The sequence below is a fragment of the Pituophis catenifer genome, unplaced genomic scaffold, assembly GCF_029215685.1.
Source record: "Pituophis catenifer annectens isolate HBS135680 unplaced genomic scaffold, rPitCat1.0.hap2 SCAF_2, whole genome shotgun sequence".
Classification (NCBI taxonomy): Eukaryota; Metazoa; Chordata; class Lepidosauria; order Squamata; family Colubridae; genus Pituophis; species Pituophis catenifer.
The window spans coordinates 179,735,916-179,808,004 of record NW_027256882.1 but is presented as its reverse complement, the minus strand read 5'-3'; the positions used below and the strand labels follow the sequence as shown (position 1 = coordinate 179,808,004).

The 72,089-nt window shown below is 38.9% G+C and overlaps 3 protein-coding genes across 6 annotated transcripts; all 3 read right to left on the bottom strand.

Moving 5' to 3' along the window:
* Window positions 1-3,360: 3,360 nt before the first annotated feature.
* On the bottom strand, window positions 3,361-12,784 carry ALKBH7 (alkB homolog 7). 3 transcript variants are annotated; one of them, XR_011599910.1, is made up of 5 exons: window positions 12,509-12,784; window positions 9,599-9,772; window positions 5,802-5,926; window positions 4,464-4,735; window positions 3,361-4,374 (listed from the first exon to the last, which is right to left on the bottom strand). XR_011599910.1 is itself a non-coding variant. In XM_070935248.1 (5 exons), exons 1-4 carry the CDS (start codon window positions 12,782-12,784, stop codon window positions 4,600-4,602), a joined length of 711 nt encoding a protein of 236 aa, XP_070791349.1. In that variant the 3' UTR covers window positions 3,361-4,374; window positions 4,591-4,599. The 3 variants fall into 3 exon arrangements, 2 of the variants coding, with proteins under 2 accessions (XP_070791349.1, XP_070791348.1); XM_070935248.1 differs by having other exon boundaries at window positions 4,591-4,735; XM_070935247.1 differs by having other exon boundaries at window positions 3,361-4,735.
* Window positions 12,785-14,055: 1,271 nt separating this feature from the next.
* Window positions 14,056-39,232, bottom strand: LOC139310954 (afadin- and alpha-actinin-binding protein A-like). The gene is made up of 13 exons (XM_070935246.1): window positions 39,166-39,232; window positions 37,786-37,961; window positions 35,111-35,326; window positions 32,587-32,697; window positions 30,211-30,349; window positions 26,290-26,365; window positions 25,271-25,421; window positions 24,770-24,854; window positions 22,235-22,374; window positions 21,212-21,385; window positions 19,833-19,959; window positions 15,672-15,843; window positions 14,056-14,592 (listed from the first exon to the last, which is right to left on the bottom strand). The coding sequence occupies exons 1-13, from the start codon at window positions 39,230-39,232 to the stop codon at window positions 14,433-14,435; spliced, it is 1,794 nt and encodes a 597-aa protein (XP_070791347.1). The 3' UTR covers window positions 14,056-14,432.
* Window positions 39,233-43,553: 4,321 nt separating this feature from the next.
* Window positions 43,554-51,402, bottom strand: CLPP (caseinolytic mitochondrial matrix peptidase proteolytic subunit). 2 transcript variants are annotated; one of them, XM_070935244.1, is made up of 7 exons: window positions 51,336-51,402; window positions 49,287-49,388; window positions 48,225-48,296; window positions 47,570-47,666; window positions 46,177-46,364; window positions 44,993-45,098; window positions 43,554-44,004 (listed from the first exon to the last, which is right to left on the bottom strand). In XM_070935244.1, exons 1-7 carry the CDS (start codon window positions 51,381-51,383, stop codon window positions 43,835-43,837), a joined length of 783 nt encoding a protein of 260 aa, XP_070791345.1. In that variant the 5' UTR covers window positions 51,384-51,402; the 3' UTR covers window positions 43,554-43,834. The 2 variants fall into 2 exon arrangements, with proteins under 2 accessions (XP_070791345.1, XP_070791346.1); XM_070935245.1 differs by lacking the exon at window positions 51,336-51,402 and adding an exon at window positions 50,785-50,822.
* Window positions 51,403-72,089: the final 20,687 nt, after the last annotated feature.

Here is a 72,089-nt window from a genome sequence, read left to right as displayed (position 1 = left end):
AAACAATCTTACTACACTAGTCTTCCTCTCAGGAACAGAAAGATATTTGAAATCTCCAACAGACTCTCAGGAAGCTGCAATTTTTATGAGCAAAGTATCACAATGAAGATTATATATAGCAGGGATATAAGGAATGCACAAACACATACACACACACACACACCCCAAGCATTGCTGAGTTACAATTAGAATTAGCTGTCATAGCATAGCCAAAAGTAAGCAATGATGAAAACTATAATTTAATATCTGAGGGACCAGAGGTTTCTCGAAATGTGACAAAGGGATGTCTTTTGTTTTTTGCCTTTTTCATTAGTTTTAGGCAAAGTGCTTTGGGTTTGGATATACCAGAGACAAAGTTGAAGGTAATGTTTGGCATATAGGGAAAAGCATGCACTGTGTGATATTCTCTCTATTTGGTAGATGTGTATTGATATCCATTATTCACAGTTCAGAATACAGTACATGCATTTTATAAGGTGTGATTTGTATTATTAACAGGATAACTGACAGTTTTTGATAGATAAAGTATTGCTAAAATGGTAGAAATGTAGACCAGTCCAAAGACGTGAAAACTGAGATGGTGTGGATTTTCAAAGCAACAAAAGCTCTTTGTCCATCACCATCATTTTCTTCTAGGCACTATTCTTTTAGACCCTATCTTTTTATAAAACTTGATCCACTCATGTCCCTTGTTTTATATATCTGAGTAGCTTCCTTTAAAAATACCTGGAATTATTGTTGGCATATCAGCCTTGGGTCTAGCAGTATGAGGTTTATATTCCTTTCAATCTATCTTAGCCATGAAAGATAGTTCAATGAACTGAGCCATGAACTGGAGATAGATGATGACATATCCCTCCTCCTGTGTTGACAGCTGACAGCCCTCTTTCCACAGAGGGGGAGGAATACTCATCATCTATCTCTAGTCTACAACACAGTCCTTTCGGCAGTTCCAAGAAGGCTTCACACCCATTTGCACTACTCAGGTGACCCTGAGGTCACACAGAAGCCTCCAAGTGGCCTCAACCACTCTCTAAAAGAATGCAAATGACCAGCTGCCTGAAAGGAATATAAATCCTTCCATTCCCCACCATCCACTCAGAGCTGAAAAAACTTCTTGGATGAGAAGCAAAACATCTTCAAAACAACAAGTCCAGTTGCCTCTTGAAAAAGCACCTTTGAGACAACCATGACCTGGATGATTGAGACTCTCCATAGACATCTTCATTAGCAATTCTAAACCAGTGTGTGCGTATGGATTAACTCACTGACTGTTTCTACTTTGGGGCATGTAAACTGCATTATCCTAGGTGAGATAACTGGACCACACAGACTACTACTGTGCATTGGCTCTTCATAATCTTTTTCTGCTACTCTCTATTGTTTCCTATTTTATTTAGAGATATCAGAAATTAACAGTAATTCATCACAGATTGAGAAAGCACTAACTATATTACGATATGACTACACTAACATTAATAGGAAAATTTCTGAAGATGTTGCCAGATGTTATTTATTATACAATCACACTGCTTTATGTTGTTCCTGACTACATGTTCTATTTGTAACGTTCTTTTTTTCCTAGCTCTTTTTCTATAGTTTCTTTTCCACAAAATAGACAATAATGAAAAGGTAAAACAGATGCACAATACTTAGAAGTAGTAACTTTAGGAGTGCATGATAAAGCAGCATCCTCTGTGTCTTATTCCATTTCTGATTCTATATTTAATGCCCAAAGGGAAGAGAACTTGGATTTTGTATTGCAAGCATCAAAACAATGTGTTTCAGTCTATCCACCAACCTGAAACAGATTCCTTTGGTTATTTTAATCTAACCAAGCAAGGGCTAAACACTAATGTATTATATACAAGCAAGATGAATTATTTATTTCCAACTCTCAAACTTACACACACTCTGAACAATACACATACAATCCTTTCCTGGACAGAATATAAGGCCTAAGCATTCCAGATGCTTAAATCTACGAATGGCTATTCCTCCTAATCAAAGTAGATCCAACAAAAGATTATGTAAGATAATGCCATTCTTCCTTTGATTTTACTGCTTCTTCTTCTTCTCATTACAGAAACACAGTCATTTAAAGGAACATTCACAACTCTCCAGAACAAGCCTTCAAATCTCCCAACCCCACTGTTCTCTGGCCCAACCAGGATTCGCCAAAAGAGGCATACATGGGAGAGACCCGAAGAACAAGAATGTCAATTACGAAGTCTGCTGGTTCGTATCAAAGATCTAAGTTTGGGCTACAACTCTGAAGAGACCATCCTTTTCAAGTATTGTAGTGGGACCTGTCCCAAGGCACACAGCAATCATGACTTGACCCTCTCAATTCTGTTGCAGAAGAGCGAGATCCCAGCATTGGGAAACCCCTGCTGTCGTCCTATACACTATGAGAATGTAGCTTTTCTCGACGATAGCCACCAGTGGCATGAAGTGGAGAAACTCTCAGCCTCTGCCTGCAGTTGTGTGGGCTGATGGTTATGGAGGGGGGAACTGATGCAGACTTATAAGGCAGCAGCAAAGCATGATTGTATATTTAGCTATAGAACAAAGCTCCGTTATTTCCTCTCATCCTCAGCACTTACACAAGCTTTTAAGAGAAAGAATTGCAAGAAACCCCACCATGTGATGTCTATATCCTTCTCTTCAAGCCCAGAGCAATTCTACAGAATGATCTCCCCTTAGCAGGAAGTAAGAAGTAACTTCTTGGCCATATAATCTATCAGTCCTTTCACACTCTCCCAGATATACTTCACTTAAACACATTGCTGGGTTGACGGAATCCTGTCTAAATTATATATGAAAGGCTCAGGCAACCATTCAAAATATTTATGGGTTATTTCTAATTTCTTTCTTTCCTGAATTCAAGGAGGGTCTGGCATCTGCATGTTCCTTCCCAATTAGAGCTGCCCCTTATTATTGTTTTTAATTTATTTGTCTATTTCTTCTCTTGGAAAGCTGAAGTTATTAGTTCCAAACTTACATTATGAATGATTGATTGATGTGTACATAATGGTGTCAATAAAGTAAAAGTAAAGCAAGGAGAAAAACAGTGTCTCCGGTTCTGGGGTCAGGAACATTCATTGGGAGGTGTGGGGTTTTTTTGCGTTATTTGCATCTTAATATTGATTACTTTAAGTCACTCAAAACATCATGAAAATAAGCAGTCAAGGTCAGACTAAAGCCACATGCTTTTATCTTTAGCAAAAGACATATAATACTTCTTTTTAAAAACAAAATATCATTCATTAATCCCAACAAAGCTATCTCAGCCATTTTTTTGTTTAGCAAAATAAGGGTGCACCACAGAGATTTTCAATAATACTGCAGAGATATAACTTAGGGTTTCAAGAGGTTTATTTTTTTTAGGAAATGGAGAGGGGAATAATAATTTTAAAAAACAACAGAGAAGAGATAGGGCCATACAGAGTCAGGTGTTCTGGGTTGTAAAAAGAACTGGATTCTAGTCCTGAGCAATAGGAGATCACAGATTCAGCCCTATACTTTTCATATTTTACCACATCCCAAATTATTCAAAGACAAGTATTACCTATTTTCACATTCCTCAATAGTTCCTTTTTTATAATCAAGATTATTCACTTGTCTTCCACTTCTACATTTTACCTCTTTTCTCTTCAGCATTTTGATGCTGCAAGTCAAAATGTGGAATTTATCCTATTCCCACTCACTGAATACCCACCACAGTGAAATCCTCATTTAGAGATACTTCAATTTAGCTTTTTTATTTGTTTATTTTTAGATACATACATGTTAAAGCTAATCTTGTGCTTATGACACCTATCAGAATCATTCTGAAATTATTTAATTCACAGAAATGATAACATATTCAGTTGCAGCATCAATTGTGAGAAAATTAAAAATTCAAATATTTTTTTTACCATCTGAAAAATTAGCAATATATTTATAAGGAAATAATGGTGCAATTAGCTTAGGCCCTGCTCTCATCTACATATTTGATGGTTACAAGCATCAAAGATGTAATTCTCTTTTTCAGACAACCTCTTTTATAGAAAGAATTGGAGAACATCTGTCTATCTGCTTTGCCAAGTTCACTATTTTGAGACTCAGTATGTGTGATAAATTTTAATACTGAGCAGAAAAGAGAACAACGTTCAATAGTTCAGCAACTGGAAAAGCAATTAAAGGATAATTTAAAAACTACAATACACTGATATCCTTCCCCCCCCATACATTTCAATTCTTAATTTCACCTCTACCTATGTTCGCAGGAACGCACATTACAGAAGAATTTTATTCCCTGAGATTAACAGTGTTGCGGTTCATTTTCATTAGATCTACTTGCCAAATTGTTGCAGATTTCCTTCTTCCTACCTGTTAAGTGCAAAAGGGAGAACACTTTCTTAGACAATGTACACTTTTAGGCTTCCTTTACTGCATGGAGGAAAGGTTCCATTGCTTACCGTTGGATAGAAAACCAAAGCTCTCTGGAACAGTAGGTCAAAGTAACTTCTTTAGAAAGAACACCATGTCAATTAGACAAAAAAACTAAATTCCACTGGCAGCAACAGTTAGCCTTCACAGTATCACCTGGCAGTTCTAGGATGGTTCTGCTGGTAAGGGCAGGTTTCGACAGATGATAGAGACCCTTCGTTCCCTGGCGACCTTTCTTCCATCAAAAAAGGACTCCTCATCTTTAAGAATTTCATGAGTGAATTCATAACGAGCAGGCCCTCTTTTATTTAAAGAAAACATTAGAGAAGACATCAGTAAGTTACCATAACTTGGAAAAGAGTTTTGTCCCAATTGACACCATACACAATTAAGAGCTTGGAAAAATGACTCATGATTCAGAAACAGAATTCTTAAAAGAATTCTAGTTCTGTTCTCAGTGAATACCCAGACTATTTCATGCATATGAACAGCTATAGCTGTTCATTAATTTCTGTAAGCTATAATCAAATTAACATATTTCCCCGAGAATAAGATCCTGTCTTATATTTTTTTTGAACCCTGAAATAAGCACTTGGCCTTATTGCCATGCGCTCAAAAGCCCGATTGGGCTTATTATCAGGGGATGTCTTACTTTGGGGAAAACAGGGTAGATATTTCCTACTTCATGGACAAGTCTTAACTACCAAGCACCTGCAGGGAAACAATATAAACTCCTCCTTATTAAACAAAGCAGATTTCCATTCGTTCCAAAGTTAGGGAACTGCAATCTGACAGAACAATCCCAAATGTGAAACTACAACTTGATTTTGTTTTATTCTAACAAACTAGTGTTCGTTATATTTTGATGTAACAGGGTACCATGATATATTAACAACAGAAATAGACATTTCCAATCTTCTCTTAGCCATAGAGGAGGGAAATATGAAGTGTACAAGCTCAAGACTCATGAAGCTGCATACCTGTCATAGAAAATTATTCTTAAGTGAAATGTCTACTTAATGTCAGTGCGTCTCAAACTGATGGACAAACAGGCATGGCTCAATGAATTTCTTTGAGCCAATAAAAAGTAGAATTTATGTTAGTAGTTGCAGCATAGAATATATATTGAGCCCAGGACTGATCCTGGGAACAGAATACATTCCAAAAAGTGATGGTGAAGGGTATCATGAAAGAATTAGTCTATCAAAGGCTACTAAATACAGTAATTACACAGGACTCCATATATAGAAACAGTGTATCTCCGAAAACCACTATCACAGAAGCATCTACTTAGTCACTATTGGGAAACAAGATGCTAGACTAAATGGCCACTTAACCTGATTATTTAACAAAGCAATTTTTATTACCTAAGAATGTAGAGAGATCGGCGCTCCAGCAGAAGATCCAGCCAGTCCTGTGGATTCTGCTGACTAACCAGGTGCATTACACTTGTGGACAGGAGGGACAGGCCTGCAATGGTGCAGCCACAGAACTAAGCAAAAGGAAATATAAACATTATGGGATTAGAATAATACTAATTATCCAGCACTTATTAACTAATATTAGGGCATCATGTTGCCCCGAGTCTCATGTTGCAACTGGACACAGGCATTCTTTTTCTATTACCTAGGAAAAAAACAATATTAGGGCACTGTGGAGTAGAAAGATTTGCCATCAGATTCATGACATGAATACCAGAAGCAGACTTTTTCCAGTGACTGAATCACATTGTCATCCTGTCAAAAATGGGGCTTACTACTGTGTAGGTATGTATAGGACTGCACAGTTGATTTATTATGGAAGAAGACTTGACAGACAACAATCTCCTTATCAGAACAATCAATGTTCGGATAGGAACCAATAAGTCCACAAAGGAATAGATGAGTCTAATTGTCAATGAGATTTGTTTAAGTTTATAAAACATTGACTACATTGAAGTTGCATATGGAAGTTCACATTACTAAATTCTGTAGAGATAGATACACAGACAGATATGGAATATTAGGAAGACTACCAACTTGAACCTTTCTTGCTTACAGAGATAACATTGCATTTCAGGGATTTGTTTTGCATAGAAATTTACTACTTTATCTTAACAACTAAGGGCCACTAGTACATTATACATGAATATAGTTTTTTTATTATTTATTTTTTTATTTAATTTAATTTATATACCGCCCTACTCCCGAAGGACTCAGGGCGGTGAACAGCCACAAGATAAAAGTACATCATACATAGTTACAAAGCCAATTGTTTTTTCTCATTAAAAAGGAAACTGAATTTAAGTTCCAAAGGTGCTTTTTCAAAAGGCAACTGGACTTCGTTTTTCCTTGAAAGCATTTTGTTTTCCATCACTTCTTCAGTTCTGACTGAATAGTGGAGGATGGAAGGATTTATATTCCTTGCAGTCATCTGGTTTTTAGCACTCTTACTGAGAGTCATTGAGGCTACTTGGAGGTTTATCTGTGCCCTCAAGATCTTGTGGATAACACAAATGGGTGTGGAACCTTTATTATTATTATTATTATTATTATTATTATTATTATTATTATTATTATTATTATTATTATTATTTGAATTTCTATACCGCCCTTCTCCCGAAGGACTCAGGGCGGTGAACAGAATAAGATTTCATATACATATAATAATTTTTTTTTTAAACAGTAAATAATAAATTGAGTCAACTTAGTGTATCTGCTAAGACCTTGGCATAGAATTTAGATGTTTATGCTAGCCCTGCTTGTTGAAACAGAAAGGTCTTCAGGGCACGTCGGAAAATGCGAACCTTCTTGGAACTGCTGAAAAGATTGTGTTATAAAGACAAAGGTCACTCTTTTGAAGACAGCATTCTAGATGAGAGGACCGCTGGATTGAAACAATAAGATTAAACAGCCCTCTCTCAACAGAGGAGGAGGGATACAACAACACCTATCTCCTATTTACAACACAGTCATTTTAATGACTCTGGGCACAAATAAACCTCCAAATGATCTCAATGACCAGAATGCTAATGACCAGACGACTGCAAGGAATATAAATTCTTCCATCCTCCACCATTCAAATCAAAATCGAACAAACTTCTTGGATGAGAAGCAAAATGTCTTCAAGGAAAAACAAAGCCCAGTTGCCTTTGAAAACTTTGAGACCACCATGACCTGGATGACTTGAGAATCTCCATAGACAAACTGAATGTAAGGACATTGCTAAAAATTAATGGATTCTTGCACTACCTTCAAGAATAATCTCTTCAACCTATATCCCATTTCTGGGATCTCTTCTTCTTAATCTGATTAATTTCTAAAACTGCTGCTGCCGCCTTCATTTTGCATTTGTTTTTCTGATCAAGGTTAAAATACACATTTCCTTTGGCAAGCAAATTTATAAAACAATCTTCCAAACTGATGAGGTCAAGCAATTTGGGAGACTCAAATAGCTATTTCTGCCTTATAAGGCGTCATCAGTGAGCCACACCCTCTTCTCAAGTATCCTCCCTGTAAAGGTACAATGTGTCTTTTTCTTTACAGGGAGGATACTTGAGAAGAGGATGTGGCTCACTGATGACGCCTTATAAGGCAGAAATAGCTATTTGAGTCTCCCAAATTACAGCACAGAGTTGTTGCTTTTCAGCAGGATACAAAAAGCCCAGAAACGTGTGAATGAGATTTCACAGAACTAGGGCTGAAGAACAATTTAGCTTACATAGGTGGAACCTGGCTAGAAAGAGAGAGAGAGAGAGAGAGAGAGAGAGAGAGGGAGAGGGAGATATATATACATATACATATACATATACATACATACATACATACATGTATATGTATATATATATATATATATATATATGCGCTTCAGGGGAAACAGGTTTGCTTATCCTGAAGTCTACTAGGGTTACAGAAAAAATGTTTGACCCTTAATATTGGAGGAAGTTCCAGAAATTCAGCCAAAACATTCTTATTATATAACTTTCCCAAAAGTAACAGATTCACCTTTTCCCAATGAGAAATTTTTCTTAACAATCAACAATTCAAGTTAAAGAACAAAACCAAATTTCACAGGAATAGTATTAAAAAAAGTCATTTGAAATAAATTGCAATAAAAAGATTTTATTGTATGTGCAACAACTTATCAAGTCTTCCTCCAAGGTCCATCATGCAATTCTATGAAACTACCAGAAAAACTACCGTATTTTCCGGTGTATAAGACTTTTTAACACATGAAAATCTTCTCAAAAGTCGGGGGTTGTCTTATACGCCGGGTGTCGTTCTCCTGTAACCAGGCAGACCAGCCCAAAAGACTCTGATGAGCCTTAAATGGCTCTGGCGATCCAAGCTCTGACGATCCCAGCTGAGTTGCCTGCTAATCAGAGCCCAGAGCCCTGTAAAAGGAAAAAAGTTTTCCCCCTCCAGCTTGCTTACCTTAGCTGCTAATCGCAACGCTTGCCTTGCTTCGCTTGCCTGAATCCATTCCATCAGCAAGCCACTCCCTGCCTGCAATCATGCAGGCACGAGTTGTGGACTTCAACTCCCAGAATTCCTCAGCCAGCAAAACAAAGCTGGCTGAGGAATTCTGGGAGTTGAAGTCTACAAGTCTTAAAGTTGCCAAGGTTGGAGACCCCTGTTCTATTGGGTAAGTTTTTTTCCCCTTTGGGAGCTTTAAAAAAAATAGTTAATTGGGGTTTTTTTTAGTTGTTCTTTTTTAGACCTAGCCATTTAAAGTTTAGGAAGTTTTAAATTTAGTTTTCATATAAAAATAAAAATAAAATAATATTTGTGCAGCTTTCTGAGATTTAGTGTGTTTCTGTAGTGTTTCACTCTAACTACACAAACACACAAAATCTCACAAAGCTGTATGTGGAATTTTGTGTGTGTAAAGTGTGAAAATTGTTTTTTGGGGCTTTTTGTGGCTGTGTGAGGTTCCTGCTTGTTGCAGGGGCCATTTTGGGTCTAGCACAGCTGCTTTTACATTGTGGGTGAGCCAGTTGATGTTTTTTAATTTTTATTTGGTGTGCGTTGGAAGAGGGGTAGTCTTATACGATGAGTATAGCCCAAACCCTATATTTTAACAGGAAAAGTCGGGGGTCGTCTTATACACCCAGTCGTCTTATACGCCGGAAAATACGGTACAAAAGAACACTTTCTAGTCATCTATAGATTCTATGCTAACTTACCTTGACACTGTCTACATGAGGCTTTATGTGGCCACTTTTATCCAAATCCAGAACATGGACTTGAGCGAGCTGTGGCACTCCTGGGGGGAAAGCAGCATTCCGGACTCGTTGTAAGATCTCATGACATTCTTTGCTCCAGTATGATTTTTCTGTCTCCCGATACTTATGAATAGCCTACAGGAATGAAGAGATGGAATGAATAGGTTAAATGAGGACCCAGTTGTGGGGGCAATAAGCTGACTTTGTATAAATATACAAAAGTATGAAGGCTATTGCTTAACGCATTGTAAGCCGCCCTGAGTCTCCGGAGAAGGGCGGCATATAAATCAAATTAAAAAAATATATATCTAGAAAGAAAATGAGATAGCCATCCACAAGTTTGATCACCCATATATATATGCACACCTGTAATGACTACAGAATCTCATGCTAATCACTGTGATAAAACACCAAATGTCATAGATAACCTTTCTACATTGCCTCACATACATATTTCAGTTGAAACAGCTCATAATCAAATTCTGGGTAATCAGTTTGAGAATATGGTACCATCTTCTAAAGAAAGATGTGGAATGGGAACAATTTGATAAGTGTTCCTCTAATATTATAGGGTCCCCCATCCCACTATACTGTGGTTTAGCTTTAGTTAATATGGTTATTTAGTTAATATTTGGTCATATTATGTAATATGAACCCAGACAACTACAGCTTTTTCATTAAACTATTTCTAAATATAATTTAGCATGTGTGGACTCAGTCAAGGACTGGGCTTTTCCATGAACCAAGTTTTATTTGATCTTTAGCCAGTAGTTTGGGGAATATAGAAAAGAATAATCCCTGCTATAGAAATAAACTGCCCCAAAGCTATCAGGTTTTGTTTTAAACCGACCAAACAAATACCAACAAATATATGGTTGGTAAGAAATGAACACAGCATTACAATAAAGAATTACAGTACATAATTATGTATTACTGAACCATTTAAAAAAGCTGTTTTTATTGTGAAGAGAAAAGATGGGTAGGAGATAAGAGAAAGAAGGAGAATACAAATTTTAAAAATGATCTGTACGTACTTATTTGCAAATTAACATTAAAGCAATAAATTTCCAATAAAGGAATTTAGATTTAATACAAGATTTAGATTTAATATTCACATCCTGATTTATTAGTAAAGAGCTAGTTCACGCCATTAAGATATAGCCCAGATTTATTTTATTTAATAGTTTGTATAAAATTGCTCAATTTGTATCTTCCAAATACAGATAACCCTCGATTTATGACCACAATTGAGCCCAAAATTTATGTTGCTAAGTGAGAAATTTGTTAATTGAATCACTGTATTTGTTAAATTAGTAACAAAGTGAATCTGCTTTCCCCATTGACTTTGTTGTCAGAAGGTAATCATATGACCCCGGGACACTGCAACTGTCATAAATGTGAGTCAAGCAACCGAATATAAATGTTGTGACCAGGCAGATGCTGCAATTGTCATAAGTGTGAAAAACGGTTATGTCACTTTTTTCAGTGCCACTGTAACTTTGAATGGTCACTAAATGAACTGTTGTAAGTGGAGGACTACCTGTACTTCACATAAAAAGGATATCTGAAATAATCATTAAAGTAGGATGAAAATACTTCATCAAGTTAAAATTCTATTCAGACTTAACATATGCTCGTTTACAAATGAATGGCAATTAAACACCTGAGCCAAATTCATTAAAAAGGACATTTAAATGAAAAGTATATAATTTTATCCATCACTAATCAAGCAACGAAGAAACTTATCATATAGGCAAGATTGGGTACAATAGCTAATATGTTGGATCTTCCCATATCCCACCTTCTTTCAGTTGATACTTATATTTCTAATCCATGAACAGCACAACATCTGAACTGGATGTATTTATCATTATTCTGAATGACTGAACCTTCAGTAAACTATTATTTATATCGTCTATGTCTCAAGTCACAAATAATAAGGAAACATTAATCCAGGCAAAATTTAAAACTTACAGAATGTTGAGTGCAGTTTCCTAGTACTATAACCTCAGGAACCCTTGAGAATCCCACAAGATATGCATATAGTTTCCTGCTGTACCATCTCAACAACCAGCATCAAAGACATACTTGTTAGCATATTGCCATCAAAGCAAATAGCTTTCACAGTAGCTTCACCAAGGAGCAGCCAGTATCAGCAGCTCTTGGGCAGAGGATGAATGCAAGAAATCAAAATTCAGAGGAAGTATACATGGCCAGGCTACAGATGTCTTCAAACTCAATCCTACCATTTCCAGTCAGAAAAGAAACAAGTAAAAACAGTATCAGGCTAGAATGGCTATATAATAGTAGAATACTACTGTTTGTATCACATTTGAGATACAAAGCATACTGTTTATAAAAGAGGGGGGGGCATGATATCTCCTTTATACTTATGTTGTTCCACACAGTAATATTGTCCCATAATCTTACAAAAACTAGAATGCCCATCTTCCCATCTTGTGACAACAAACACCCAATATTCGTTGTCTGTACAAGACACAATAAACTACAAACTAGCTAGCATTATTTTAACCTAATGCATTGGGCAAAGTAGTCCAAGAGGATTGTTTATGGTTTATTACAGTTATGTCGTGGAAGCCCGCAACATGTGGTTAGTTGGGAACCCATAGGCATCTTTAATAAGATCCATTAAGTCTAATTGGTCTCTCCAAATATGTTCTAAACCAGGAAGCCTGAAACGCCTTATATGCTTAGGTTCACTCCGGTAACTGGTTTGTTGAATAAGCCACTCCAATCCTGAACGGCGCAAAGGCCAGTAAGGAGGCTCGCACAAAACATTAAGTCAACTACACTTCGGCTTCAATATCGGAGCCCACGGAGTTTCCCTGGAAGCCACGCAGAGCCACCCACCCCGTCCCAATGCTCGTCTTGATAGCGGTGACGGCGCAGCTGCGGTTCCAGCTCCTGGGCCAGCAACGCCTCCTCTTCCTCGCTAATGAAGTCCCGCGTCACCGAAGCGCCGCCGGCCTGCAGCTTTCGCCAGAGAGCCTCGCTCGACGCATGGACCTCGGCCGGCCATGGCCCCAGCTGCGCCTCCTCCGCCGCGCAGAAGGCCCGAGGCGATGGCGCGGGTCGCCACAGAAGCCGCAGCAACCGTCGCCCGGCAATCTGACCGCGCGACGGCATCGCAGGTAGAGCGTTGAGAAATTAAAGCGCCCGCGGTGCATGATGGGCCGAACTCCGTTCATTTGCATACTGACGTTCTGCTTCGGCAGACAAGCGAAGGATCCCGCGTGGTGGAAAACGTCCTTCAAGGTGCCTTTTCTACCTGGACTCAGAAGACAGGCTGCAAACTTATCTGTGATTGTGTTTACGTATCACACATTAAAGACGATACTTGGCCTAGTCAACCTGGCACCTAGAACAATTAGAGGTCTTGGTAAATCATTGCTAGCTTTCTGGGACTGAAAAGAACATGTGGGATATGCTAGCCTTCACTGTCGACTAAATGTGGCTTGTATCAAATTGCATAGAGGTAGTCCTCAACTTACGATCACGATTGAGCCTAAAATTTATGTCGCTAAATGAGAAATTAGTTAAGGGAGTTTTGCCCCGTTTTATGACTTTTCTTGCCACATTTGTTAAGTGAATCACTGCAGTTGTTAACTTAGTGACAAGGTTGTTAGGTGAAAAATCATGTCACTTTTTTCAGTGCCATTATAACTTTGAATGGTCACTAAATGAACTGTTGTAAATTGAGAAATACCTGTACTTATCCAGTATTATAAGAGCCACCTTACAAATATGTTTATGATACACTTAACTGTAAACTGGGCAGTGTTATTTTAGCCTACTGTGTTAAGCCATTAATTGGGTTCAGTAAAAAAAAAAAGGTTAATTAAGCCATGGATGATCATCTCTTGTGTGCAGTCTTATTTTGTGGGAGGAGCAGAGATTCAAGCTGTATATTGGATTGCAAGGATTTTGCAATTAGCTTCTTTTGCCCATTTATATATTTTGTTTGTAAAATTTGGATAGGTATGGGTAAATTTGAGCAGTCTCTCATCCAGATAATTTGAAGACCAGATCAACTTCATTTCAACTTCAATTTACGTTCATTTTTCAATGAATGTAAAATTCAAGGCAAAAATCCTTGAGACCTCAATTGCTCTTCATTGTTCCCCACAGCATTATGAAAACAGAAACATGCAATTGAATTAGAAGACTTTGCTCAGTTTTATAATTGTTTTTAGAACCTCATCAGTATGGAAATCGCAATTTTGAAAGGAATGGAGATATTACTCCAGATACTTGAACCACTGCAAATATTTTTATACAGATCTTAGGCAAGGCACTTGAAATTCTGTTCTCCTCAAGGTGCTAACATAAAAGAATGGTTGTTAGAATACAATAGTTATCTTACTAGAACAGAACTAAATTAGAATTGAAATCACACATTCTTAATATATATGTTTATTAAAATAGGAACACCCAAAAGAAACCTACTTCATTTTTGGTCCCTATCTCCACATGCATACAAAGGTTCAAATGTTAACAAGTACAGTCTAATAAATATAATCCAGCAAGTTCATAAAAACTATATTCACTTGTATATTCTGTGCTGTAATAAAATTCAGTTGCATGTCAAAAAACAGTTCCCAATATAGGCATTTATTTCTGTTGACCTTTCTTAAGTAGAAAGTTACATCTAGAATACAACTAAAAGAAGGAAATATGTTTCTCAATTTCAGTTGAATAGAACATAAATTTTGATACAGCTTTCGTGACAACATGCATTGAAACTAAAATAATAGGAGCGTAGTGAAAGAAATCCCTAGAAGAAGTTGTTAAGGAAGCGATCCAAACTATCATTCTGGAGATCATCCTTCACAGCTATTTCTGTTTGGCAAGCTGCATTGGTAGATTTCCCTTCTTTTGAGCTGTTGATAGGTTGGTAGGTTTCCCTTCTTTTGAGCTGTTGTGGAGAATTTGGCCTAAAAAAGGGTAAAAAGACAAATAAATAAATGTGCTTCTACTCTTCCTTATGGATACCCCCAAATCCAGAGAGGGGACAAAATTTAATTATTCCATAATATCTATTTTTAAAATCCTAAATCAGTCTCTCTCAGTGCAATTAACTGATAGACTACTACATATTATGTATTATGCTATAATGCAATAGTTGGTTTCAGTTTAATTGAATCTGAACCCAACCTTGGTTTATTCAAAATACCATGGTTAAAACAATCCTACTTAATACAGTATATGAACCTCATCATGTCACTCTTCCCATTGCCAGAAAGAAAGTGTCTTTCATATGCAACGGGAATACCCCAAATTAAGAGGGAGAAAATAGACAAATTCCAAGTTACTGTATATACTTATTAAATATGCTATTAAGAACTTTTTAAAAATCAAAGATTTTTTTTTTAAAAAATGCCAAAGCAAAGATGGACACAACCAACTGAGATCAGGTTCAGATATATTATCTTAATTATAAATTGATACACTATCTGGATATAATCACAGAAGCTAGAAGGTATTCCTAAATAGGAAAAGCTATCATAAAGCTTTTATGCTTTATGATCATAAAGCTACAGGTAGTCCTTGACTTACAACTATTTCTTTAGTGACTATTCAAAGTTACAGCGGCACTGAAAAAAGTGACATGACCATTTTTCACATAACCATTGCAGCATCCCCATGGTCGTGATCAGTTCAGATGCATGGCAACTGGTTTATATTTATGATGGTTGCGGTGTCCTGAGATCATGTGATCAATCACCTTTTGCAACTGTCTGACAAGCAAAGTCAATGGGGAAGCCGAATTTGCTTTACAACCATGTTTCTAATTTACCAACTGCAGCGATTTGCTTAACAACTGTGGCAAGAAAAGTCATAAAATGGGGCAAAGCTCACAAAACTGTCTCGCTTAGCAACATAAAGTTTGGGCTCAGTTATGGTCATAAGTTGAGCGCTTCCTGTACTTTAAAAGTGTTATTCAACAAAACCAGGAAATATAAAATAAAAATAAAATAATTTTTTTATATTATATAAAAATATAAAATATTACCAGTTGTCTGAAAGAATTTGCTCCTTGCCTATTTCAGGGCTGCTAGTTTTACAGGAAAGCTGCTTTCTTCTAAAGAGGTCTGTTGGGGTACGGCATGGTGTGATAAGAAATTTGGGGTATGGTGTACAGATGGGTCTGCCCCACTTTTTTACTCTGGGTGACTCTTCACAGTCTGCAGTCAAAGAGAAAAAAAGAAGTTCTGAAGTCTACTGTGTAAGATTAAAGATTTGTTTTGTTTAGCATCCTGTCTAGCAGAGATAGATTTCTCAGCTAACCTACAAGCAGAACTTTCTTATCCCCACCCCACCCCCACACAAACACCTCTGACTCCCCACAGTTGGCATTAGAATAGTGGTAAGCTGCTACCATAATGAACATTAAGCTTAGTTGATATTCTTCAGGTCAATAGCTGCATTCACTAACATTGCAGATGTAAGTTAGCATGAAAAAAGGAAAGGCAAAACATCATAAAAGGGGGCATGGTAGAAACAAACAGAAAGTTATGTATCTTGATAAAAATGATTAACTGGAAGCTTCCAAAAGCTATAGAAACCGAAAAACAATTCAGAGAGATAGCATACTTTTATATGGTAATATGTTTACCATACATACACACTCATCAAGTGTTTACATCAATCAAACATATTTCTGAAGCACAGATTTATGTAAAATTTATCCATGTCTTAAAAGACCCTATTCAAAATATTTGAATATCAAAATATTTGATTTGACAAATTTCCACTTTTTGAATTTCTGATCCTTTATTATAACAAGACATTTTATCCAAATTGCTAAGAATCAATGGCAAATTAGAAGGCATTTGTCAGCCTGGGAGTTGCCCATCTTAGCTGTAAACTGCCTTTAGATCTATCTCCAAGAATTGGTCCATTTAAAAAAAAAGCTACCTAAAACTATGTCTACAACACCTTATGGAAGTGCATTTCAGAAGGTAAGCTATGTTCTATATAAAGCAAATTCCATTATATTGCTCCTGACTTATGACCAATAAATAATTTTGAACATCCAAGTTCTAGCATTACATACTAAAAAAGTATATTCTCTGCATTAGGTTATTTGAAGGACCATCTTTTCCCAATCTGATCTACCCGGCCCACCAAAGTGTGGAGGCAGGGAATGCTATCGGCCCCCTCTCTAAAGAGATCCATCTGCTGAAACCAAAAGAAAGGGTCTTCTCCATGGTGGTTCCCTCCCTATACCTCCCTCTGCATCATCCCTGCAGAGATAAAATTGGCCCCCACTTTTGACACACTTTGCAAGGCTGAGAAGACATGGTTCTGCCAATGAGCATAGGAACCCCAGAATGATAGGGAGGCCATCAATCATATATTGTTCTCACCAGTGAGGTGGGGTGGTTATTGCTTTTTGTATTTTTTTTTCATTGGGATTTTATTCTTGTAAGCCACCTGAAGTCACTGGGAATGAGTTGGGCAGACATAAATTCAAATTATAAACAAACAAACAAATAAACGTAGCTTCATAAATTTACATAGTATCCACACTCACTTATTTTTATAATCAATTAACAAATAAATGATCTTTTTAGTTTTTCTTGTAAGGCATATGGATTCTAGCCCTTGGTCATTGTCCCTTTCTGTTGAAACAAATGAATATGTTACTGAAAAACCTGGGACATTACAAAATAAAGCATCTTATCCCCTGGGAGACCTGAGATGAAATTAGAATGGAGAAGGCACTACACCTTCAGAAAAAGTGACCAGCTTCTGGAGTAGAAAAGAAGGCAAGAGAACAACAAGGAGAAAGAAGAGGGAATAAGGCAGGGACTATGCACAATATAAAATAAGGAAGAACAGATTTTTTTTTATTCCTCCAAAGCAAACTAAAGTTGCCCTAAAACAACTATTATCAAGAGGGAAATGCTTGTGGAAATTCCAGAATTGGAATGTGGAAACAATTTGTGGAGATGAATAGAGATACATTAATCATTTGCAGGTCTGATTGTTGGAATCCTGGAGATTCATCAGTATAATCTCATTGTCACCACTTGTCACAGATCAACATTCCCCAAAGTGCTATTTTCCAAATCTGTTGTTATACATCTTCCAATAGCCACGCTATACTAAGTTTAAGGAACTGTCATCTAACACATTTTGATAGAAGGCTGGGAAAGACTCCATCAAATGCTTTCTCCCAAAATTGTCCAGAAATGGCAATTAATATTGAGATGGAAGAGTATTTTTTTTTCTTTATACTGGATTTGCAGAGGACGGGGGCAGCAGCTCTTCTGCAACAGACGCTTTACTCAAGTGAAATGCCTCCTTTCACAGATACTGAGTAAACTCCACATAGGGCAAAGATATCCTTGTCCCTATTTGCAAGATATACAGGACTTAGAAGGAAGGCAAAATTTGATTCGGAGCATCAATGCCAAAAAAAAAAAAGAATTAAAACCCAAAGTAGAAACAAACACATCTATAACTGCCTTTCGCAGAGTCTGTCCAAATGGAGACATGTCCTCCAGCAATTGCAAAGGACCTGGTGAAGGAATAGGGGAAAGGTAAATGCTAACCTCTATAAATCTCAGACTACTAATCCAGGCTCCATGTTTTGGAATTCATAGAGCTTGAATATTCCAAGAAATGTGAGTCTTTTTCAGCAAAGCTCTACAGCAGCAGTCCCCAACCTTTCCGTCTTGGCAGATCGGGGTGGGGGGTTGGGGAATGGTTCTATGTGAGTGGCAGGCCCACGCACAAGTGCATGCAGGTCCATTTACGCAAGCAGAAGATGCACCCGCCACTCACACAAATGGAACTTTGCACGGGCACGCAAGAATCTGCTGCTCACTCGAGCTGCACGCGAGAGAGCACCCAAACAGGCTAAGGCCCAGGACCCCTGCTCTACAGCATTACTTGACAAAATGGAAGAACCAAACATAGTTCTTTTAAGAACCAATCTGATGTTCTCCAAATGTATTAGGCTACAATATCTATCGTCCTCAGCCAGCATGTGGAAGCTGGGAAAGGCTTAAATGTATCACCATTTTAAATATCCCATCACTCCCATCACAATGGCCTGCCGGATGCCTCCACCACATTTCCCAATACCCCCATCACATCAGCTGTCCCACTTAGTCATGCTGGGAAGTATGTTATGGATCCTGCCAGTTAAAAGAATTTGGATTGGGGTCCAGGCAGAGAACCTTTTCTGCTGTTGTCCCTACCCTCTGGAAAAACCTCCCCCCAAGAGGTGAAGCAGACCCCCACACTCCTGGCCTTATGAACCAGTTTGAAGACCTGGCTCTGCCAACTTGCATGGGGATAACAAAATGACACACAATCTAGGAGTGGTTAGTGCCTTGAAACCCCTCCCCAACCTTTAAAAATTTATCTTATCCTTCTTTTTACCTCGCTCCATTTATTTATTTGACTTATCCCAGCTTTATCATTTTTAATAAATAATTAAAAGTACATACATAATGCTCCTTTCTCCTATTTTCCTCACAACCACCCTGTGAGGTGAGTTGGGCTGAGAGAGAGTGACTGGCCCAAGGCCACCCAGCTGACTTTCATGTCTAAGGCAGGACTCACAGTCTCTGGGTTTGTAGGCCAGGGCTTAACTGGCTCTCACCCATTTCTCCTTTTTTTATTCATACCTTGTCTTTTTTATTGTTTATATGCTTTTATATTTTAGATGTACAATTCCCAGAGTCACTCTGAGAATGAGATGGACAGTACCTAAATTTGACAAATAAATAAATAAATATTTGTTTTAGAAAAGACTGTAGAGCCTTGGTGGCGCAGTGTTTAGAGTGCAGTACTGCAGGCTACTGCTGCTTGCCAGCTGCCTGCAATTTGGCAGTTCAAATCTCACCAAAGTTGACTCAGCCTTCCATCCTTCCGAGGGTGGATCTGGGTAAAATGAGGACCCAGATTGTTGGGGGCAATATACTGACTTTGAAAACCACTTATAAAAGGCTGTAAAGCACTACGAAGCGGTATATAAGTTTAAGTGCTATTGCTATGTCTAAGTGCTGTAGGTGGCCATAGGCAACTGTTTAAAGATATTATTTCTTTGTTCAATTTAGCTTCTGCCTTCCCTTCAGGAACTCAAAGTGGTGAAATAGCATTCCCTCCTCCCATTTTTCCCCCAAAAACCCTGTGAAGGGCAATATACGGTAGTTACCTTGCTCTTCTCCAAGAGGAAGTGGTGCAGAAAGTCGCCACTTAGTATTTCTCCTGTCTAGTTTTGGCAGTGACTTCAAAAATTCTTGCTTCAGGAACTGAGCCTTCTGTTCTTTGAACTGTTTCCTCTATCAAGAAACAAACAAGGCATATATTTATTAGGATTGTACAGAGCTTTGGATTCAGGACGCAACCATCATAAATATGAGTCACTTGCCAAGCATCCAAATTTTGATCACATGGCCAAGGAGATGCTACAACTGTCATAAGTGTGAAATATGGTCATAAATCACTTTTTTCAGTACCATTGTAACTTTGAACAGTCACTAAATGAACTGTTGTAAATCAAGAATGACCTTCAGAAGTTTCTTTTGGGGCCTACAAACATATTCAAAATTTGAGAATAACCAGGGAGCATTGTTACTAAAAGGCTGCCATGTGCCATTGTCACTAAAAGGCTGCCATGCGGCCACGCAGGTGGTTATGGGAGCGACGTGGCGCTCCCATGTGACCCCCCTCCTGCATGAGCTGCACTGGCTCCCTGTGGTCTTCCAGGTGCGCTTCAAGGTTTTGGTTACCACCTTTAGAGCGCCCCATGGCCTAGGACCGGGGTATCTACGAGACCGCCTTCTGCCACCAGTAGCCTCTCACCAACCAGTACGCTCCCATAGAGAGGGGATTCTTAGGGTGCCGTCGGTCAAACAGTGTCAACTGGTGGCCCCCAGGGGAAGAGTCTTCTCTGTGGGAGCACCTGCCATCTGGAACGAGCTCCCCCCGGAGATACGGAGGATTACAGACCTGTGCGCTTTCCGCCGTGCCCTCAACACATTCCTATTCCAGCAGGCCAGCCTGGCCTAACCTCTTTTTTAAACTGTTTTTAAATTTTTTAAATTTTAAATTTGTCTTATAAATTTGGAGTGTTTTAAATTTTGTTTTCTGGGCCAAATTATTTAATTGTATTTTAATGGTTTTTTAACCTTTGTATTATACGTATTTTATCTTTTGGCTATTCACCGCCCTGAGTCCTTTGGGAGTAGGGCGGTATACAAATTTAATAAATAAATAAATAAATAAATAAATAAATAAATAAATAAATAAATAAATAAATAAATAAATGTAAGAAAAGATTCTAAATGTTCTCTCTCTCCCTCATTTACTCCAAGTTACTTAGCTGCTTCTCCCCTGCCCATGAATATTGGTTGATTTTAACAAAGATGATGATTTTTTTCTTATGGGCTACTATTACTCCTAAACACGAAGGGAGAAGTCCAGATGAAAATCGACTGTAGGTTTTAAAGAGGAATTGCTGCTGTTAGCTATAATCTAAAATTATCAACTTGGCCTCGAGGAAGCGGGGGGGGGTTGATGACAGTTGTCTACCTCCCATCCTAGTCGAATGGCTGCTTCAGTAAAGTTCTTCCGTTCCACTTCAAACGTCTGTTTCTGCTCCTCAAACAGCTCTCGCTCCTCCTGTAGCCGCTGTTGTTCCTCTAAGAAGTAAGAGCCCTTCAGGTGGGCAGGCAACTCTGAATTGGCAGCAGACATCAGTTGCTCCTGGAAATAATTTTTTTTTTAATTAAATTTACAAACAGATCCATAGAGTTCAAAAACATGAATTTTTCATTACAGAGAGGCCAAGTCTTTGTTGCAGACCTACAGTTAAGCTATTGTTTTACAATAGCTTAACTGCTACAACTTTCCTCAGCAAATCAGGACGTATACTTTGACAAGGATGATTAGAATTCTGCCATGAAGAGTGAAGTGGGTCTTTCACAGAACTACAGCTCCCAGCATTCTTGGGAAGAACAATAAAGCTATTAATTAGATGAACAGAGTGTCTTTTGTTGCATGAACCAATAGAGGGAACTAGAAGGCTAACAAAAGGAAAAAGAATGAGAGTTTCTTTGAAATGCCCAACCTATGAGAATGAAAGACATTTTCAGTGTTTAAGTAGGTTTTATAGCAGCATTTTACTTACTGTGCTGCTAAATCGCTTTTTTAAAATAAATACATTCTTGGACTCATTCAAAAAGGCTGTTTATATGCAAATAAATATTCTGTGTTTGTTAATTCAGTAACTGAATATGTAATTAGGAGATATCAAACTAATTTCTTCTTAATTCTAGACTGGATCTCTCCTTGATAATTTTCCATCTGTTACTTCTTGTCCTGTCCTCAGGTACTTTGGAGAATAGGTTGACCCCCTCTTATCTAAATTCAAAACATCAACATTAACCCATCAGGTCATTTTTTGGTATGGGGTTGCTTTCTCCTTTCTCTGAATTAGAGGGTAAATGACAAATACAAATAGTTCTCCTTACAACTACCAGCCTTTGATATCCCAACTGCACAGAAGGCTAGGAGTACCAGGAGAGAGCAAAGCACTTGGAAGCAGCCATTTACCTGGAAACACTGCTGCTGCAATGCAATCAGCCCTCGGCTCTCTTCAATCTCTTTCTTTAATTTCATTATTTCCTTGTCATGATCTGTCACAATGACCACATGGTTTGGACCATCTCCTTCAGACATTTGGCAACTAAGAGCTGTGGGAAAAGATAAAAATGGAGACTGGCTTGATGTACTTCAGGAACCTGGACTAGGAAAAATTTAGGGCAATTTAAGATATATAATATAGCCCTCATTCACATAGACACACAGAAATGTAAATACTGGAACCATATTTAAGTGTTTTTTGAAACTAGTATTGCTTGGTTAAAGAGATGTGGTGGCCTAGCAGTTAGGACGCTAGGCTTCTCGACCGGAAGGCTGGCAGTTTGAGACCCAAACATCATGTGATGAAGTGAGCTCCCATCCTTGCCTCAGCTCTCGCCCACCTAGCAGTTCAGAAGCATGCAAATGCAAGGATATAACTACCGTGTTTCCCAAAAAATAAACCCTCCCTCGAAAATAAGCCCTCCCCGAAAATAAGCCCTCCCCAAAAATATTTAACCGCATGCGCAGCCGGTCCCCATCATTTCCTCTGGTTAGGGTTAGGGAGACAGAGCTGGAAATCAGGTAAGACGGCAAGAGGAGCCCCATCTTGCTCCACGCGCCCCAAAATAATAAGACCTCCCCGAAAATAAGGCCAAGCGCTTATTTCAGGGTTCAAAAAAATATGACAGAGTCTTATTTTCGGGAAAACATGGTAAGTATCACTTTGGTGAGAAGGTAACAATGTTCTGTCAGCCTCAATGTATAGTCATGCCGGCTACATGACCATGGAAGCATTTTCACACAATGCTGGTTCCCTTAGCTAGGAAGCAGAGATGAGCACTGCCCCCTAGCGACAGACACGACTGACCTGGGAAATCTTTACCTTTACCTTTATAACTTAGTTAAGAGAGTTGGGAAGCTGGCTCTATGCCATTTAATGTTTATCGCTAATCTTTCTTTGTATTGCAAAACAATCAGAGTTCTACCTTATAGGCTTGTAAACTAGGTCAAATTGTGAAACTGTAAATAGAATCAGAAACGTGCATTTATCTTATACATTCTTTTTTTAAAAGCCAACCTTGCAGACAACCAACCTTTTTATGTGATATTAAACCCTTTACAACAATCTGATGGTTGTTTCACTGGTTGTCTTCCACCCCATGCCTTCATAACAACTGTTAAGTCACACTGGAGCCTAGCAAGAACCCTGGGCCATGTTTTGATTATAAGCAGCTATTTGTTTTCAGTAAATATGCCTAAATGAGAGGCTTGTTCACTCATAAACTTGAGTTTAAGTTGCTTTTGGATTAGATCCAACTAGAAACAAGGCTCACTAAAAGAAAAACAGTAAGTCCCATGCCATGTCAACCTGGCAAAACCTGCCCTTCCCAGCTCCTTTGTGAGTTAAGTACACGACAAGGGGAGATTTCTCACACACCACTTTAGTGCCAATTCCAGAACACCATTCAATACTTTACAGTTGCTCTTAGCTTATATATATTGCTGTTAAATTATTTATGGAATACCACAAAATATGACAGTATGAAGCATTACTTTTCAAGATTCCAGCTGCTGTCTGTTGCCATCCTGCACATAGTTTACCTCTGTAATGGAACATATTGGATAGCTCAGATTTTGGGGATTCTCCCCTTTGGCCTTTCTTCCTTTCCATATATTTATTGTGCTGCTATAAACCTTTGGTATCCTCTGTATTTGTATGCATATTACAGTTTTGATTAACTAAACACCAAGGATAAACTGGAAATAGAGGGAAGGAACAAGATCTGCCTTTCTGAACAGGCCAGAAATGCCAGCATTCCATTCTAGGATCTAAATGCCAGCCTTGGATGCTCCTCCCAAACAAGCATAAGAGGATCTTCTTTGCTCCTTCTCTGCTTGGCTATGTTATACGTTATTTGCACATGAAGCTTATTGTTCTTATTTATTTTAGGGCAATTTATTGTTATTTTGCAATGTTGTTATTAGAACACTTTAATCCAAGTTCAAGCGCAAGAAATCGGGAATGAGGGTTGGGTCCAAAATGAGTACAAGTTTATTCCATGCTACCTCTAAACAAGAATCTGAACTACTACTGGGAAGGCAAATTGGTGGTAGACAAAAGTCAACAGAATTCAAGGAAGGCTGGATTTAGATGTCCTGTGCACATGAAGGGATTCCAAACTAATGATATGCTTGACTCCTCCCTCAGGCTTGGTCTGATAACCAGGTTGCCTGTTGATTTAATATTTTTAACTGTTTTCTGTGTGGGTTTTTTTTTAGTTTTGTGCATCACCCAGAGCCTACTGGATCAAGTGGCCAATAAATTTAAATAAATAAATAAATAAATAAAAGTGGCAAACAAACAAATTGCAAAAAGTATACCTTCTTATCTAATATCACCTCCATGAATACGTGCAAATTGCCTTTAGAATTAGCATCATTTAGTCTCTTATGATAACAGCACTGAAATTCTCTTTGAAGAATATAATGTGGGAGTTACTGTACCTTGGTTATGAACAGCTTTTATGGTATTTCTGAGCCTACCCCACTGTTCCTGGAAGGACTTGTATGGACAACTTTGCTCTGTGCCCTTGAGACCAAAAACACCAAAAAGATTAAAGGAGGTTGACCAGAAGGTAAAGCAATGGATACTCCTTGCTTAACAACTATTAATGACTGCTTTAAGTTATAATGGTGCTGGAAAAGTGATATACAGTACATACAACTTGTACTTGCCCAGGGTCACATGATCATGATTCAGGGGCTTGGCAACTCTAGCACATTTATGACAGTCACAGCATCCTGCAGTCACATGTTTGCCATTTGCAATCTTCTCAGCCAGTTTGCAACAAGAAAAACCAATAGGTAAGCTGGCAGGGAAGGCTGTAAGTCGTGATCACGAAATGTCTTGCTTAACAATAAATATTCTGATCCCTATTGTGGTCATACATTGAGGACTACCAGTACAGCTACCAACTGCTAGAAGTATCCCCATGACACCCTTACTCTGGCACTGCCCCCATCGGTGGCCAGCATCTCTTCCAAGTCTTGGGTCACTTCATTCAGCAACTGTTTCAGTTTGGCGTTCTCAAAAGCCAGGCCCTCTTCTCGTTGTTCCTGCTTAGCCAACTGAATACGGTAGAGCTCTTCCTCCTTTCTACAACAGTAGAAAACAAGAATATACAGCTAAAATATTGCCAGCATAAAGCGAAATGTTCTTGCCAGAATATTGCCAGCATAAAGCAAAATTAGTTAATCACTAATTTTTGCAAAAAACTGAAGTTCCTAAAGCATTCCATTGCGTTTTTTGTCACATGTTCAGCTCAGTACTTGATCATCTCTTAAATAAAATGTGAGCTCAATTCCTGGCGATGGATACATACATGTTATTTTCTTGGCAACTATATGGGAGCCATTTGCTGTTGCCTTCTTCTGGGATTTTCCCAACTTGCCAGGTTCAGCTATAGTTGTGGATTTTTTATTTCATTTCCCATCCAATTTCTAACCAGATCTGATTCCATCCAGTCTTTTCCAAAACTGATTGCATAACAGCCTGTTGGAGCATTATCATCTACTTTATCATTTGTAATTCACCACCCTAGGTATAGCTAGGGTTGTGCATACATAGTAGTTTCATGCCACTCCTAGAATGGTCCTTAGGAATCACCATTCCTAGATTTGAATGTTATAGTTGAAAATGCACGATGGATGAAACTTAGCAAAATCTCAAATACGTATAGTGCTGTCCGTTTCTTTATAAATTTCAGAGATTATTTCTCTTCTATAAAATGCTTCTCATGCTGAGAGCCACAAAGGTATTTGGGGGCATAATCTAGGTTTATATCTATTCCATAATGTCAATATGGCATATCTCCCATAATGATTGTTGACTTTGTTGTATTACAGATATCCATGCCACCTAAATCTCAGGTTCTGTCCTCCTCTTGGTAGGCCAAATTCTTCCAAAGGTTTTGCCCAGCAACATCTTTCTGAACAAGAGGGGGAAGTAAATGCCAGCAACTTACCTGCCCAGAGATCTCCCAGTTTTCCAAGTGGCCCTCTTGCCATCCATCCGAGGAAGGGTATTGAGAATTTCAATTGCTAGGAAATAGTAAGCCTAAGTAGTGAATCCACTCACCTTCCCCAGCCTACTTCCCCAGATTTGACACCCAAAATCAGAGGGTGAACATTTGCCTTCAAGTTCTGCTAGCAAAAGCTCCACACCTCTCTCTTTCATTTCCGCTATTAAATTGCAAAAGAAACTTCTCCAGTTTAACATTTCAGAACTGTCATTATGCCTGCTTCTCATCTAGCCAGTGGTTAAGAGACTGTCTGGTGTTTTCCCAATTGTCAGAATATAGCTGAGACAACAGTAGGGCTTTACTGACCTATGCACTTAATAAATTCAAGAAAGGAAAAAAACCAGACCCAGGAAACTACAGACCAATCAGTCTAATATCAATACCTGGGAAGATCCTGGAAAAGATAATCAAAAAACAGATCTGTGAACAACTAGCAGCAAATAAAGTTATAACTAGTAGCCAGCACAGGTTTGTTAAAAACAGATCATGCCAAACCAATCTTATTTCATTCTTTGATAAAGTGACTAAATTAGTAGACCGGCGAAATGCTATGGACATAGTATACTTAGATTTCAGTAAGGCATTTGACAAAATAGAGTACAACCACTACTTGGTAAGCTAGAAAAATGTGGAATAGAGAACATCACCACTAGATGGATTTGTAGCTGGTTGACAAACCATACTCAACAAGTAAGTCATAAAAGCACTACATCCACATGGAGAGAAGTAAGCAGTGGGGTACCAAAAGGCTCCATCTTAGGCTCAGTACTCCTCAATATTTTCATAAATGATTAGATGAGGGAATAGAAGGAGAACTCGTCAAATTTGCAGATGACACTAACCTGGCAGGAATAGCCAACACCAGAAGACAAGCTCAAGATCCAAAAAGATCTTGAACAATGGGCCCTATCCAACAAAATGCATCTTAATGTGGAGAAAAGCAAAGGTTTACATTTAGGCAGGAAAAATCAAAGGTATAATTACAGATTAAGGGGGCTGCTCCTCTGTTCTGGTCCTGTTAGACCTCTCAGCGGCTTTTGATACCATCGACCATGGTATCATGCTGTGCCGGTTGGAAGAGTTGGGGATGGGGGGCACCGTGTTACGGTGGTTCTCCTCCTTTCTCTCAGACCGGTCGCAGTTTGTGTTGGCAGGGGGGCAGAGGTCGACCTCGAGACACCTCATATGTGGGGTGCCTCAGGGGTCAGTTCTCTCACCCCTTTTGTTCAACATCTATGTGAAGCCGCTGGGTGAGATCATCCGTGGCTTCAGGGTGAAGTACCACCAGTATGCTGATGACACCCAGCTGTACATCTCCACCCCGGGCCACCCCAATGATGCCCTTGAAGTGATGTCCTGGTGCCTGGAGGCCGTGCGGATCTGGATGGGGAGGAACAGGCTCAGACTCAACCCATCCAAGACTGAGTGGCTGTGGTTTCCGGCATCCCGATATAGTCAGTTGACACCATCACTGACTATTGGGGGCGAGTCTTTGGCCCCCACGGAGAGGGCTCGCAATTTGGGCGTCGTCCTGGATACGCAGCTGTCCTTGGAGGAACATCTGACGGCTGTAGCCAGGGGGACTTTTTATCAGGTTCGCCTGATCCGCCAGTTGTGGCCCTTCCTAGATCGGGATTCCTCGTGCACAGTCACTCATGCCCTCGTCACCTCTCGCCTGGACTACGGCAATGCTCTCTACATGGGGCTCCCCTTGAAGAGCACCTGGAGGCTCCAACTGGTCCAGAATGCGGCCGCATGGGTAGTTATGGGAGCTGCATGGAGCTCCCACATAACACCTCTCCTGCGTGAGCTGCACTGGCTTCCAGTGGTTTTCCGGGTGCGCTTCAAGGTGTTGGTTATCACCTTTAAAGCGCTCCATGGCATAGGACCTGGATATCTTCGAGACCGCCTGCTGCTACCAATGGCCTCCCACCACCTGTGCGCTCCCACAGAGAGGGCCTCCTCAGGGTGCCATCGGCCAAGCAATGTAGACTGGTGGCCCCCAGGGGGAGGGCCTTTTCTGTGGGGGCACCTGCACTCTGGAATCAACTGCCCCCAAAGATACGAAGAATTCAAGACCTCGGTGCCTTGCACCGTGCCCTAAAGACCTATCTTTTTCAGCAAGCCGGGCTGGCTTAACACATTTTTAGATGTTTTTAATAGGTTTGTTATTGTTCTTTTAATTCTGGGGCCAACGCATATATATTTTTTAACTGTATTTTAATGTTTGTATCTATGTTTTTTCACTTTGGCTCCCTGAGTCCTTCGGGAGAAGGGCGGTATATAAATTTGATAATAAATAAATAAATAAATAAATAAATAAAAATTAAGTGAGACCTGGCTCAAAAATAGTAGCTGTGAGGGGACCTTAAGAGTCCTAGTGGATGATCATTTGAATATGAGCCAGCAATGTGCAACAGCAGCCAAAAAGCTAATACAATCCTGGGTTGTATAAACAGAATCAAGATCACGTGAAGTATTAGTGCCGCTTTACAAAACCCTAGTAAGACCACACCTGGAATACTGCAACCAGTTTTGGTCACCATACTACAAAAAAGATGTTGAGACTGGAAAAAGTTCAGAGAAAAGCAACTAAGATGATCAAAGGCCTGGAGACTAAACCATATGCAGAACGGCTGCAGGTTTTGGGTCTGGCTAGTCTAAAGAAAAGAAGAATTAGGGGTGACATGACAGCAATTTTTCAGTATTTGAGGGGCTGCCACAAAGAAGAGGGGGTCAAATTATTCTCCAAAGCACCAGAGGGCAGGACAAGAACAATGGTTGGAAACTAATCAAAGAGAGAAGCAACCTAGAATTAAGGAGAAACTTCCTAACAGTGAGGACAATAAACCAGTGGAAAAGCTTGCCTCCAGAAATCGTGGGTCCTCTATCACTGGAGGTTTTTAAGAAGAGACTGGACAGTCACTTGTCTGAAATGGTATAGGTTCTGCTGCTTGAGCAGGGGGCTGGACTAGAAGACTAGAAGTTTCCGGGAAGTCCCTTCCAGCTCTGTTCTGTTCTGTTCTGTTCTGTTCTGTTCTGTTCTGTTCTGTTCTATTCTATTCTATTCTATTCTATTCTATTCTATTCTATTCTATTCTATTCTATTCTATTCTATTCCATTCCATTCCATTCCATTCCATTCCATTCCAATTCTTATTCTTATTCTTATTCCTATTATGTTTTAATTCAAATATAATGTATGTCTGTTAGCACTCATTGATAGCTGAGCTCTGAATCCAAGACAATAATATTATGAACATTATTTTTTTTAAAAAGAAACCTACTATTTATTTATGCAGTATTATTTTAGAAACCATGCATATCCTTAAGATCACATCTTCCTGCAAAGACCCTTGCTGAATTTAAATCTCAAAACTTTCCTCACTAGTAATCCTTATATCTTAGCTCTTGTTGTACAAAAGTCATGGCTTCGTGGCTGGCTAACAAAGTGCATTTGGGGAAGGGAAAGAAGAATACATTGAGTCTTCTGGTTGGTTTAGGAATAGCTGATTGCATTTATATTTTTCTCAGGTACAAGTCTTGGAAATCTACTAATAATTGATTAAAGCTGGTTTGATCATATATGTATACCGCCCAAAAAAATGGGGCAGAGGGGGAATGAAGCACAATAAAGTTATACACAGTGTGAAGACTTTAGCAGGAAAAACTGATTATTTTCTGCTCATTCTAAGATCAGCACAAGCTCGTCTTAAAATATGAGTGAAATAAGATCAGTGTCCCATGATCCAGGAGGCATATCAGGGTTTCCAGATGGTTCTGGTACCAATGTAACAGCAAATAATAAAAGGGCCTGCAATTCCCCACACACAGAGACACACACACTTGTAACTGCTCACTTACTTCCTCTCTTGTCTGTCTTGTTAGTTAAAATCTGGCTCATCTTGTCTTTCAGTCGAAGCAGTTCTTGTTCCTTCCTCTTCATTTCATGACCATGCTGGTTCTTCTGGTTAGCCAGAGAACTGAGGAGCTTGGTGATCTGCTGGGAGAACCACACTTACATTCAAAGCGAGGAGAGTAGATAGGGTCTTTCGCAAGCTCTCTTGCTGGACTAGTTTTCCAGGAAATCCCAGAATCCAAGTGGTCTTTCCTTTAATAGACCACTATCAACTTTCTTTCTCTCAAGCACAAGACATAAAATGCTCCATGGGCCAGCAAATTTCAGGCCACACAGTGATATATGAAACAAACAAATGAAAAAAGCATTGTATCGGGTGCGGGGGTGGGGGAGGACTATGGTAAAGGAGGAAGAAAAAGCATCACATATTTATTCAAGGATAACATGCTTCTATGAAGTTTTTAAGTGTAATTGTAGACAATTTTAAAGCCATTGATTAGTAACAAAGTTATCAAATAAAACTGTATACATTCAAACTAAAATATTTTAAAATCAAATCTCATTCACCTAACGCCCAACATGACTGAATCAGGTAAATTTGCTACTTACTACCAGCCTGTCATTATTTATCTGTAAAAGGGATACAAGGACCTAAAAAACTTTCCACATACCATTAAAAAATAACATTCAGGAATAGAAAATAATACATTTAATCTCTACTGCATTTTTAAATTAACTCTCAATACTTCCTTCTTTGTTCTATCTTAAGCTTTTTTCCCTTTTTTTCTTATCGCAAATACCGTACCTTTTAGAAAAGTTTCCAATTGGGTAAAATAGTAGATTCTATTATATTCTGTTATTAGTAGTGCCTACCTACTTTCTGATCCTTCTCAGTTTGAACTGATCTTGTCCTTATTCTTTATTACTTGTTAAACCAGGAATTTCTTCTATTTTTTGTCTTTGTACTACAGTATTGCTATAACCATTATCTACTGAAATCTATGCTAACCAATATGTGTTTTCATACAATTTAAAGCTAATATATTTCAGATAATTCATGTTGCTTTTACTTGTTTTGCACAGTGCCTAGATGTACTGATGCATTATTAATTATATTAGAATATTAATATACAAAATCATTAATCAAATCCATCAGTATGTTTGTTTTGCTTGTTTCCCACCTTTATTATTTTTTACAAATAACTCCAATACACTTTCCTCTTCCTATTGTACATTCTTTTAGTATAAATAAAATCTTAGCTACTAAATCTTGACAACATTTATACTTATGGAGAGAGTCCAAAAGGGTGTTTACAGTGTATATATTTGTCTGCATTATGACTGTGAGTGTACAGGTCAAGTCAAACCCAATTTAATGACACCTTCTTTTGCTGTACTGCATTTAAAGTAATTCAAAGATTAGCCTGTTTTCTTACACTCATTTTCTCTAACCTGTGCTTTTCAGATATGTTGGGCTAAAAGTCTTAGAACTTCCAATTTTTCTAGGCTCTACACATTTCATCAGGATCAGGAAATTTGTCTTACAATGTTCAATAGTAATCATTAATAATATAAAATTATTAAATAAAATTAGTTTATTTATTTAAAAATTAATTTTAAATAAAATTAAATAATTTTATTTAAAATTATTAAATAAAAACTAGAAGATGGGATTGTATCTAAGGCTAAAATGAAGGATTTGCAATACAGGTAGTCCTTGACTTACAACCACAATTGAGTCCAAAACTTCTGTTACTAAGTGAGACATTTGTTAAGTGAGTTTTGCCCCATTTTATGACTTTTCTTGCCTCAATTGTTAAGTGAATCACTGCAGTTGATAAGTTAATAACCCGGTTATTAAGTGAATCTGGCTTCCCCATTGACTTTGTTTGTCAGAAAGTCACAAAAGGTGATCACATGATCTTGAGACACAGCAACGGTCATAAGTATGAACCTGTTGCCAAGCATCTGAATTTTTATCACATGATCATGGGGATGTTGCAAAGATCATAACTGTGAAAAATGGTCATCAATCACTTTTTTCAGTGCCGTTGTAACTTTGAATGCTAAATGAATTATTGTAAGTCGAAGACTATGTGTAAGTTAGCTCCAGATGGATCAAGAGTGATGCGATAAGCAATCTATGGGAGGCTGACCTGCACATCCCTCAAAGATGCTTTTCTGTTGCTCCTATTCTTTTTGTTGACCAAGTGCCCAACAGTTCCTAGCAGGCTGCATCCATGTTAACTCAAGAGAGAAGACGTTCAATAGACTCATCACCTTATTTATTTATTTATTAATTAAATTTTTATACCGCCCTTCTCCCAAAGGACTCAATATTAGAAGGGCTGATTCAATCATTTTTCCCTTGCTTCACTCACCTCTTCCTTCTCTTCTTTTAGCATATCATTCACATGTTTGTTTTTGTTTTGAAGCTGTTGTTCCTTATTCTGCACAATTGCAATTTCTCTTTCAAGTACTTCCACACGTTCCTATGAGGGCAGGATGTGGGGACAGACAAGAGAAAGAATCATAGCTAAGAATTAAATCAAGTCTCCTGCCTGACCCCAAATATAAATTACTTCATTAATTGTATTACAGAACTAAGACATTGGTATACTTATTACTAGGAATGAAATCCTCACTGGAGAAAAGGAACATTATCAGCAGTAATTCCAGGCTTGGTGAAAATAACAACAAAAATGTACAATAATATGATTGCATAAGTGTGCATTGTAAGTAGCTGCTTTGGGGCTGCTTTTCTTCAGCTGGAACTTGGGTCTTTAGTCAAGGTAGAGGGAATTATAAACAGTTCCAAGTATCAGTCAGTTTTGGCATAAAACCAGGAGTGCTCTACTACTGTAAAATGCTGATCATGAAGATGAATTTCACCTTTCAACATAACAATGATTCAAATCATACCTCCAAATCAACAAAAGAATGGTTTCATTAGAAGATCAAAGTTTTGGAATGGCCCAGCCAGAGCCTGGACCTGAATCCAATTGAAAATCTATGGGGTGACCTGAAGAGGGCTTTGCACAGAAGATGCCCTCACAAGCTGACAGATTTGGAGCACATTTACAAGGAAGAAGGGAGAAGATTCGCAAGGAAAGATGTGCCATGCCAATAGGTTCCTACCCTAAAAGACTGTATGCTGTCATAAAATGTTAAATATGTTATGTTAAAGGTGGAAAAATATCTGAAGTGATTTTTCTTTTGATCTGATTTTTTACATCTAAAAAACCTGGCATTCTAACAGGGGTATGTAGACTTTCTATATCTACTATGCATACACTGTATAAAGGAACAAGTGCATATATCAATACTGCTGTATATAGCAATAGCACTTAGACTTATATACCACTTCACAGTGCTTTACAGACCTATCTAAGCATTTTACAGAGTCAGCCTATTTCCCCCAACAATCTGGGTCCTCATTTTACTGATTTTGGAAGGATGGAAGGCTGAGTCAACCTTGAGCTGGTGAGATTCAAAGTGCCGAACTGCAAGCAGCCAGCAGTCAGCAGAAGTAGCCTGCAGTACTGCACTCTAACCACTGAGCCACCATGACTATTCCCGATTTTTCTTTTTTGCCATACAGGACAACAATAAACTGATATTCACTTTATTGTACTGATGTATTGCAGGAACAGAATGGAAAGGGCCAGTCATATCGCTAGTTATTAATTTAATGAAATACTAGAAGATATTAATAACTATCTTTGCCAAAATTCAAATATTTGCCAAAAAAAATCATGTGCATTTTGAAATGGAAATATGCCCATTTTAATCAGTTGAATGACAATAATTTTATTTATATAAACAATCGAGGAAATAGTGTATCAAAACTTGCAACTGCTCTATATCAATGATTGCTAAATATAGTCACAACTCTCTGCTACTACTACTTCGATAATTAATGCCAACCTACCATGAATATTCACTTTTCTGAAGTATTCCCAAGAAATTATCTCATAATATTTTGGAGTAATGAGTAAAATGAAATTGGGGGGAAAACATTCTTGTTGTGACTCCCATGTAAACACCATATCTTTACTTGTGTAAACAGAGAACACTAAATTTTAAAAACCTTTGCATTTGACAAAGTTTTCTGGTTAGGTAAATAGTACAAAAATATCTATGTAATCAAGCAAGTGAAAGAGCTTTTAAGGCGTAAATTGAATTCATGCAACTGTCCATCTCCTTAATTATTCAGGATTACAGTATACCTATCTCTTCACCTGTGCTGTCATCACAAGTAAATCCAAAGCTCTACCCAGCCTGCTTAGAAAATTGCATGGCTTGGGGCTGTAGGCAGGATCATAGATATATTCAAAGTCCCCACTGTCCCTGTGCCCAGACAGAAGAATCTAATAGACTGCAATATGACTAAAGCCTTCTAAGAAATATTAATATTCACATGCATCCCCCTTTAGAGCATGTAAGCATCAGGAAAGATATTATACAACAATCACTATGTATTGGCAATGGACAGTTTGAGAAAAACATACATACTACTTCTATTTATAGATCTAGTTTATGATGAAAAGGACACCTGAGCAATCCACATTTATATTATATTACTTTTGGTAATTATTAGAACATTGTAAATCGAAAGGTACTCTGATGGAGCTGTTGGACAGGCGGGCAGGCAGGCAAGAAATTGGGGAATACTCCAGGATTGTCCCTGTTAGCAGACTATCTGAAAGGATGAATTCTGCAGCATGAATTCCTGTTCATTCCAAAATAATTGTACATAAATTTTCTTGGCAGATTTTGCTTCATTGCCATTGGTTTGGGTTGTTGTTGTTGTTTTTAATGTTTGGATTCCAAAGTATCTTTGGTTAGTCACTGATATTAGCTAATACACAGGCCACACGCATTACAGAATCTAGAAGTTCTGACCTTGAGTTTACCCTGCTGTTCCCTCAGATAATCCAGTTCTTCATCCCGCCGCATCTTCTCTGTCTCCATGTCACCTAGCTTGGCTGATGCACTTTGGTACAGATTCAGCAGTCTGCAAGCCCCATTAACCAATTCCAGGAGGTCAAAGCCGTGCTCAATACCATCTCCAGAACCATCATCCTTATAAAGGGCAGGGAATCCCAGTACTACCAATTCCTAGGCAAATGTACAGTTGAAACATAGAAGAGGTAATAGCAATACCAACAGCAATACATTTGGTCTTATATATTGCCCCATAGTGCTTTTGAACCTTCTCTAAGTGGTTTATAGAGTCAGCATATTGCCACCAACAATCTGGGTCCTCATTTTACTAACCCTGGAAGGATGGAAGACTGAGTCAACCTTGAGCCAGTGAGAATCAAACTCCAGGCTGTGGGCAGAGTCAGCCTGCGATACTTCTAACCACTGCGCCACCAGGACTCCTAAAAAATTTCACAGAGTGCTTGTCATTCTTAAAAAACAACAAGCATAAGAATACATAAGAGAATTAAGTACCAACTTAGGTTAATAGTAAATCAAACATGAAGATGAAGAGATCACATAGAGACAAGGTATTAGGAATATAGATATAAGAGATACGTTAGAATAAGAAAGAGAAAATGTATAATTTTGAATATAGATTACCGTTGCGACAAGTTGAAAAGAAGATGTAAAGATGGATTTTTGTTTAATTGTTTGTGTGTTGTGTTGTTGTTTGCATGTTTGTTTGTATTGTTTTCTTTTTTTTTTTGTTTGTTTAAAAAAATGTTTAATAAAATATATTTAAAAAAAAGAAGAATATACAAGAGAAACAGGATGGTATCTTTATGTCAGGGCTGTCATACTCCCAGCCCGCAGGCTGAATGCGTCACATACTGGCCATGCCCATGCCTGGTTTAGCGAAGGGGGGAAAAGTCCCAATACATCATATGATGCTGCTGTGACGACATGAGCTTAACATCCCTGCTTTATATGATACACAAATGTGTTACAAGAATTCCAATAGGCACAGCAGCCTCAAGGTTTTAAGATTTCAACATATAGGCCAAACAAGAGAGAGAGAGAGAGACAGAAGAGAGAGAGAGAAAGAGAAAGAAAGAAGGAAGTGTGGTAGTTTGTACTTAACATCTAAAAATGTCACTTTTAAGATCTTACTAGAAATTGATTTTCTTCTCCTTATAAATTATAATTGAAGGATACCGCACTCTACGATATGTCCATGTCCAAGCACAAGGAAACTGCAAACCACTTTTGCAGATATCCACCGTTTTCTGCTTCCAAGTTCATGAACTTGAATGTATTAGCCCATCCAGGCCAAGTCCACCAATTAAATTTGTCTTTCTTACATGATAAAAAGCCCAATTCAACCTACAGAACATCCGAGCTCCTAAAGAGTTAATAAAGGCACAAAAGGCTCACTCAGCTCCATTCATTTTCCTCTCATTATTTTTCAGCTAGCTGCTCAGTTTTTGTAGCTGCTCCTTGATCAAGTTACTCATTGTTTTTAAGCAATCCTTTTCCAAGCACCAGTACAATTCTAAAGGATCAGCTTTCTATGAGACTTTAAAACATTGACCAGATCTAGATTTGTTCTCAGCATTATCAAAATACCAAAATTACAAATACTTAAAGGGTGTAATTGAATGAAATCTCTCACCAACAGATCTATTTACAGGTAGATGATTTAGTGTAGCTTTTCTGTTAGCAAGTTGATACAATCACTTAGAAATTAACTTTCTGCCAAAAGTTACATAAAAAAGATTCTTAATATTTTAAAATATCTCAGCAAATGATTAGAAGGCACACGGTAGTTGCACACTTTAAATTATTAGGGCTATGTAGCACTTCTAATTCAGATACTCTGGAGTTCCTGGAGATAAAAATTTAGAACCTGTCTTCCACTCCAAACAATGAGAGCATCTAAGTCTGTCCACAACTCCTTGCAAGCAGACCACAAGATAGCAGTTTGGTGGATTTAGCACTCTGGGAGATGGGGAAATAGACATCTTGCTCAAACTATGGTTAGTGTCTTTGAAAGAACATTAAGCTTGCATATTTTCTTTCTAATCACTTTCAGAAATTCCTTGTTAATTGCCCTTCAGCTATTACGAACCTTTGGACTGACAGGTTTTACAGTACCAGGTGAGTTTCTTTCAATCTTTTGGGGAAGAAGTTTTAACTACAAGTGTAAGCATTTTTTAAAAAATAGACAGCAAAAGGGTGATTGAAATTCTGATGTTGGAAAGCTACAAATAGACTAAGGGTCCAGAGAAGTTTGAAATAACATTTTAAATGATAAAGAATCCTTCCCATAGGAAAATGCTTTTGCTTTGATTTTTTAAAACCACTTTATCTTTTCTGTACCTTTTACCTTTTCTTTCTGTTTTTTTAAGTTTGTATTAATTTTTACTATTGTTATTCAAAGTTGTCCCCAATAAAAGCAGTAACTAGCAAAATGTTCGAAGTATCTAAAAATTCTCTGAACACATATAACATATGAACAGATATGTCTGTTGCTATTTGTGGAACTTGACATAATCAAATGAACAGCAGAAAAGGCAGTGGAAGGACACATCAACATTCAGAAGACTTGATGCCTTTTCATACATACTCTTCTCTGACCAGAAGATGCCTACCTTATTGAGGTAGGAAATACAGTGATCCACATTATCACCCCAGCAGACAATATTATCTAACTCATGAAAGTTTCCCTGTAGCTCCAAAGAATCAGTGAAGTGGGCTGGACTGAATGCAGACTCAGCTGATGAAAAACCCAGCTCAGATATATACTTGCTCATGAAGCACTGTTCATCTACAAGGAAAAGGACAAATAAAATACAAAAGGATTGAATGGGGTTATGACCATTAAGAAGAAAGAAGAGCCCAAGGATACTGAAAGCAAGTTATCATAGTTGGGGTACCAATCATAAAACTTTGTTAGTCCTAAGAAAGGAAATATTTTCTAATGACTCAAAGTAGGGAAGAACAATGTCCAGGCAACTTGCTTATACCAAGAGTCATTAATTTTGTTCCACACATTTGTGTTCTGCCACTAATACACAACCAAGGGGAGGTCTGAATGCAAGTCATTCATTCATGCATACAGCACAGCAGATGGCAGCACTATCAAATATTAGAGATTCTCCATCCAAAAATGCTAGGCATTTAATTAGCTGTTGGATGGAAGTCCACTGAAAAACATATGGTAGCTAAAAAGTTAAGATGGGCAGTTGAAAAATATTTTCTAAAAAGATAACAAATCACTTCTGTATTTCTGCTGGGAAAATTATATAGATGTATCTATGAAATTAATCAAGTGCTAAGTGCAAATCAAGGGAATGTGGAATGGACAACTGCATTCTGCAAACCATAACCCCAAGCTTTCCAGTAATCAGACTAGGCTTTCTTCCCAGCTACAGTATAATAATGTAGACACTTCAGTAATACTCCTTTTTGTTGTCAGAGAAGGAGGAAGAGTTGGTAGCCATAAAGCAACAAACACAAGAGCCAATGCTGTAGTAGCAGATGTCAGACAAGGATTATAGATACCCAAACTCAAACCTCCATTCAGGCAATGAGTCTAACAAGGTTTGTGCTTGGGGTGTTTAACAACTGGATTCATACATCGCATTCAGCTCTGATTTATCAAATAAACCAAAATATGTTTGGGTTCATACAACATGCTCATCTAAACCATCGCTTACTAACCTCAACAGCTGGTTTTAATAACATACTGTACTCAGTCAAACACCCATGAATGGAATGATTATAGTAGGTGTGTGAACTTTCTGTACATATTTCTACAACAACAGATTAACAGGACTACCCCTGTGGAAGTTCAGCATACAACGAATAATCTCATTATTCTAAGAACAGAGTAGTCAGCATGCATAGCTCTTGACTTCCCAAAGGAAGGGTGAAATGAAATTGACCAAATTAGCAAACATTGATGGAGAACTAAACATTAACAAATATTTGCTCCTAGAATGCCTTTTCAATTAGGATTAGACAGTTACCTGCTAAAAACTCTGTTCTCGGTGTGGCTGGGATGCTTAAAGGTTCCATTTTCTCCTTAGCATTCATTCAGACACCTGAAAAAAAACCAAGACATTATGCATTTCTTTGCAGCATGCTTAGATCAGCAAACAATCAATTATCAAACCTCTTCAACACAATAGCAACTTGAATATATCCTATTTTTGTAATTAATACAATTGCTGGTGTGTGGTTTTACCGGGTCTCATTACATTGTTCCATTCTACTCTGCCGTGTTCAGAACCTTTGACATGCTGACCCATAGTTAAACAATGATAGTGACAAATGGAAACAAGTTCATACTATCATACCTGGCCTTGGCTGATACTGAAAGCCTGAGTAAAGTTAAATTGGATCAGTAATTGATTGGGAGACCACAGGAAATCCCAGGGCTCCAAACCCAAAAAATCCCCTAAGGGGAAAATGGTGAATTACTTCCTAATGTTGCTTTAAAAAAAACCCCACTATAGAATATGCATGAAGTTCCCAGACATGAAGTCACCCTCCAAGTGGACTTGACTTTAGTCTGCAAGAAGATACAAGATGGCTGGCAACTCCAAACAAGGAGGCTCAGTCAGTGGTGAAATCCAATTTTTTTTACTACCGTTCTGTGGGTGTGGCTTGGTGTGGCTTAGTGGGCATGGCAGGGGAAGGATATTGCAAAATCTCCATTCCCACTCCACTCCTGGGGGAAGGATACTGCAAAATCTCCATTCCCACCCCACTCTAGGGCCAGCCAGAGGTGGCATTTGCCAGTTCTCAAAATTTCCACTACAGGTTCTCCAGAACCTGTCAGAACCTGCTGGATTTCACCCCTGGGCTCAGTCTCTTAAATAAGTACTTTACTGTTTATTCATTCATGTTAAATTTCTTTAGAAGTTGGGCTGTAAGCACATTAAATAATAGCACCAAAGTTTATGCAATAATCCAGATTACATTCAAAGGAGACTCATCTTCACTGAACAGATAACCAACCGTATGTCATAGTAAGCATATTGGTTATGTTTATAGTTTATATTGTTTATTGTATTTAGTGAATGGTCTCCTTTGAAGGTATAGTACATTGCTGTATGGCAGCATGCATATTGATCAAACTATATGTTGATGCTATTTAATGTATTTACATCTCAACTCTTAAAATTTTGCAAAGCAAAAATATGAGCAAATAGTAAAGGGCTTAAAGTATCCAGATCTTCCTCAGAGTCCTTATCTGATCATTCTCTCTGCATCAGATTGAAACATGATTGCCATCTTTTCCAACAATTTTATTAATTTGGGAGAATAAATATTAAAGAATCCAAATATGATGAGTGCTTTTTTTCATTCCAAAAATCTGAAAGCGACATTATACATTGGAATGCAGAAGCCAAAAATTTTGAAAGTTGTATTTTTCTTTCTCTTTTGGTTATTTCTTCTGATCTGTGCATGAAAAGGCTTAACTAGAAAACATACAGGCCAAAATTTGAGGGAGAAACCATTCACTTTTTATATATCTTGCACATGTACGTCTTTAAAGCCAACTGAACCTTAAGTTGTTGACATCATATTAAACCAATTTTAACCATAGTTTATAAAAACACAATTGACTGGGTTTACCACAACTGTAACAAGCTAGCTATATTTTAGTAGTCACAATCCACATATGTGGTAGCAGTCACAATCATTCAGTGAGTTAAAACAATCTTCAGTCCTTCCTTCACTCTCACTCTCTCTCTCACACACACACACAACACGCAGTGCATTTAACTACAACAAAAAGCTGAAGGATCTAGACCCATTCCTCATAAACCTAGTTCTCCAAACTGCCTAGTATTTATAGATCGTCCAAAGAAAACTACAATTAAAACAATAAAACCGTAGAAATGACTATAGAAATTATCAGTATAATTTCGCCGATTTAAACGGCGAAGTGTGATAATTTAGCCCAATGTAACTCTTTAGAGTCTCCCCCAATGCCGATTGGTGAAAAAGCCCACCACGCCGTCCCCAGCCGAGACTCGCCAGCTGTAATTGAATTCCCTTCGAACGCCTTTTCTAAAGTCCCCGCCCTTCGGCGGCGCTCTTCGCTATTGGATAAAATCCGAATTCGGGAGGTGTTCTGCTTTGAAGGCATGCTGGGATATGTAGTTCCACAACATCGATTTGCTAGGTATCTGTGATTTGACGTACATAAACCGTGAAAATAGCAATCTGCTTATTGTCCTCCTTCAGCCTGGGGAGGGACCAATCTCAACATTTTCACAATCTGCTCTACCGCAAGAAAACCAAAATAATAACCGTGTAAAACCCTTGAGCTTAAAGATCGAACCTGCCAAGGAAATGCCTTGGAAGATAGAGCCAAGATAGCAGTGACTGCTTTAAAATTTAGAACATGAGATGAGATTACATGGCCATATTTTTAAACGACCAGATGCCATTTATTTTAAAGAACATCTTTTATCTTTTAACGGTGAAAGAATAAACCACCTGCCAGAAATAAAGGTCATAAAGTACTGAAAAACAATTATAGGTAGTCCTTGCTTGTAACAGTTCATTTAGTGTCATTCAGTTAGAATGACACTGAAAAAGTGACTTTTGATCATTTTTCACTTTTACAACTGTTGCAGTATCACCATAGTCATGTGATCAAAATTCAGAAGCTTGGCAACTGACTCATTTATGAAGGTTGCAGTGTCTAGGGTCATGGGATTACCTTTTGTGACCACCTTACAAGCAAAATCAATGGAGAAGCCAGATTCATTTAATCATGTTCCAACCATATTTAACAACTGCAGTGATTCACTTAGCAACTGTGGCACATAAGGTCATAAAATGAGGCAAAATTCACTTAACAAATGTTTCACTTAGCAACAAAAAAATTGGGCTCAATTGCAGTTGTAAGTCAAGGACTACCTGTAAGCAAAAAGCAGTACATGCAAGGGATAAGACTAGGAAGGCCCAGGTTCACAAGATGAGCTCACAGGGTTGTTGTAGGGAAAAATAAAAAGAGGAAATGCTGTGTAATGTCTTGACCTTCTAAATGAAAGATGAGATAGCATAGTGGTTAAGGCACCCAGTGGGAAACAAAAAGACTGTGAGTTCTAGTCCTGCCTTAGGCATGAAAGCCAGCTGGGTGACTTTGGGACAGTCATTCTCTCTAAATAATAAAGGTGGGATATAAATAAACCTGAGATACTAAAATCCATAAAATGAGAATTTAAAACTTCCCAATTTGCAGCATGAATTGTTGAGATCCAGCTTTTCCAAACGACCTGGTATCAATGGACTAAAAACATTGGCCATGTTCCAAGAATATTCATGAGCCCAAGATTGGAAAAGCTTTAAACTTCCCTTGGACAACCCTCCAGAGAAAATACCAAGTAGGTACAGCCAGGAAATTGTTAGAGACATCTTTTGCAACTGCTTGATGTAATATATCCAAAGACAAATATTCATCTAGAACCTTGTTCATATTATCTTGTTAAACTTTGATTCAGAGCCAACTGATAGCAATAACTACCGGTAGCTGAGTTTCTACAATATATCAACCAGAAGCCAAACAATTTACCTTGAGGCTTAGTGCTGAATAAAAACTCTATATATGTAACCCAAAATTAGGGTTCTAGTAGTTGATTGCCCAACTTACTTTTATCATTTCCAAGTAAATGATTTCCTTTCACAACAGCTTAGGAGGAGCAACTGCTTACTCTTATGGTATGTACTGCATGACCATGCAACGTTGCAAGTTCAAATAAACAAAACTATTTTTCAATGATCACTCAGGAATGACAAGTATGCCAAGACAGAACCACTGTGGTTGATGCCATGGGAATAAAGAAGAAGCTAACAATCCTGGTTCTTTGTATTCACTTTCCTTTGTATTTCATTTTCACTTTTCCTGTGAGCACCTATATGACTCCCCACATTTTTATACAAAGTCGCAAGAATCTCTGCACAGGGTCCAATAAACACACACTGCTTCATAAAAGCCTTACTTGCAGTTATAGAAAAATATACCTATTTTACACGAGGCCTGTGATAAGAGGATTGTAAACCAGGTAACAATTTTCCAGCTGCAACTGGAGCAGGAATTTGGTAGGAGTGAAGTTTGGACAACAACTGAGTATCCAGATCAAGAAAGGGTACCTGCCCTTTCTAGAGAGCAATTGATGAAGGTAATTAAGGTGATGAAAAAAAATATCTGCTATGGACATTATGTGTACAAACTGGTCTTTTTTGCAATTTATGACCTGAATAGTTTTAATCTACAAGTTGTATTTTTAAACTGGCTATACTCAACACACCCAGAAATGGGGAGGGGGGTGGAATCCTCAGGATAGGCTTTTACATACTACAGAACCCTTTTAGAAATAAAAATAAAGAATATCCACACCATACAAGTCAAGGTTTAATTTAAATCTATTTAAAGAATACCATGAATTAGGAAAGAAAAGACAGATGGGATAACAACTGGATCCCAGAGTGAAAAGGTCAAGAGACTGGCTTTTACAAACATTGCCGAGTGGCTTCTTTGGAGCATTCCTTGAGAGAAGAGCTAGTTAGATGGATATTCCCTAGCAACTGTAGTTGAGTTTGATCAGCCAGCCCCATTTCCACTTCACTGTTATAATCCATGATGCCACAATGCATCTAAACAAGGCTACAGATCCCTCAGGGCTCAACCGAGGAAGGGGAAACAGTAGGTACAGGTGGAGTCTCTTTCTGTACCAGCTCTGGTTCATCTTCACCATCGTGTGGAGGATGGACAAGCACCTTGTCTAAGATACCAAATTCCTGGGCTTCCACAGGGCTCATGTAACGATCTCTCTCCATTGCAGCCTCTGTAAAGACAACACATTTTAACATGATCTTGGTTAAATACAGATAATCATTCACTCAAAAGTACATTTACTAATGGGCCTATATATATATTTACTCCCATGCAAGACTTCAAGTACATAAACTAGGGCAGCTTTAGAGAGAGAAATTTGTGAGAGGAAAGAAGCAGGGATGAAATCTAAAATTCGTTACTACCGGTTCTGTGGGCGTGGCTTGGTGGGGGGGTGTAATGTGACTGGGTGGGCGTGGCCAATTTTTTTTTTTAAACTTTTAAAAGCATTTTTTCTACAGCCTCTTTGGTTGAAGATGTTGCAGAAAAAAATGCTTTCAGGAGCCTCTGACAATCAGGCAACTCAGCTGGGATCGCCAGAGGCTTTTAAAGGCATTTTTTTTTCTACAACCTCTTCAGCCAAAGAGGTTGTAGAAAAAATGCTTTTAAAAGCCTCTGATGATCCCAGCTGAGCCGCGCGATCATCAGAGGCTTTTTTTTTACTTTTAAAAGCATTTTTTCGGCTGAAGAGGTTGTAGAAAAAATGGTTTTAAAAGTAAAAAAACAGCCTCTGATGATCGCGCGGCTCAGCTGGGCATGGGGCCGGGGCACAGGGATTTTTGCTACCGGTTCTCCGAACCACCCACCACCATCGCTACCGGATCGGGCGATCCGGTCCGAACCGGGAGCATTTCACCCCTGGAAAGAAGGGAAGGAAAAACTTTGTTAGTTGCAGAAAAGACATCTCTCCCAAACCATGAAATTCATCTAGGTGCCAAGCGAAAGACAGATGGAAAGTGGTTAATGAAGAGCTTCTGTTTTATCACGCTGCAATCTGAAAATATTGACTTTTAAAAGTGGGAAACAATCTAGGCAGGAGGTTGGCCTTCCTACACTTAGCTACTTGCAACTGCTCCTAACTAAGACATAGATCTGGCTCTTCCCCAGCCCTCTTGCAGTGTTGACTGCTGGTTCAACTTCAGGGGAATGAAAGTGCTTACCAATCACATCCAGGTTCTGCTTGGTGTGTTTGGCATAGATGACATTGATCTGTTTCTTCAGTTTGAGGATTTCTTCAGCTTGGATGGCAATGTCTGTAGCTTGGCCCTGTAAGTGGAAGCGGACAGAAAATATGCATGGCTGCCTGCTAACACATTTTAAGCATCACTGAGGCATATGAGGGGAACATATGATCTCATTTATGTACCTGCCCACCTCTATTTCTAACTTCATGTGATCAGTGCATGAAGACACTAAACTGGCAGGAATAGCCAACACCCCAGAAGACAAGCTTAGGATCCAAAAAAATCTTGACAAACTTGAAAAATGGGCCCTATCCAACAAAATGCATCTTAATGTGGAGAAAAGCAAAAGTTTACATTTAGGCAGGAAAAATCGAAGTATAAGTACAGATTAAGTGAGACCTGGCTCAAAAATAGTAGCAGTGAGAGGGACCTTAGAATCCTAGTGGATGATCATTTGAATATGAACCAGCAATGTGTAGCAGCAGCCAAAAAAGCTAATACAATCCTGGGTTGTATAAACAGAGGCATAGAATCGAGATCACGTGAAGTATTAGTGCCGCTTTAAAAAACCCTAGTAAGACCACACCTGGAATACTGCAACCAGTTTTGGGCACCATACTACAAAAAAGATGTTGAGACTGGAAAAAGTTCAGAGAAGAGCAACTAAGATGATCAAAGGCCTGGAGACTAAACCATATGAAGAACGGCTACAGGTTTTGGGTCTGGCTAGTCTAAAGAAAAGAAGAATTAGGGGTGACATGACAGCAATATTTCAGTATTTGAGGGGCTGCCACAAAGAGATGGTCAAATTATTCTTCAAAGCACCAGAGGGCAGGACAAGAAACAATAGTTGGAAACTGATCAAAGAGAGAAGGAACCTGAAATTAAGGAGAAACTTCATAACACTAAGGACAATTAACCAGTGGAACAGCTTGCCTTCAGAAATCGTGGGTCCTCTATCACTGGAGGCTTTAAGAAGAGACTGGACAATCACTTGTCTGAGATTGTATAGGTTCTCTGCTTGAGCAGGGGGCTGGACTAGAAGACCTCGAAGGTCCCTTTCAGCTCTATTCTATTCTTCTAAAATGCAGGTTATAATCACAATGGCTACATGGGGGTATACAGACATCTCTAATTGGAAGCAGCAAGGCCAAACTTACCCGGGCCCCACCTGAGGGCTGATGGATCATAATGCGAGAGTTGGGTAGGGAGTGGCGCATGCCTGGTGATCCTGCAGCCAGCAGCAGAGAGCCCATACTGGCTGCTTGTCCCACACACCATGTGCAAATAGGGTTCAGGATGTACTGCATGGTGTCATAAATAGCTAATCCTGATGTCACTGTACCACCTACAGGGAGAACCAATTATAGTGATTTTCAGATAAGGATAGAATAACCTTAGTAACCTAAAATTTCAAAATAAAAAAAACCCTGAGCATTTTTGAAGATAGCTAAGAAAGCTTGTAAGCAGAATAAAGGTAGTTCCCAACTTACAACCACAACTGGGGCTGGAACTTTCTTCATTAAGTGAGGTGATCATTAAGTGAGTTGCACCCACAATTTTTGCCACATTTATTAAATAAATAACCATAGTTAAGTAAATCTAGCTTCTCTCTTTGACCTTGCTTGTTAGAAACTGGCTGAAAAGGTCACAAATGGCAATCACTTGACCCTGAGATTCTGTATCCATCCTAAATGGCTAGTTGCCCAAATTTTGATCCCGTGACCATGATGAGGACCAGTTCCACTTTTTTTAGTGTTGTTGTAATTTCAAATGTTCAAACAAACAAACAAGCAAGCAAGGGGCTATTTGTAAAGAAAAGCAAAGTAAACAAACAAACAAGCAAGCAAGGGGCTATTTGTAAAGAAAAGCAAAGTAAAGAAAGATTGTGACAGTTAAATACATGCTTGCCTTACAACATGGCTAAATTTTACAACATACCAGGCTGAAAAGTTAGTTTATGGCTTATGTGTCCTCTACAAAACCAGCCAATGTGATTAGTTTAGGGTATGGTATAACTATTATTAAATCTTGGGGAGTGATGACTTGTACACAGAAAGCTGAGCATTTCCAATCTCAACTTCACAATTTTTCTGCAGCAAGAATTCTGCACTCTAAAGCAGAACAAGAAACACAAGATCATAGTGATTCACTTCTTTTGACTGAAACAAAGCAGATTGGAAGCAGGCAATAATGAGGAAGCATTCTTTAAAAAAACGGGGAGAAATTAAAACAGATCACAATTGTTTGTGTTTCCATCACAGAGATCACTGCCATGCTGGGAAAATGTTAATTAAAAAAATTGTAACTGTGTTGACTAAAGTGGTCTTGCCCAACTTGGCAATCTTCAAATGGATTACATCCCAGCCAGCCAGTATGACCAATGGTGGCTGAGATACAGCAAGAGTTGTAATTCAGCACACCTGGAGGGCATTATGTTAGAAAGCAACTAACCCTATGTATTTGAGCAAAACAAAAGATACAAGATGGTGGATTTGCTAGCAAGGAGAGAATGAATTCCTCCGTAGCACCTTCATTTTGAATATCACTCACCTGGGCTATTTATGTACATATGAATGGGCTTCTTATTGCTTTCTGACTGCAAGAAAAGCAGTTGTGCAATGACCAAGCTTGCAATACCATCATCAATCTGTAATAGAGATCACACAAAGCAATGGATTAAAGCATGAATAGTAAATTCAATTTCTCAGTCTTTTTGCTTTCTTTGAAGTGGCCAACCCAAAGCCAGAAAGGGAATCTCATCAGCTCAAAAGAGACAGAAGTTGTCTTCAAGATCTGGGCCTTCAAAGGCAAACATTCTTTAAAATTCAAGGGATATTTTAAAAAGTGAATAATTGGAAATCAATTATCTAAGGAAAGCCTACATGTACTTAGAGTTTAAAAAAAATTAATGTGATTAAAAATACTCTATATCATGCATTATATATGCTTATACAAAACTTTGCTTATTTTTTAAGTCTGCATAATTTCCTCTGGATTTGCTAGTTATGGAATAGTCTAAGACTTGTCTGTTGGTATAAGGAAGCTTTCTCAAGCCATTCTTCTAGGTATTCAGAATTCAGCAAGCATCACCCACACATTTTTCATTTATGAATAGTAGAAACCTATTCTTCAATATAAATAAATTCCTCAAAATATTGCACAGTCTGGTCTTATTACCTTCTGTGGAAATATTTCATACACTTACCGGTCCCATCACACAGACAATGCGCTCTCTCAGAAGGCGAGAGTAGATGTCATAGGCTCGTTCACCGCGGCCCTGAAACAGACTAAAGGTCAGGACAAGTACCGTATTTTTCGGAGTATAAGACACTCCGGGCTATAAAACGCACCTACCTTTTTTTGGGAGGAAAACAAGAAAAAAAATCTGCCTCTGCTTCCCAGCAATTTGCCTCCTTGTAGCAAACAGCTGAGGTGGCAATAGGCTATTGCAATCCCTGCAGCCTGAAACAGCTGATCCTCAGGAGGCCAATCCAACAATCAGCTGCTTGTGCTAATCAGGTTCTGCTGAAACTGAAACAGGCTGTTTGCTGCAAGAAGGCAAATTGCTGGGAGGCAGAGGCCAAAGGATGGGGGCCGGCGGGGCTAAATTCGTGTATAAAACGCACCCAAATTTTCACCCTCTTTTAGGGGGGAAAAAGTGTGTTTTATACTCCGAAAAATATGGTACACTCCAAATACAAGAGTGGAGAAGAATCCTGATATTCTGCAAGATGACTCTGACACTACCTCAAATAAAACTGTTTACTGCTCAGGATAACTGAGCAAGATTCTTCACATACAACTAGAGTTAAGCAGCCCTGAAAGATATCAATAGAGCTATGTATAAAGGAATTGAAAGAAGGATCAATGATCAAAACAGAACTTTCCAAGAATCAAGGATTCTTAAGCAGAGTTAATGCATTTTCTGTCATAACTGGATGTTTCATTCACGATTCTTCTTTTCATAACAATGAAAGGCAATAGAAGGCAAAATCTCATCATTCAATAAGGGACATTTCATTATGGAATATAAAAGGAATGGAATGACAGATCTATCTGCAATAATATTTATTTTCTGAAGAATTTTCAAGTTATTAGATCTCCATTAATTTTGTCTTGATGTGTCCACACCATGCTTCAACTCTTCCCCTTTTCTCCAATAACTTATCATGTGCCTGAAGTAAAATGTTACCTACCAACAGAAAATAGATAGTCTAGTTTCCTGCCTGCTTCCTTTTATCATATTTAGAAAATGATACCCACTTACCGTCTGTTCCACTACAATAGGGATGAGAGGAATGTAACTCCTGGGAGTTTGATGGAGCTTCTGGGACAAAGAGAGCCGGTGGCATCCCAGCCGTATTGGGTGCTAGGAAGAAGAATGAGTAGTTAAATACATTGTCATTTGTCTACCATTTTTGATCTATCGTCTCTGCCTGGTTCTCATTCCTAGTTTATTTATTTATTTATTTATTGGTTCGATTTATATGCCACCCTTTTCCGGAGACTCAGGGCGGCTTACAATGCGTTAAGCAATAGCCCTCATATTTTTTGTATATACCTGCTTAGTAAGGCTTTCGGTCCCCCCCTAAGCGGTGTTCTTTTTTATACAAAGTCAGCTTATTGCCCCCACAAACCGGGTCCTCATTTTACCTACCTCGAAAGGATGGAAGGCTGAGTCAACCTTGAGCCTGGTGAGATTTGAACTTGCAGTAATTGCAGGCAGCTGGTGTTACTTAATAGTGCTTTAGTCTGCTGCGCCACCAAGGCTCTAGTTGGGTCTCTTTCTCAAAAGTTGTTAACAAAAAACTTATCACCTGCCCCCCTCTACCTACAGGTATATACAAATACAAATTCACATCCTGAAAGTGAGGGGAGCAAAATTCCTTGCCTGAGTGAAAAGGCTTCAAAGAGCTAAGCAAAAAATTAGTTCCCTGGGTTGTTTTTACGTAGAAAACGTAATGCGCCATTTTAAATCAATTTGTATGCCACCTGAATGTAAAGTAACTCTAACCTACCAATGTAACTCTGGCCTACTATCTAGAAGGGCAGAGAAGTATTTTTGTGAAGGATGACAGTGTATAAAATCAGAAAGAGCAGCCTGTAAGAATAATCTGACATGATCCAGATGTACATCAAGTTACTCCCATTATTCTCATCTGCACAGTGACATCTGAGAAAAGGTAGTCTAAATAGGAAAGATTATCTATTTACATAATGATCAACCTCTAATCACATTGTATACTTGAAGATGTGTAATTTCAAGACAGAAAATAAATACCTTCTTGCACCATATTATCTATGCTGCCACAAAAAGCGAGAACCATTAGAGGAGTATCTTCAAAGAGATTAAACAAAACTACAGAAAGCTACAGGGAAAAAATATGTACCAGTTTTTATAAAATGTGCCAGCATAATATGACTATACCGATCCAGTGTATTTTACTACGGGGGAGAGGTGGGTTCGAGTGGTAAAGATGCATTTCATATCCTGCTTCTGGTTTTCAGAAACATCTGACCGGTAATACTTGGAACTAGTAGTTGTTGGGGAGAATGAGATTTGATTGGTTTAAATATATATATAATTATTTAATGCCGTTTGTTAGTTCCCAGAATATTTTAGTAAGTTTAAGGAGAGGAACGTCTCGCACCAAAGATCTTTTCAGTGGCTTATCTCCCACTCCAATCCCCCATCCGAGCGCCCTAGGTCATTGCCAACTGCGACCCGCTCCCGCAAAGCTTTCTACACATGCATTTGCCCTCACCACTATTCTTTGCAGCATTCTGCCCCGGAAGGTCTTTCCTTTTGATGCTTCCCACGTGTTAGGAAGCGGGGTGGAGTATAATCGCAAAACGTCGCATGCGCCGCGTCGCGATGTATCATGGGAAATGTAGTGCCAGAGTGCCTAGAGGCTAATACAGCTTGCTTAAATTGCTTTTTCATCAACTTCCCTTTGTAAAAGAGCCTTTCAGTTTTTCACAAATGTAAATAGGGGGCTCCAGATTCTCGTGCACACGTTGAGCTGTCTCAACGTAGAATTTATTTATTGTAATATTTGTTTTATAGAAAGGGCATTTAGCGTGTATCGGCAAACATGAGCCATATGCATGGTTATTGAACTCTAAAGTAAACGTGCAAGAGGGTCGATAGAAAGGATAGCAATCTTTCTTGTGTTGTTCCTCTTTTCACAATAAATAACCGCGTCTGGGGTCTCTTGCACACAATGTTTTCTTTCCTCGACTCCAAAGATTGTTTATTCCACAATAACGATCACACCCACAAAATGCAAATGTTAACTGTGGTGGTTAGATGTACCTGGTAGCAGAAATTGCAGAAGCGTTTCGTGAGGATCCGACAGCGCATTGGGAACTGCAAGTAACTTGGGCCTCGTTCCTAAAAAATTAACTGCACCTCAGTGAATATTTTGAATTAGACTCAGAAAGCAACTATCAATAAATGCTGTTGTTTCAACAAGTGATGAGATCACACTCCTGTATGGTCTCTTCTCCAACTAAGGGTGCAGCTGGTTTACCAACCAAGCTGATAAAAGGTCAGCCTTGCCACAAATGTTATATGGCTGTCTAGCAAAAATGCCAGATCTGAGAAAAACTGTTCTGTAAGGGGAAATTTAGCCCTTTTGAAAATATCCAGATTCCTTGAACTCTGAAATCTAGTCCCTGATATTAACAGCAATTCAATTTTATCCAAATTCAACTTCAGCCTGTTTTCCCTCATCGAACTGCAGTGCTCTGGAGATATCCATGTCAGAGTTCCAGGAAATATTATGTACTTTACTCATATATCAACCAGAGGTGAGTTTCAGCAGGTTCTCATCTGTTCTGGAGAACTGGTAGCAGAAATTTTGAGTGTTCGGAGAACTGGTAGTAAAAATTCTGACTGGCTGACTGACCCCATCTATTCTCCGCCTCCCAAGTCCCAGCTGATCGGGAGGAAATTGGATTTTGCAGTAACCTTCCCCTGGATTGGGGTGGAAATGGAGATTTTGCAATATCCTTCCCCTGCCATGTCCACCAAGCCACGCCCACCAAACCATGCCATGCCCACCAAGCCACACCCACAGAACCGTAAATAAAGTAAAAAAATTTGAAACCCACCATGATATCAACAATTACTTTTCAATAGCTTTATATAGATAGTTGATAAGGTAGATAAGAAAGATCTTGAGGACAATCTTCTCTGAAGAAGTCCCGAAGGATTGAAGAGATATCTCCTAATACCACATTTTGATAGCATCCAATATGGTATGAGCAGAATAATTACAGATCAACGCCTCTAACGTTCAACACTCTCCAGTGCTCCCAAAAGATTTCATGATCTGCTAAGAAATCCAGGAATCAAATGGAAGAAGGCCACAATCATCAATATCTCCCTCATGACTGCTGCTGGTCTAGCCAGTGGCTGAATTTAAACTAGAAAAGATCTTGATAAATATATCTTTTTCTAAGACAGGAATGCATAGCTGCAGGGGCATGCCAAACTTTTTGCAGTATATTGAGGTCCACTTTCCAAAAATGTGCCAGGGGTTCCTTACGAAGAGGTTTTACAGTTTTAAAAGGTGTTTTGGGCTTTCCTGTTTGTTATCTTTGTATAAAAATCAGAGTTTGGTTTAAGATGGGTGGCGATATAAATGTTTTAAATAAATAAATTAGGATGATTCAAAAGTCAGAATGGAACAAAATAGACTTAAATGGGCACTTCAGAAATAAATGAATGCAGTAGTAAGAATTATGAGATATGTTAGGGATAAATGATCGTAATATGTAAGAATTGCAACTCGTTATGGTTTTGTTAACCTCTTAATGTTTTGTTAACCTCTTAATGTTCAGAAACCTTCTGGAATGTAGTACAACTATGAAATCCAGATCTGAGAATCATTGCAGCGAGCAACCATAGCTGTCAAGCGGGCCTGGAAAATCTTGATGTGATAAGACCAGAATATACAAAGGAACTCATATTCTGAGCAGAAATCCATTTTGTGGAACAGGATCCCTAATGGTTTCTCAAACAGATTTTTGCTCAGAATAAGTAGCTGAATGAATGTATGCCTATCACTACCCTCTAGGTTTCTGGAATTGGTGAAATGTATTTCCTGTGCAGAAGGGATTCAAGACACTTTATCTTAACTTGTGTTATAACTTTAATATACATTTTAGGCAGAAAGTTAATAGAGTTTAATTTTTTAAAACAAATCAAGGGAAAAAAAGATGTAAACAAGACTCTAGAAAGAATGCAAAGAAGAGCAACAAAGATGATTAGGGGACTGGAGGCTAAACATACAAAGAATGGTTGCTGGAATTGGGTATGTCTAGTTTAATGAAAAGAAAGACGGGGTGACATGATAGCAATGTTCCAATATCTCAGGAGTTGCCACAAAGAAGAGGTAGTCAAGCTATTCTCCAAAACATCTGAGGCAGCACAAGAAGCAATGGATGGAAACTAATCAAGGAGAGAAGCAACCTAGAATTAAGAAGAAATTTCCTGACAGTTGGAACAATTAATCAGTGGAACAACTTGCCTCCAGAAGTTGTGAATGCTCCAATACTGGAAGTTTTTAAGAAGAGATTGGACAACATTTGAATGAAATGGTATAGGATTTCCTGCCTGAACAGGGGGTTGGAGTAGAAGACCTCCAAAGTCTCTTCCAACTCTGTTATTCTATATATTCTATATTCTAAAGATTTCCCTGAGGGTGCTGGGCTCTTACCAACAATCATTCCTCATATTGTAAAGCTCTTGTTCCTGGTTGAATTCATTTTTCAGTTCTCATCCTTGTTGTCAAGGCCAAAAAGCCTGGGATATTCTTGATGCTTGTCAAAGTTTTCTTTGGCTGCAAATCCAAGACAAAGGAAATAACATTATGGTGCAATCTGCTCCTCATGTAACAATTCCATGTAAGGAGAGCAACAGAAAAGCTTTTGCTCTGCAACAATTCCTGTTTGTCATACATTCAGTCCAGACATAGAACAGAGTGATAATTCATAATTAGGTCTCTAATCAAGGTCAGAATATGCCCTCCTACATTTCACAGATAGGCTTCTGTCTTAGAAACCTGTTCTCACCCCATAATTCACATCTCAATACATCCATCCCAGCAATGAATGATAAAGGGAAATTTCCAACCTCTGAAATGCTGTTCTGCCACATATAATAATTTATTCAAAGCTTGCTGCCATAGTCTATATTCATGAGCTATACAAAAGGCTGTTGCTACTGTGCTTTATGCTGCCTTCACAAGGAAGAAGGCTTTCCAATACACTAGTAATAAAAATTCCCTTTTGACTTGCAGTTATAAACATACCTACTGTTCAAACACAGGCAACAATCTTATCTTTCAAACAAGATATTGCCAATGGGAAGGAAGAATGCTGAACATCGTAATAAAGAATTTCATGCCCCTGTTTTATGGTATTAGCCTCCTGGAGAGGAACAAAAAATAAAACAAGATACAATATATGGAACTTTACTTTGAGAACCATGTGCCTTTTTGTTCTCTCTTCCTCTCTTGTTACATTCAACCCCACAAAAATAAAGATATGCAAAAGCCAGCTAGTGCAGCTTCCCACAAGCTGGTGCCTTATGAATTAATTGGGTTTCAGTGCATTTAACCCTCAGTCGCTAATTCTCTTATGAAACCTGTAGATTATGAACATTGAATTCCAATAATTCCAGAGTGCACCAGATTGTATAAATTATGAATAAACATGTTTGCCTCTTAATAACTACATTCCCATAACACATGTAGCCAGTTACTTAGTTAACCCAACTTTCTAGGTTTTACAAGACATGCTGAAGTGTAAAACAGGAATCCAGTACAGGCTGTGCATACAAAACAGACTAAAATGTGCTTGGCAAGTTTCTGATACAGTATGTCATGCAAAATCAGCGTCTGCATGCAGCTGATGCTGCTATTAAAGACTTGGCAATCTTCAATAGTCAGGGTAGACTTTGAGCAGACCCTTGTAAAGCTTCACAGTAAACAACTGTGTATTCATTAAGTCCTAGGAGGAGCAGGGAAATGCACATCACTCAAAGTCCAAGAAACTGCTTGAGTCATTACAAACTAAAGAAAAGCCTTTGAGAACCTGTGTGTGTGTGATGTAGCAGTTAAGATGTTGGCCATGGAGCATTGAGACTGTGGTTCTACTCTCCCTTGGGCATGGAAGCCAATGGGTGAGCTTGGGCCAATCATTCTCTTAAGCAGGTCAGGTTCTGCAACAAGACAGCTGACAAACAAAATTTTCTATGCATCGTGGATTGAGGGCTTTGTTGTACGAAGTAGACAAGTGCAGTGCAAAAGAACAGACCTTACTACCAAGTGGGACAAAAGTTAAGAAAAATGAATGAATGAATGAATGAATGAATGAATGAATGAATGAATGAATGAATACATATACACAAATCCACACATACACAAATCCCTTTCTTAGGAGGACCAGCAGCCACAGAATAATAATCTATAATTTTGTCCTTCCTTCCCTGTTTTTTCTAACAAACTTCAAGGGTTTTTAAAACTTGACAGTTTGCAATAATTTTGTATACTTTCAAGAAGTTAATCAAAATAACATATTTATAAAAGGCACATGGAGAAAGAAGTTGCTTCTAGGAAAAAGGAAAGGCCCAACTTTCAGCTTGTAACAGAATTAACAAAGAAAGGAAGAGGTTATGCCTACTGCACAAAGATTGTAGGCTTCAACAAGATAGACCAGAGTACAAAAATAACAACTTCTCCCTCTCTACTGTGTGTCCCAACTTGCTACAATCAGTATAACCAGGATTTATTTTAAAAAGTAATTGCACTTTTAATTAATTAATTAACATAACAGCAGATAATAACCTACAAACATTTATTTTCCTAGCAATGTTCTCTTCAATTTTGTGGCTCTGGCAGTGGATTCCCTCCTCCCTAATTAATATTCAATTAGAAGAATTTTGCTAAAGTTGCATTTTGTTTTGGGTCTTATTTTCCAAAACCCCCCCTCAAAGTACAACACCAGCTACATCCATATGTATAATATTAATATGTGTATTTGGAAGTTCATTCTTTCATATATTTAATTCAGAATTGCACAAAGTTTACTTCCACTGTATTGGTTGAGTTCTGGGAAAATTATTTTACTGTTCTATGCCATTTCAGTTGCTATCCCATACAATCTGTTTTTCAATTGTCCTTATGATTCCTCTGAAAAGATAGAATTTTACCTAACTTCAGAAAGTTCCTTGTCAAATTGTCTTCTTGAGTGTTCAGTCTATCAGGTTGGCTAACCACAGAGTGTTCTCTAACCCCATACCATACCATACCATACAGTGGTAGACATACCATAGCATACAGCGGCAGAACAAATGTCTAGATAACAGAAGGAGAAGTCAAATAACATTTTCACTATTTTCCCAGAGCAAATTCAGAGTAAAAACTGGATACCACAATAATTGTCACTGCTGTTGGAAATTTCATAAGAACCTTAAATTGAAAATCAATTTTTAGAAATAATTACTGGAAATATTTCTAATTAATCCCTGATATTTTAGCAATATTGTTTAAATGGGCAGTATAGAAAAATGACTTTTATCTGTATACTTTTGGCCCTGTGGCACAAAAGGTTATAGATTACTTCTGCACACATAGTGTTGGAATGTTTTTATATTGAATAATTGAAAACAGTTTCTATCTAGATGAATATATCATATCGCATTGGAAATTAATTCTGAAAGCAGTTATCTATTCAGAGAATGCTCATCAAATCATTCCTTGAATGGAATCATCACAACTGCATTGATAGGGAAGTAATACAGTATATGAATGCAATGTGTCAGCTTTATGTGTCATGTGCTTTTCAAATATGTTGCCAATATTGTAAAAAAAAAAAAAACTGAAGCAAAGAGATGCTGGTAAAAAGACTTTTAATACTCTATTTATTTTTAGTATGGCATTTTGCTTTAGTTATTCTGTTCTTTTAGAGAGAGAAATACTGTATGGGAAATACCATCAATATTTTGTTGTTGCTTTGCTGCACTGCCACTGCCCCTGACTAATGTAACTGCTGGAAATTATTAAAACAATGATAAATAAATCTGGATTTTTAAAATGTTGTGTATGAAGTTGTATAAAATTATGAAGCTGTCCAACGATGACTGTCCATTTTTTACTATATCTCATCAAGATGGTGCCCTCTTAAAGTGTTGGAGTGAATCTCCCATCAGCCCACATTAGAACTGACAGCGCTGGCTGAGGGAGATTGGATTTTGTGTCCAAGAAGAATATCAGCTTTGGGTAACGTAGAACCTTGTCCCAAACAAGCACCTCAAAAAGTATAAGACAGCCCTTCTTTAGCACCAATATAGGTAGTCCTTAGCTTACGACAATTTGTTTAGCAACCATTTGAAGTTTCACAGCATTGAAAGAACTGACTTATAACTTGTTCTCACACTTATAACCATCACGGTGTCCCTCACGGTCACATCATTGTGATTTGGATGCTTGGCAATCAGCATGTATTTACAACGGTTGCAGCATCCTGAGGTCATACGAAGGCCATTTGCAACCTTCCCAGCTGGGTTTAGATGAGCAAGGTCAATGGGGGAAGCTGGATTTATTTAATGGATATAGTGAAAAGAGTGTAAAATTGGGCACTACTCACTTAACAACAGTATCCCTTTTTTCTGGAAGTTCTGTTTCCAGTTGTGGTTATATGTTGAGAACTGCCTATAGAGCTTGGAGGATGAAGGTGTAGACTCCATCACAGTGGTAAAATGTAAAATTTGTTACTACTGGTTCTGTGGGCGTGGCTTAGTGGGGGGTTAATGTGACTGGGTGGGCGTGGCCAACTTTTTTTTTTTTTACTTTTAAAAGCATTTTTTCTACAACCTTAAGAGGTTGCAGAAAAAAAATGCTTTTAAAAGCCTCTGACGATCAGGCAACTCAGCTGGGATCGTCAGAGGCTTTTAAAAGCATTTTTTTCTACAACCTTAAGACGTCGTAGAAAAAATGCTTTTAAAAGCCTCTGACGATCCCAGCTGAGCTGCACAATCATCAGACGCTTTTTTTTTTAACTTTTAAAAGCATTTTTTCAGCCAAATAGGTTGTAGAAAAAATGCTTTTAAAAGTAAAAAAAAAAGCCTCTGATGATCGCGCAGTTCAGCTGGGCAAGTGGGGGGCAGGGATTTTTGCTACCGGTTCTCCGAACCACCCACCACCATCGCTACCGGATCAGGTGATCCGGTCCGAACCGGGAGCATTTCACCTCTGCTCCATCATCTCTGGTAAAATTGTTCTGCAAGAGACTTATCCTGGTGACTCATTACAAAGTAGAGAAGTAGCAAATTGTCTTAAACCAACCTTAATAGTATTTGGCAAGTGATGACTTGTCTTCATAACTCCATTCTTATAAAAAGGCCATTTTTCTACAACCTAATTGCCTCCAAGTATGTTGGACTCCAACTGCAACATCCAGCAAGATTGAGAAAACTGTTCAAGAATATGAATAATATCCAGAAACCTATTGACTTCAAGAATTCTTCCTTTCCCTGCTTTGTCTGAAGAATATAATCAGGGTGATTGGTTAGAGGAGTATATTCAGCTTTGCCTTACATTCTGGCATTTGTATGGTCAGGCTGTTTGTTCAATATTTTATTTATTTATTTACTTACTTTATTAAATTTTTATACCGCCCTTCTCTCGAAGGACTCAGGGCGGTGTACAGCCAAAAATAAAACCCACAACTATATGAAAGTTAAAAGACAATTTAAAAATATTAAATAATTTGGCCAAAAGAGCTAAAATAGAAACCACCCATTAAAATAGCATTTAGGCCAGCCCTGCTTGGTGAAACAATAGCGTTTTGAGGGCGCGGCGAAAAGTGCGCAGGTCAGGGATCCTACGAATCTCGGGGGCAGCTCATTCTAGAGGGCAGGTGTCCCCAAGAGAAGGCTCTCCCCCTGGGGGTTGCCAGTCGACATTGTTTGACCGACGGCACCCTGAGGAGTCCCTCCCTGTGGGAGCGTACTGGTCGATGGGAGGCTATCGGTGGCAGAAGGCAGTCTCGTAAATACCCAGGTCCTAAGCCATGGAGCGTTTTAAAGATGGCAATCAACACCTTGAATCGCACCCGGAAAACCACCGGGAGCCAGTGCAGCTCGCGCAGGAGCGGTGTTACATGGGAGCGTCGAGTCGCTCCCACAATCACCCGCGCGGCTGCATTCTGAACCAGCTGGAGCCTCCGGGTGCTCTTCAAGGGGAGCCCCAAGTAGAGAGCGTTACAGTAGTCCAAGCGGGAGGTGACGAGGGCATGAGTGACTGTGCACAAGGAGTCCCGGTCCAGAAAGGGACGCAACTGGTAGATCAGGTGAACCTGATAAAAAGCCCCCCTGGCCACAGCCATCAAATGGTCTTCTAGGGCCAGCTGCGAGTCCAGGAGCACACTCAAGTTGCGAACCCTCTCTGAGGGGGTCAAGGTCTCTCCCCCAATAGTCAGCGATGGGACTAGCTGACTATGACAGGACGCCGGCAACCACAGCCACTCGGTCTTGGAGGGGTTGAGTCTGAGTTTGTTTCTCCCCATCCAGATCCGTACGGCCTCCAGGCACCAGGTCATCATGTCAAGGGCATCATTGGGATGGCCCGGGGTGGAAATGTACAGCTGAGTATCATCAGCGTACTGATGGAAATCCACTCCAAAACCACGGATGATCTCGCCCAGCGGCTTCACATAAATGTTGAACAGGAGGGGCGAGAGGACCGACCCTTGTGGCACCCCACAGACTAGGAGCCTCGGGGTCGACCTCTGCCCCCCTCTTGGGTATTATTTGGGTATATTTATTACCCAAATTCCTAGTGGGTCATAGTCTATGATCTAACTTTGTCTCAGAAAGAAAAGAAACACACCATTTTGGCTTAGTACTATAACTGCAGGTATAAAAATGTCTGAAAAGAATGACAGAATTACATTGTGTAAAAATTAGGTTGTAGAAAAATGGCCTTTTTATAAGAATGGAGTTATGAAGACAAGTCATCACTTGCCAAATACTATTAAGGTTGGTTTAAGACAATTTGCTACTTCTCTACTTTGTAATGAGTCACCAGGATAAGTCTCTTGCAGAACAATTTTACCAGAGATGATGGAGCAGAGGTGAAATGCTCCCGGTTCGGACCGGATCACCTGATCCGGTAGCGATGGTGGTGGGTGGTTCGGAGAACCGGTAGCAAAAATCCCTGCCCCCCACTTGCCCAGCTGAACTGCGCGATCATCAGAGGCTTTTTTTTTTACTTTTAAAAGCATTTTTTCTACAACCTATTTGGCTGAAAAAATGCTTTTAAAAGTTAAAAAAAAAAGCGTCTGATGATTGTGCAGCTCAGCTGGGATCGTCAGAGGCTTTTAAAAGCATTTTTTCTACGACGTCTTAAGGTTGTAGAAAAAAATGCTTTTAAAAGCCTCTGACGATCCCAGCTGAGTTGCCTGATCGTCAGAGGCTTTTAAAAGCATTTTTTTTCTGCAACCTCTTAAGGTTGTAGAAAAAATGCTTTTAAAAGTAAAAAAAAAAAAAGTTGGCCACGCCCACCCAGTCACATTAACCCCCCACTAAGCCACGCCCACAGAACCAGTAGTAACAAATTTTACATTTTACCACTGTGATGGAGTCTACACCTTCATCCTCCAAGCTCTATAGGCAGTTCTCAACATATAACCACAACTGGAAACAGAACTTCCAGAAAAAAGGGATACTGTTGTTAAGTGAGTAGTGCCCAATTTTACACTCTTTTCACTATATCCATTAAATAAATCCAGCTTCCCCCATTGACCTTGCTCATCTAAACCCAGCTGGGAAGGTTGCAAATGGCCTTCATATGACCTCAGGATGCTGCAACCGTTGTAAATACATGCTGATTGCCAAGCATCCAAATCACAATGATGTGACCGTGAGGGATACCGTGATGGTTATAAGTGTGAGAACAAGTTATAAGTCAGTTCTTTCAATGCTGTGAAACTTCAAATGGTTGCTAAACAAATTGTCGTAAGCTAAGGACTACCTATATTGGTGCTGAAGAAGGGCTGTCTTATACTTTTTGAGGTGCTTGTTTGGGACAAGGTTCTTCGTTACCCAAAGCTGGAAGGGACCTTGTAGGTCTTCTAATCCAGCCCACTGCTGAAGCCGGAGACCCTATACTATTCTGAACAAATGGCTGCCCAAGATCTTAAAACCTCCAGCGATAGAGTGCCTACTGATTAATTGTTCTCATTGTTGGGAAATTTCTCCTTAGTTTTAGATTGGATCTCTTTTTGATAAGCCTCTATCCATTTATCGTAGTTGTTATTCTGCCCTCAGGTCTTTTGGAGAATAGGTGGACCCTGTCTTCTCTCTGACACCTCATCAAATATGGGAAGACTACTATCATGTCACCTTAGCCTTTCTCTTCCTTAAACTAGACATACACTGACAATTTTTTGTTTGCCATGTTAAAAGCATTGCTATTAAATCCTAATATCTTGGCCCTCACACTACTCACTCATGAAAAAGGCTGTGTGTGCCTTCCAATGTTAGTTCCATACATACATACACACCAACAAGAATGGAATTGCTAAAGCTCTTTTCTGTGGCCTGCAGAACCTGTGCAGATTCAGCAGAAAAGTACGATATAATGATGGTGGAATTTTTCTAATTTTCAATGACAATCCAAAATTCATTGGGAATTGATCTGAGAAGGCACTTAAGTCCAAATCTAGATAATTAGAGGGGGGGGGGAACACCAAGAAAAAAGACCCATAATCTTATCTCTGCCTGTCCATCAGCCATGAAAATCACCATGATTACAATTATCATGGTAGAAGGCATGATTTTTCTATATCAGAGAGAACATGAACATCCTAAACATTACCAGTCCTGTTATACTCTTGTGTTGTAATAAACTGGTCTTCTTTCCCTTTGTGTTAGTTTATTTAGGCCAAATAAACTTTATACTGCTTGTAGCACTGACAATTCCCTCCACCTGTCCCTGGTTATTTTTTTTTTTTTTTCTTATCTTTTTAGCTATTTGGTCAAAACCTTCTCCTTCTCTTTTTCCAATTTTAATAGTAAAATAAGTTACCTTGTTTTATTTTAATAGTAAAATAAGTGGATTAGGCCTAGTAGAGGCTTACTGCACATTTTTATTTCCTGTTTTGTGAAGAAACACCTACCAGAACATTATGTCTGGTTTACTTTGGCCATGTCATGCATGCAAATTAATTGGAGAAGTCAATGAATGGTTAGTAGACAAAGAAGAAGGGGCAAACAAAGAACATGCTGGCTTGATGACATCAAAACTGATACAAGATGAACTTCCAACAACTGAAAGAAATTGTGCTTAACAGAATAGCATGAAGAGCACTTGCCTATAAAGTCACCAAGAGATGGACATGACTAAACAATAACATAGATACCGTACGTAAGAGAGGAAAGGACATAGTCCCACCCATAAGCATCTAGTGAGATTAGTATCACATATGTCACAATGCCATGATATATTGCAAATGTATAATTTGTGTCTGAAATTACATACTTTACATAAAATGAAGTTTGTAAAGATGACCTGGGTGCAGGGGTGGGCTGCTGGGGGTTCGCAGGGGTTCGAGAGAATGTCTAGCTAAGATTCTGTGCAGTTTGGAGAACCCCCAAATCCCACTCCTGGCTGGCCCCACCCACCCAACCTTCCCCTCCCAGGAGTCCCACGCAGCCCGTTTTGGATGCAGGTAAGTGCAGGGTGCGCACAGAGGCTTGGGGAGGGCAAAAAAAACGGGCCTACTGGAAGTTCGGGAAGTCCGGAAACAGCCCCATTTCTGGCCTCCAGAGGGCCTCCAGAGCCTGGGGGTCAGGGTGGGTTCTACTTACCTTTGCTACCAGTTTGCAACAGAGCCGCGCGCATGCTCTTCTGCACAAGTGCAGAAGCATTTTAATGATGTCAGGGTTAGTGGGCGGAGCCTCCCGCCAGTTTTACTACTGATTCTATAGAACCAGTGCGAACCGGGGGCAACCCACCACTGCTGGGAGGCCGTTTTCGCCCTCCCGGAGGCTCAAGGAAAGCCCCCGGAGCCCAGGGAGGGCAAAAACACCCCCCTGCCATGGTGCAGGAAGCCGACTAGGCCACGCCCACCATGTCCACACCGACCCAGCAACTGGGCAGAGAACTCCTTGCTAAAATTTTTGACGTCCACCCCTGTCTGGGTGGCATTTTTTTTCTTCTGGTTCCCTACATACAGCATTGCTCCCTCCCTTCTCAGTCACTTACTTGCTCTGCTTCTAAGGCTGGCATACTATCCAGTTGGCTCTCTGTTCCACATTTTGCTTTGGGGCCCCTCTCATTCATTACTGCCATAATTTTATGAGAGGATCACTCTCTTCCCCATGGTAGCTATAACTCCCATGATTGATACACTCTAGTAAACATTTCAAGAAACTGTTCTCCAGCTTTAACTCCCAGTGCTATTCTTGGCTCTCTCTCCAGAACATGCATGCACAGAAAACCCAGGAAGGAGATGGGTGTGGGGGTAGAGAGAAGAGGCTGGGAGATTCATTATTAGTATTAAAGATTACACTTGGTTATGATTTCCCAAAAAACTAAAAAAAACAGAAAGAGTGGCAATGGTAGCCTTGGTAGCTACCAAGAGCCTTGTTAGCGCAGCAGACTAAAGCACTGTTATTAACATCAGCTGCCTGCAATTACTGCAAGTTCAAATCTCACCAGGCTCAAGGTTGACTCAGCCTTCCATCCTTTCTAAGGTAGGTATAATGACCCGGATTGTGGGGGCAATAAGCTGACTTTGTATAAATATAAAAAAGTATGAAGGCTATTGCTTAACACATTGTAAGCTGCCCTGAGTCTCCGGAGAAGGGCGGCATATAAATCAAATTTAAAAAAAAAAAATTCTAGAGTTTAAGGATCCCAACTCCAACCTGTTAATTCATTTCAGGCTGGAAAAGGCTTTTTTCAGTTCTACATTGCAGAATGTCCTTTTATTTATTTATTTATTTAAACACTTACAGAATGCCAACTATCAAAGAGTGGTTTGCAAAACATACAGAGATCATACAGTCATTGTTTTATTCATTTAAAAGCCTTAGTTAAAAAAAAAATGTTTCCAAAAGGAAGGAGTTTAGGAAGGAGTGCTTTAAAGTTTGGGTGTGGCTACTGAGCTGTCCTGATACCAAATAAGCGTTACACAAGTGGCACTAATAAAGGCTATTCTTTCACATTGATTTTAAGAAGGGTTATAAATGGTAGGGTAAATTCTTAAGAAAAATTTACAGCATTGGATTTGGCACTGCGAGAAATAAATCTACTGGTTGAAAGTATAGCTTTGGGGTGGGAGGGGGTCATTTGTTTTTTTACTTGATCAAATACTGCCTCTTACTCAGATCCCAGAAAGGCATCAGAAGTGAGCAAAAGGTGTGGCAAATGAAGAATCTGGTGAGTGTTGAACCTGTGACCAAAACTCCGTTTCTATGAGATCAACTTGTACATATTTCTCAGCCACCTGTTGCTTCCTCATAAAATGTGGTTTTATGAGTCAGACAAGTAAAGTCACCTCAGCAAACCAAGCCTTTGTGGAGGACTCTCACTCCAGCCAGATGAAATAGGATCCTTCCCCACCTTTTTAAGCTAGAGATGTTGACATAATCATTTCTCTGTTGCCACAAAGCGGAAACATAGCCTAGGCATAATAGTCAAGGCAGAGAGCTCCTTTGCCAGTTAGCTTTTATTGTGCATTAAATGCCCTGTTAATTCAATAAATCCCATTTACTTACAAAAGGAAATGCTATTATAGATTTAGCCTTTTAAATAATAGTTAATTAAGCAAGTTCATTCTTTCCCTTAAATGGCTTTTAGGAAAAATGACAGTCCTTTATTTTCTCAGTGAGGAAAAAAATCTCAGACAACAATTCTTTTTAAGGGCCAAAGAAATAATTTTAAAGATCAGGATTCTTGCTGCATTTATAAAAGCCAGCAATTTGAGGTTACTCCTACACAAAATAATCTTTAATTTTTAAAAAATGAACAGAAGCCAGCATTTCCTGTAAAACGAGCAACAGAAGGGAGCTTTGTAAAGGTATAAGTATTTTGTTATGGTTTTTTCCCCTATGAATTGGAGTAATATGAAGGGCTTACTCCTACCATATGTTTTTGTGCTATATAAATACCCAAGGGCAAAATCCACATGCAACATGTTAAATAAGAGCAAACCTGAGGACAAAATCAGTCACACAGGAACTGGTAATCTAATATCTTTCTTTCCTGAGGATATGTATCCAGAGACATAATCAGCCCAGAGAGCCAACCAGTTAATTGCCAAGCTCCCAAACTGAAAGGTAATCCTCTGTCTTGTGTACCTAGACCTCCTCAAAGTAGCCAGCTTTGCTCGGAGTGTACCTGCACATCCATGGATCTAGTTGAAAAAATTGCACGTGGTGGGACCCTGTGGATCAAAGCTATAAAATGTAGGAAAAAAGTTATGAATGGAAAGTGATTTAAAAGAGACATTGGTGTCTATCCAGGTGTCCCTACATAAATACAAACTAATAGTTGCAGTACTTTGGATTTGGAGCTTAATTTGATTTATTGATTACTAAAATGACACCCCATCTTTCTGCTTATATAAGCCCTCAGAACAGCTCATAGTCTAACCATAGTCTTTCCTTCTCGCTCCAATTTAACTCTCAGAAGAAGGCAACCAACCATAAACATCCTTTCTGCTTATGATCACATTGATAACACAGGCAGGCTTTGGAACATTTCTGTCAAATCAAAAGGCTGAATAGAAGGAGTGCATGATGGGCTCCAGAGAGATGCTTGCACATGGCACTTATGCTTGTGCGGGGCACTCCTTGAGAAATCCCGGTGTATCTTATGAAAGCAGGTCAACCCATTGCTTCTTCAGGCTGTGGCAGCCACTAATCCTGGGTCTCCACATTGCCAATAGCTCCAGACTCCCAACGCTGGATTAAGGCACTCCTCTGGCGACGCAGAAGTCGAGGACTTCTCTCCACCTGTGGGATTGAATGGGGAGGGGTAAAAGTGGGAAACGGGAAGCAATAGTTTGTGAGGTTCCAAAACACATGAAAAAAGGAAGCGTGCAAACTAAGTTCAAGTATGCTGCCATGACTAGTTCAGAACAAAGAAAAGCACTCAGCATCATTTTTCCTATTAACCTAATATTTATTTTTCCCAACCTCCAAAGAATACAATTTGATTGCACTGTCAACACCAGTAGTTGCCTTTAATGGGCAATTATTATGATCCTAACATAATTCAAAAATTCTAAAAAAAAATTAATTCATAAAACTTAATCACATGTCTAATATACCCTTTGTATGCTTTATTGAAAATTAAGTTTTTTCCTAGATCTGCTCTTAAAAGGAAAAATTTCCACCTCAAATGCTACTGTAGTTTGGGAATTGTGGTTTCTATTTGCCAGTTCACAAGTCTATGCAATGCATTACTGCCTTGAGTTATTTGCAAATATATTAAGGGCAGGAAACAAACAAATAAATATATCCAGAGTATGGCTGGATTCAGTGGATGCACATCACAGTAAATGCATCAGGATTACTGCCTTAGCAGAAAACACAGACAGACTCTGCTTCTCTTTCTAATGCAAATGGGAGCTGGGTATGTCATGCTTTCTCATATTACACAAAAAAGATCACACGCTTGAGACCAAATAAGCTTGTTCCTTTACATTTACACGCTCTTAGGCAAGCTATTCAAAGTGGAGACTGACATGGTGATTGATGGATGAATGACAATCTGAGCCCCATTCAATTTTATGCCATGATGTACAGCAGTTATGGACTAAAGCTAGATTGTAATCTGCCAACGGACCACAGTTCACCTAATTTTTGATGATGAAACTTCTCAGAGTTATTTCCTGACAAGATCATGGGTCACCTGCTCTGGCAAAGCTACACCAGATTCCTGAAATTTTAGTCAAATTTAAGATGCACAGAGATTTGTTGCCAGTTGACTTTTCTGACTTTCCTGGAAGTGCTGACTATAGGAACTAACCCAGAGGGAGGCTTACCAAGAATTGACTAGGTGTAAGGCTTTCTTGGTGACAGCACCAACCTTGCACAATTCCCTCCTTCTAGAATTAGAACTACTTCATTCTCTGGTTTGTTTTAAGAAGAAGTTAAAAACTTATTTTTAAACTCAAGAAATCATCCACTGCTCCAGATATATCACTGAAAAATATAGAATGGATTTGTTTAAGGACTGCAGCTGTACAGTCTAAAGATTTGTGTGTTATTTCATTTGACAGCATTTCTAACAGCCCCAGTGTAAAAAAACCCCTGAAGTTTTATAAAATCTGTGATTGTTTTAATTATATGGTTGCTCTTTTTTATTTTTAACATGTATCTCTGTTGGCTTGACTGAAATCAAACAGGATAGAAATATGTTAAATAAATAAATAAACAAGCAATAAATAAATAAATTCCAAATCGTTCCAGCAAAGGCACAACTTGCAATCTTGTCCTTTAGTGGTGGTACCAGCATGTAGGCCATTTAGGGCACTTCCAGGGTCCTCTTCTAGGAAAGGGAAGAGGTCCAGGCATGAAAAAGAAACACAAGTAAACCCCATAGAAGCCCCTTCAATCTTGTAACAGGTCAATTGCTTCCCACTGGAACTTCAGACAAAAAAATCTGCTGTTGTCTTTAGACTCTCTCAATAAAGGACAAAAAGAAACTGAAGCATGTGAATATTCAATATCTGCAACCACATGAGAGTAGATATGAAAACTGCTAAGAATAATAGCTCAGCACTACTATTACAGTTTAATTATTTTCCTGCTGCTATCAAGGACAAAGGAAACAAATGTAAATGTATTGCAGTACAATGAGTCCATTGAAAGAGTTATGTTTTTTTTTTTAAAAAAAGGTGGGGGGATCAGCATTTTTCCCACTGTTTTAAATAGCAGCAAGGGTTTTGTGTTCTGCAGAAATGCACGCAGGTCCATTTTGTGAGAATGGTTTGTGCAAGACATTATCTTGTACAACTCTCTCTGCAAAAGATAAGAGTATGACAAAGTTGAGCCACTTTTTGTATGATAAACTATAGCTATGAGTAGACATGAGTTAGGTACCGTACCATTCTTCTCTCTTTTAAAGAGGCACATGCAAGAGAAGGACCTGAATAGTGCATATTCAGACATATCATTGAAGAGCTGAATTTGCAGGCGCCTCACTTTAAGCATGTACACTCCTAGCTGCATTTTACCACATAAAAGGTAAGGAGCTCAGTTTTCTCTGTCACCCTCTATATTTATTTTATTTATCAATGTCTACACCACTCACCTCACATAAGTGACTTTAGGAGGTTTGCAAATAAAAAGAGACATAGTTAAAACAGTATTAAAGATAGAGTTTAAAAATGTTAAAAATTAAGAATTACAAAAGTTAAAAAAAATATGGAGGGAATACCCTAAGCCACCAACCAGAGTTGCATGCCACTCTTAGAATCCCATGCCAATTGATCATTCATTCATTCATTCATTCATTCATTCATTCATTCATTCATGCAAACATACAAAGATAAATTCATTCAAGCTCCATCCATACTTATCACACCATGACATAAAATGGGACTTGGCTAACCATAGACATCCTTAGCAAACGCTTCATATATTTCAAAGTAAATTTCAGAATCTGATCTTTGCAAAGGAACAGATTCTTAGCAAAACTACAATCCTGCAACTGCTTCTATTGGATGCAATAAAGTTCTGGGTTATGGAGAAAGACCATGGGGAGATGATGACTGCAAAAGCAAATCAAAGCTACTAGTGATAAATAGTGAGCAGGGCCTTACTGTTATTTTAAAGCTTTGAAACAGCAGAATAAGTTACAAGAACAACAAAGTTTCTTTTCTCCAAGGAATAATGAACCACAGTGTTAACAATGAGGAAGATGGCAAAGAGAAGGAACAAATAGGAGGCAAAACAAGGGAATGGTTTTGCATTCATAGTATTTATATACTTTGCAATCAGATAATTCCAGGTTCGATCCCCAGCATCTCCAAGTGCAGTCAGGAAAACTTGCTATAGAGTACAGCAGCCTCATCTTTCAACTTTAATATTCCTAGGTATATGTTGATTGCAAAGCCCATTACCCCTGACAATACCACTGTGCTGTTTGGAATTGGAGGGAGCGATAAATTAGAGATTATAGAAAGCCTATAGTTTAGAGATTTCTATTGGTTTCAGGGCTGTATTGGTTTTTCTACAACACAGCATGATCCATATAGTGAAAGTGGATGGGATCAGACTGATCACTACCAAAATAATTTCTCTAAATCATTTTGGATTGGGTTGGAGAATTGCAAAAACCGTGGAAAAAAGCTAAAAACCTTGGTCTTGCTCTGAGGCCACAGAATGAAAGTTGGAATGTTGAATTGAATAACTTGTATTTTTGGACCCTTGTTACAGGCCATCGACTGAGGAAGGGGCAGATTGAGAATGGAGAAAGGCTCTAGGAACCTGAATTTTGATCTGTAGCAAGATAATCACTTATATTCTTTAGAGGAGAACTAAGAGCTTCAGTATGAAATAATTGTGAAGAACCAGAACCGTGGTTAACATCTCCTGCAAGTTTTCTCCCTTTTTAACCTGCCTCTTACTACTTTAAGTGCTTTAAGAATGATGAGTACTACCCACAGTAATGGGATTTTTTAAAAAACGTGATAAACAAAGATGGTGGGAAAACATGGGAAGGTTTGAAAAAGAAACAAGAAAAAGTTATCTGGACGTTCTAAAATAAATTCATGAATGAGACAGGAGGATTGTGCCCCACACTCTTACAGGATCATAGTTCTCCCTCTCTCTCTCTCTCTCTCTCTCTCTCTCTCTCTCTCTCTCTCTCTCTCTCTCTCTGTTCACACACACACAGAGACATATTTGGGACTGCTAAGAGCATATTATATCTAGCTTTGTTCCATAGACATGTCACAGATGTGACTATAATTGCGGCTACCCTGCTTGTTACCTGGTGGAGGCCATTCACCTGAATGTTCTCTGAAGTGCTTGGAGGGGGCCAAGTGACCTCCAGTTTCTTGCAGGAAGGTCTCTCTGCAAAGAAAGAAAAAGGAAGCCAAATCAGTCTTAGGAGCTACACAGTCTTGTTAGCAAGGGAATGCTTCTGTGGTCATTCCCCCCAACTAGCAGCTCTTGCAGCTAGAGTCATTCGTCCATCATTATGCCAAAATAACACAACAACAACAACAACAACATCAGTTAATTGCAGCTTTACTTGGAACAGCTTACATCCTGAGATGATATCTGTAACACTATCAAACATCCAGATCTGCCTATCCCAGGTCTTTGGAAGGGCTTGACATGGCTAGACAAAGGAACCAATAACAGGGAAGGGCTTTAAATTCAGCAAGTATCTGGGTTCACACGTACATTTAAACTTGGTTAAATAAATGATTTACAACTTGCAGGCTCCATACTGTACATCATGTTAAAAAAAACTACAGATTATAAACCATGATGGTTGGGTTTGCGTAATACATTTAATTCCAAGCTACTTTATGTCTAGCCATAATATAAGAATGAGCTCAGCATGGCCTGAGCACTGCCACAGACAAATCAGAAATGGATTCTTCTTCCTCCGTGTGTTTCTGCCACATTTCTTCTATGGGTTCCACACCTCTTTTGAGAATATACTCAGAGCCATAAACATTCACACCCAGCTTTCCCTTTCAGTCTTGCCTCTGTTAAAGTTCAACCCAGTGTTTGCTATAACACCCTAGAAACCTATTTCCACCCTCTGGATACACATGCCTTGTCTTCTGGATGCCAAATTCTCATGCTACATTTCACTCTGTATCAGCTGATAGGTAGATAGATAACCTTTATTGTCATTTTTTACTGTGGGCACACTGGCATGAAATTCTCTTGTCTGCTCTCAAAAGTGTACAGTACACATACATAACACACACACATACACACATACATGCTATACACACACAAACACACACATATAAATACATGTATGATACAGATAGACTGATGGTTACAAGACCAACAGATGATATTAAAGGGATTTGAACAGAGGTTTTCCTGCTTTTGTCCAACATTCTTTTATCACTGCATCACATTAGCTGGCAAGCAGTGAGACATCCAGAGATCAACTGCAGCCCATGCAACATTCTTAGGCCTTAGAAATCAGCAGAGAAATGTTAGGAAGGAGTCAAAAACCTGTGTCACTACAATCAAGGCCTAGTTTTCACACGTCCTTACTATCGGCCCTCTTGACGGGGCCTTATGGGATCTGAAGGCAAAACACTTGGATGGACCAGATTTTGTCTGCCCTAGTTTTCTTTATATCATTAGCTCATTTTATCATGTTGAAATGAGGAAGAATCTGAATGCACTGCTGTCTTTAGGATGAGCAATGTATGAAAAAGCTAGTGGCAAACAGACTAAATCAAGATTAAAAACAGAATTCTATGGCATCAATGTAGCGTTGTATGACATCACAGTTTTCCTCTTTCTTTCTTCAAGCTTGAACAAATGGCATAAAAGTGGGCCCTGCTACCCGTTCAGAATCTTTTCCCCAAACATACTTTTGTCCTCAGGTTTCTGTGCCTTCCCGTTTCGCATTTCTTTTTAAATATCCCAGACCGAGCAGCAATTTCAAGGTCATGCAGTGAGACCATATTGCAATGTGATTTGACTGACCAGATCAAGCACTTTAACCCCTTGACCCCAACAAACTAGTCTCAGAATGAGTGGATTTCAGAAGAGGCCTGGAACAGGAGAGCAAATATACTTCTGGATTTGTATGCCTCTGTTGGATGCCCAGAAGCCTTCAAAAAACACAGAATGCTTTTCCAGCTTACAGAATTATGCGCCTTCTAAAAAGTGATGGTTTTATTCATAAATCAATGTGATTTCCCCTTACAGCCATCTAGCCAATCTTCCCCAAACAATTGTTCTACACATGAATGGGGAATTCTTGGTGATATAATCTCAACACTCTCAAAGTCCTCAGAACGGAGAAGACTGATCAAAGCTGTTGGCTATTAT

Coding starts and splice junctions, on each gene's coding strand:
- CLPP (XM_070935244.1), bottom strand. CDS start 51,383: ATGCGCTGTCGGATCCTCACGAAACGCTTCTGCAATTTCTGCTACCAG. Junction 49,389..51,335: donor TCTGCAATTTCTGCTACCAG/GTACATCTAACC, acceptor TCTTCTTCCTAG/CACCCAATACGGCTGGGATG. Junction 45,099..46,176: donor AGCCCTCAGGTGGGGCCCGG/GTAAGTTTGGCC, acceptor TTCCACTTACAG/GGCCAAGCTACAGACATTGC.
- ALKBH7 (XM_070935247.1), bottom strand. CDS start 12,784: ATGCCGTCGCGCGGTCAGATTGCCGGGCGACGGTTGCTGCGGCTTCTG. Junction 9,773..12,508: donor AAGACGAGCATTGGGACGGG/GTGGGTGGCTCT, acceptor TCATTCCTGTAG/GCTATTCATAAGTATCGGGA. Junction 5,927..9,598: donor CTCATGTAGACAGTGTCAAG/GTAAGTTAGCAT, acceptor CCTTTTGCTTAG/TTCTGTGGCTGCACCATTGC.
- LOC139310954 (XM_070935246.1), bottom strand. CDS start 39,232: ATGAATGCTAAGGAGAAAATGGAACCTTTAAGCATCCCAGCCACACCG. Junction 24,855..25,270: donor CCGATGGGGGCAGTGCCAGA/GTAAGGGTGTCA, acceptor TTTGGTCTCAAG/GGCACAGAGCAAAGTTGTCC. Junction 19,960..21,211: donor CCATTCGACTAGGATGGGAG/GTAGACAACTGT, acceptor GTTTCTTGATAG/AGGAAACAGTTCAAAGAACA.